The 67,158-nt window shown below is 64.2% G+C and overlaps 2 long non-coding RNA genes across 2 annotated transcripts; both read left to right on the forward strand.

Moving 5' to 3' along the window:
- The first annotated feature begins 13,174 nt into the window (after window positions 1-13,174).
- LOC136304724 (uncharacterized) lies at window positions 13,175-13,690 on the forward strand. The gene is made up of 3 exons (XR_010724760.1): window positions 13,175-13,323; window positions 13,402-13,443; window positions 13,534-13,690. It is a non-coding gene; the product is annotated as an uncharacterized lncRNA (long non-coding RNA).
- Window positions 13,691-21,662: 7,972 nt separating this feature from the next.
- Window positions 21,663-24,040, forward strand: LOC136304722 (uncharacterized). Its single transcript, XR_010724758.1, has 4 exons — window positions 21,663-21,968; window positions 22,103-22,254; window positions 22,826-22,961; window positions 23,773-24,040. It is a non-coding gene; the product is annotated as an uncharacterized lncRNA (long non-coding RNA).
- The last annotated feature ends 43,118 nt before the right edge of the window (window positions 24,041-67,158 follow it).

The raw sequence follows: 67,158 nt of genomic DNA on the forward strand, positions 1-67,158 counted from the left end.
GCTGTCCCCTAAGTGTCCCTGGGGGTGCTCTGGTGTCCCTGGGGATGCTCTGGTGTCCCTGGGGATGCCCTGGCTGTGCCCTAGCTGTCCCTGGGGGTGCCCTGGGTGTCCCTGGGGTGCCCTGGCTGTCCCCTACGTGTCCCTGGGGGTGCCCTGGGTGTCCCTGAGGTGCTCTAGGGGTGCCCCGGCTGTCCCTGGGGTGCCCTGGCTGTCCCCTAGGTGTCCCTGGGGTGCCGTGGCTGTCCCGTTGGTGTCCCTGGGGGTGACCTGCCTGTCCCCTAGGTGTCCCTGGAGGTGCCCTGGCTGTCCCCTTGGTGTCCCTGGGGATGCCCTGGCTGTCCCATAGGTGTCCCTGGACGTGCCCTGGATGTCCCCTTGGTGTCCCTGGGGGTGCCCTGGGTGTCCCTGGGGTGCCCTGGCTGTCCCCTAGGTGTCCCCGGGGATGCCCTGGCTATCCCTGGGGGGGCCCTGGCTGTCCCTGGGGTGCCCTAGCTGTCCCCTAGGTGTCCCTGGGGGTGCCCTGGCTGTCCCCTTGGTGTCCCTCTGGGTACCCTGGCTGTCCCTTATGTGTCCCTGGGGGTGCCCAGGGTGTCCCTGGGGTGCCTTGCTGTCCCGTAGGTGTCCCTGGGGGTGCCCTGCCTGTCCCCTAGGTGTCCCTGGGGGTGCCCTGGCTGTCCCCTTGGTGTCCCTGGGGGTGCCCTGGCTGTCCTTGGGGTGCTCTGGCTGTCCCCTAGGTGTCCCTGGGGGTTCCCTGGCTGTCCCCTAGTTGTCCCTGGGGGAGCCCTGGCTGACCCTAGGGTGCCCTGCCTGTCCCCTAGGTGTCCCTGGGAGTGCCCTGGCTGTCACCTAGGTGTCCCTGGGGGTCCCTGGCTGTCCCCTAGTTGTCCCTGGGGTAGCCCTGGCTGTCCCAAGGGTGCCTTCCCTGTCCCCTAGGTGTCCCTGGGGTGCCCTGGCTGTCCCCTCGGTGTCCCTGGGGGTGCCCTGGGTGTCCCCTAGGTGTCCCTTGGGGTCCACGGGCTGTCCACTGGTTGTCCCTTGGGGGGACCTGACTGTCCCTGGGATGCCCTGGCTGTCCCCTAGGTGTCCCTTGGGGTCCACGGGCTGTCCACTAGGTGTCCCTTGGGGGGACCTGACTGTCCCTGGGATGCCCTGGCTGTCCCCTAGGTGTCCCTGTGGGTGCCCTGGCTGTCCCCTAGGTGTCCCTGGGGTGCCCTGGCTGTCCTTTAGGTGTCCCTGGGGGTGCCCTGGCTGTCCCCTAGGTGTCCCTGCCTCGCTCGTATCCTCGACTCCGCCTCCGGCGCCATGGTGACACCCCTCCCAGTCTGGACCAGTGTGGCCACACCCCCTCCCCTGCGGCCATTAGACCCATCCCAGTACAGACCAGTAAGGCACCGTGTGCCCACCATGGACCCCCACACGCCTGCCAGTTCGTCCCAGTCCACTCCCCGTCCATCCCAGTTCTCTCTGATCACCCTCCCAGTGCTCCCAGTCCATCCCAGTCCCGCAGGTGCTGGTGCTTGTGGCTTGATCAGCTGGTGCCTGTCCGCAACGTGGAGCGGGTCAAATGAGGCCTCAGGGGGAGGGGGGGGCGGATTTTGGGGGGTCCTGGGGGTCCCGAGTTGTCCTGGAGGGGTTTGGGGGGTCTGCGGGGAGTCTCAAGGGGCTGCTGTGGGTGTTTTTCGGGGATCTTCGGGAGGTTTGGGCGGCCCATTTGAGGCATCAAAGGAACCTGAGGAGGGTTTTGCGGGCTCCTGGAGGTCGGGGGGGCCCTGGGGGTGGTTTGGGGGGCACTGGGGGGTTCCAGCCCGTGACCCCCCCCCGTTTTTGACCCCCCCCGCCCCCCCGAGCTGTTTCGGTCTCATCGACGCCCTCCTGAAGCCCAAGGGGGGGTGGGCGCTGGGCCCCCCCCGCTGCCCCCTCCCCCTGCCACCCCCGCGACGCCCTGCAGGTGAGGGACCCCCAAAAACCCCTCCCCAGACCCCAAATTCACCCCTGGGACCCCAAAAAACCCCCAAAACCTCTCCCCGGACCCCAAATTCACCCCTGAGGCCCCAAAAAACCCCCAAACCCCTCCCCATGAACCCCAAATCCACCCCTGGGACCCCCCAAAACCTCCCCAGGACCCCAGATCCACCCCGGGACCCCCAAATCCATCCCTTGGACCCCCAAAAACCCCCAAATCCATCCCTGGGACCCCCCAAAACCTCCCTTCAAACCCCAAATTCACCCCTCGGACCTCCAGAATCCTTCCACAGGACCCCTCAGGGGTCGTTCCCCACGAAAAAGTGCGGGAAACGTGAGGGGAGAAAAAGGGCGGGAAACGTGAGGGGAGAAAAAGGGCGGGATCAAGTGGAGGGGATCAATGGAATTTTGGGGGGGGTCAGCGACGCTGAGGAAGGATCAATGGAATATTGGGGGGGCATCAATGACATTGGGGGGGTCAGTGACACTCGGGTGGGGATCAATGATGCTGTGGGGGGGTCGATATCAGCTCGAGGGGCGGCCATGGGTTTTTGGGGGGCCGCAACGCAGGCATCCGTGCTGGGTTTGGAGCGGGGGGGCCCCTTCAACCTCTGGGGGGGCCCTGGCTGTCCCCTGGCTGTACCTGGGGGTGCCCTGCCTGTCCCCTAGGTGTCCCTGGGGATGCCCTGGAGTCCCTGGGGGTGCCCTGGCTGTCCCTGGGGGTCCCTGGCTGTCCCCTAGGTGTCCCTGGGGTGCCCTGGCTTTCCCTGGGGTGCCCTGGCTGTCCCCTAGGTGTCCTTGGGGTGCCTTGCTGTCCCCAAGGCGTCCCTGGGGTGCCCTGGCTGTCCCCTAGGTGTCCCTGGGGGTGCCCTGGCTGTCCCTGGGGGTCCCTGGCTGTCCCATAGGTGTCCCTAGGGGTGCCTTGTCTGTCCCTGGGGGGGCCCTGGGTGTACCCTGGTGTCCCTGGGAGGGCCCTGGCTGTCCCCTAAGTGTCCCTGGGGGTACCCTGGCTGTCCCCTACGGGTCCCTGGGGGTACTCTGGCTGTCCCTGGGGGTGACCTGCCTGTCCCCTAGGTGTCCCTGGAGGTGCCCTGGCTGTCCCCTTGGTGTCCCTGGGGGTGCCCTGGCTGTCCCATAGGTGTCCCTGGAGGTGCCCTGGCTGTCCCCTTGGTGTCCCTGGGGGTGCCCTGGGTGTCCCTGGGGTGCCCTGGCTGTCCCCTAGGTGTCCCTGGGGGTGCCCTGGCTGTCCCTGGGGGTCCCTGGCTGTCCCATAGGTGTCCCTAGGGGTGCCTTGTCTGTCCCTGGGGGGGCCCTGGCTGTCCCCTAGCTGTCCCTGGGGGTGCCCTGGGTGTCCCTGGGGTGCCCTGGCTGTCCCCTAGGTGTCCCTGGGGGTGCCCTGGCTGTCCCTGGTGTGCCCTAGCTGTCCCCTACGTGTCCCTGGGGGTGCCCTGGGTGTCCCTGAGGTGCTCCAGGGGTGCCCCGGCTGTCCCTGGGGTGCCCTGGCTGTCCCCTAGGTGTCCCTGGGGTGCCGTGGCTGTCCCCTTGGTGTCCCTGGGGGTGACCTCCCTGTCCCCTAGGTGTCCCTGGAGGTGCCCTGGCTGTCCCCTTGGTGTCCCTGGGGGTGCCCTGGCTGTCCCATAGGTGTCCCTGGGGGTGCCCTTGGTGTCCCTGGGGTGCCCTGGCTGTCCCCTAGGTGTCCCCGGGGATGCCCTGGCTATCCCTGGGGGGCCCCTGGCTTTCCCTGGGGTGCCCTAGCTGTCCCCTAGGTGTCCCTGGGAGTGCCCTGGCTGTCCCCTAGGTGTCCCTGGGGGTGCCCTGGGTGTCCCTCTGGGTGCCCTGGCTGTCCCCTAGGTGTCCCTGGGGTCCCCTGGGTGTCCCCGGGGGTGCCCTGGCTGTTCCTGTGGTGCCCTGGCTGTCTTCTAGGTGTCCCTGGGGGGCCCTGGCTGTCCCCTCGGTGTCCCTGGGGGTGCCCTGGGTGTCCCCTAGGTGTCCCTGGGGGTGCCCTGGGTGTCCCTGTGGGTGCCCTGGCTGTCCCCTAGGTGTCCCTGTGGGTGCCCTGGCTGTCCCCTAGGTGTCCCTGGGGTGCCCTGGTTGTCCTTTAGGTGTCCCTGGGGGTGCCCTGGCTGTCCCCTAGGTGTCCCTGCCTCGCTCGTATCCTCGACTCCGCCTCCGGCGCCATGGTGACACCCCTCCCAGTCTGGACCGGTGTGGCCACACCCCCTCCCCTGGGGCCATTAGACCCATCCCAGTACAGACCAGTAAGGCACCGTGTGCCCACCATGGACCCCCACACGCCTGCCAGTTCGTCCCAGTCCACTCCCCGTCCATCCCAGTTCTCTCTGATCACCCTCCCAGTGCTCCCAGTCCATCCCAGTCCCGCAGGTGCTGGTGCTTGTGGCTTGATCAGCTGGTGCCTGTCCGCAACGTGGAGCGGGTCAAATGAGGCCTCAGGGGGAGGGGGGGCGGATTTTGGGGGGTCCTGGGGGTCCCGAGTTGTCCTGGAGGGGTTTGGGGGGTCTGCGGGGAGTCTCAAGGGGCTGCTGTGGGTGTTTTTTGGGGATCTTCGGGAGGTTTGGGCGGCCCATTTGAGGCATCAAAGGAACCTGAGGAGGGTTTTGCGGGCTCCTGGAGGTCGGGGGGGCCCTGGGGGTGGTTTGGGGGGCACTGGGGGGTTCCAGCCCGTGACCCCCCCCCGTTTTTGACCCCCCCCCCCCCCCGAGCTGTTTCGGTCTCATCGACGCCCTCCTGAAGCCCAAGGGGGGGTGGGCGCTGGGCCCCCCCCGCTGCCCCCTCCCCCTGCCACCCCCGCGACGCCCTGCAGGTGAGGGACCCCCAAAAACCCCTCCCCAGACCCCAAATTCACCCCTGGGACCCCAAAAAACCCCCAAAACCTCTCCCCGGACCCCAAATTCACCCCTGAGGCCCCAAAAACCCCCCAAACCCCTCCCCATGAACCCCAAATCCACCCCTGGGACCCCCCAAAACCTCCCCAGGACCCCAGATCCACCCCGGGACCCCCAAATCCATCCCTTGGACCCCCAAAAACCCCCAAATCCATCCCTGGGACCCCCCAAAACCTCCCTTCAAACCCCAAATTCACCCCTCGGACCTCCAGAATCCTTCCACAGGACCCCTCAGGGGTCGTTCCCCACGAAAAAGTGCGGGAAACGTGAGGGGAGAAAAAGGGCGGGAAACGTGAGGGGAGAAAAAGGGCGGGATCAAGTGGAGGGGATCAATGGAATTTTGGGGGGGGTCAGCGACGCTGAGGAAGGATCAATGGAATATTGGGGGGGCATCAATGACATTGGGGGGGTCAGTGACACTCGGGTGGGGATCAATGATGCTGTGGGGGGGTCGATATCAGCTCGAGGGGCGGCCATGGGTTTTTGGGGGGCCGCAACGCAGGCATCCGTGCTGGGTTTGGAGCGGGGGGGCCCCTTCAACCTCTGGGGGGGCCCTGGCTGTCCCCTGGCTGTACCTGGGGGTGCCCTGCCTGTCCCCTAGGTGTCCCTGGGGATGCCCTGGAGTCCCTGGGGGTGCCCTGGCTGTCCCTGGGGGTCCCTGGCTGTCCCCTAGGTGTCCCTGGGGTGCCCTGGCTTTCCCTGGGGTGCCCTGGCTGTCCCCTAGGTGTCCTTGGGGTGCCTTGCTGTCCCCAAGGCGTCCCTGGGGTGCCCTGGCTGTCCCCTAGGTGTCCCTGGGGGTGCCCTGGCTGTCCCTGGGGGTCCCTGGCTGTCCCCTAGGTGTCCCTAGGGGTGCCTTGTCTGTCCCTGGGGGGGCCCTGGGTGTACCCTGGTGTCCCTGGGAGGGCCCTGGCTGTCCCCTAAGTGTCCCTGGGGGTGCTCTGGTGTCCCTGGGGATGCCCTGACTGTGCCCTAGCTGTCCCTGGGGGTGCCCTGGGTGTCCCTGGGGTGCCCTGGCTGTCCCCTAGGTGTCCCTGGGGGTGCCCTGGCTGTCCCTGGTGTGCCCTAGCTGTCCCCTACGTGTCCCTGGGGGTGCCCTGGGTGTCCCTGAGGTGCTCTAGGGGTGCCCCGGCTGTCCCTGGGGTGCCCTGGCTGTCCCCTAGGTGTCCCTGGGGTGCCGTGGCTGTCCCCTTGGTGTCCCTGGGGGTGACCTGCCTGTCCCCTAGGTGTCCCTGGAGGTGCCCTGGCTGTCCCCTTGGTGTCCCTGGGGGTGCCCTGGCTGTCCCATAGGTGTCCCTGGACGTGCCCTGGATGTCCCCTTGGTGTCCCTGGGGGTGCCCTGGGTGTCCCTGGGGTGCCCTGGCTGTCCCCTAGGTGTCCCCGGGGATGCCCTGGCTATCCCTGGGGGGGCCCTGGCTGTCCCCTAGGTGTCCCTCGGGGGGCCTTGGCTGTCCCCTAGGTGTCCCTGGGGGTGCACAGGGTGTCCCTGGGGTTCCCTGGCTGTCCCGTACGTGTCCTTGGGGGTGCCCTGGGTGTCCCTGGGGTGCCCTGGGGTGCCCTGGCTGTCCCCTCGGTGTCCCTGGGGGTCCCCTCGCTGTCCCTGGGGTGCCCTGGCTGTCCCCTAGGTGGCCCTGGGGGTGCCCTGGCTGTCCCCTAGGTGTCCCTGGGGGCGCCCTGGCTGTCCTCAAGGTGTCCCTGGGGTGCCCTGGCTGTGCCCTTGGTGTCCCTGGGGGTGCCCTGGATGTCCCTAGGGTGCCCTGGCTGTGCCCTCGGTGTCTCTGGGGGTGCCCTGGCTGTCCCTGGAGTGCTCTGGCAGTCCCCTAGGTGTCCCTGGACGTGCCCTGGCTGTCCCCTCGGTGTCCCTGGGGGTGCCCTGGCTGTCCCCTAGGTGTCCCTGGGGGAGCCCTGGCTGTCCCTAGGGTGCTCTGGCTGTCCCCTGGCTGTCCCTAGGGTGCTCTGGCTGTCCCCTAGGTGTCTCTGGGGTGCCCTTGCTGTCCCCTAGGTGTCCCTGGGGGTGTCCTGGCTGTCCCTGGGGTGCTCTGGCTGTCCCCTAGGTGTCCCTGGGGGTGCCCTGGGTGTCCCTGGGGTTGCCCTGGGTGTCCCTGGGGTGCCCTGCCTGTCCCCTCGGTGTCCCTTGGGTGCCTTGGTTGTCCTCTAGGTGTCCCTTGGGGTGTCCTAGCTGTCCCTGGGGTGCCCATGCTGTCCCCTTGGTGTCCCTGGGGTACCCTGGCTGTCCCCTAGGTGTCCCCGGGAGTGCCCTGGCTTTCCTTTAGGTGTCCCTGCCTTGCTCGTATCCTCGACTCCGCCTCCAGCGCCATGGTGACACCCCTCCCAGTCTGGACCAGTGTGGCCTCACCCCCTCCCCTGGGGCCTTAAACCCATCCCAGTATAGACCAGTAAGGCACCGTGTGCCCACCATGGACCCCCACACGCCTGCCAGTTCGTCCCAGTCCACTCACCGTCCATCCCAGTTCTCTCTGATCACCCTCCCAGTGCTCCCAGTCCATGCCAGTTCCGAGGGTGTTGGTGCTTGTGGCTTGATCAGCTGGTGCCTGTCCGCAACGTGGAGCGGGTCAAATGAGGCCTCAGGGGGAGGGGGGGGCGGATTTTGGGGGGTCCTGGGGGTCCCGAGTTGTCCTGGAGTGGTTTGGGGGGTCTGCGGGGAGTCTCAAGGGGCTGCTGTGGGTGTTTTTTGGGGATCTTCGGGAGGTTTGGGCGGCCCATTTGAGGCATCAAAGGAACCTGAGGAGGGTTTTGCGGGCTCCTGGAGGTCGGGGGGGCCCTGGGGGTGGTTTAGGGGGCACTGGGGGGTTCCAGCCCGTGACCCCCCCCCGTTTTTGACCCCCCCCCCCGAGCTGTTTCGGTCTCATCGACGCCCTCCTGAAGCCCAAGGGGGGGTGGGCGCTGGGCCCCCCCCGCTGCCCCCTCTACCTGCCACCCCCGCGACGCCCTGCAGGTGAGGGACCCCCAAAAACCCCTCCCCAGACCCCAAATTCACCCCTGGGACCCCAAAAAACCCCCAAAACCTCTCCCCGGACCCCAAATTCACCCCTGAGGCCCCAAAAAACCCCCAAACCCTTCCCCATGAACCCCAAATCCACCCTTGGGACCCCCCCAAACCTCCCCAGGACCCCAGATCCACACCGGGACCCCCAAATCCATCCCTTGGACCCCCAAAAATCCAAAATCCATCCCTGGGACCCCCCTAAACCTCTCTCCAAACCCCAAATTCACCCCTCGGACCTCCAGAATCCTTCCACAGGACCCCTCAGGGGTCGTTCCCCATGAAAAAGTGCGGGAAACGTGAGGGGAGAAAAGGGCGGGAAACGTGAGGGGAGAAAAAGGGCGGGATCCAGTGGGGAGATCAGTGGAATATTGGGGGGGGTCAGTGACGCTGAGGGAAGATCAATGGAATATTGGGGGGGCATCAATGACATTGGGGGGGTCAGTGACACTCGGGTGGGGATCAATGATGCTGTGGGGGGGTCGATATCAGAGGTTATCAGAGGAAATCGCCGCCGCCGTCCTCCCGTGCCCAGAGCCCCGGCAGGACCCCAGCGCAGCTCCGGCTGCAGGCGGAGCAGGAGCGGCTCCTGCCGCCCGCAGCGATCCCGGTCCCGATCCCGACCGCAACGCCAGCTTGGGCCTCAGGCCCCGAGACCCACAACCCGCCCGCCGGGGGGGGCCGCACCTCTCGGGAGCCGCAGCCGACACTGACAGGACCCGAACCAGAACGCCCGCTCCCATTCCCGGCCCCGCCTGGCTCCGCGCAGGGCCGCGAGCAACCTCGGCTCGGCTCGGCTCGGCTCAGCTGCGAGGGGCGGGGCGGGGTCGCGGGCGATGGTCCCGCCCCCAAGCCGGGGCGTGCTCGGGGCGGAGCCGGGGCGGGCTCGGGGCGGATCCGGGGCGGGCTCGGGGCGGAGCCGGGGCGGGCTCCGGGCGGAGCCGGGGCGGGCTCGGGGCGGAGCCGGGGCGGGCTCGGGGCGGAGCCGGGGCGGAGCCGGGGCGGGCTCGGGGCGGAGCCGAGGCGGGCTCGGGGCGGAGCCGGGGCGGGCTCGGGGCGGAGCCGGGGCGGGCTCGGGGCGGAGCCGGGGCGGGCTCGGGGCGGGCTCGGGCCGGAGCAGGGGCAGAGCCGGGGCGGGCTCGGGGCGGGGCCGGGGCGGAGCCGGGGCTCTGTGAGGCGGGGCCCGGAGGCAGCCGGGGCCGGGCAGTACCGGGGGCGCGGCTTCAGGGGCGCGGGGCGGGTCCCAAGTGCACGGCGCCGGGACCCCACCGGGGCGTTCCTCACCGAGCCCATAGAGCAGCAGCTACTTCCGCCACCCTTTTGAATCCCCGCGATTGGCGGGCTCGCTGAGGCATCGGCAGTGCTGATTGGACAGCGGGCCCCGGGAACCGCCCCCGCCCCCCGGCCCGCGCTGAGGGCCCGGGGCCTCCGCCCTCAGACCGGCTCCGGCTCCAACCCGGCCCGGGCTCTGCTCCGGTCCCCCCGGCCCGCCCTGAGGGCCCGGGGGCTCTGCGCCGAGACCGGCCTTGCCCCTCCCCGCCTCGCCCTGTAGTAGATTTCTGTTTGGTTTGTGGGAAGAAACAGGTGTGAGAAGTGAGATTTGTGCTGGAGAGGTGCTGCTGGGAAGAAAGGATGGAGTAAATCTGCTCCAAGGATGTGCGATGAAGAATTCAGGGTCAGAGGTGGGCAGTATTTATAAACTGTCTCCATATTTCCCTGTATCTCTGGGTGTTTGGATTGAGCCTGGGATTGTCAGCTATGTTATAAACAAGCCAACCCGGCTACTGAACTCCCAATGAACGTTTGGAAACCCTTGCACAGAAAGACAAGGTAGTAATGATTCCAAAGGAGAAAATGTAAATGAAGGGTAACGATTGCTGGGAAATTTCCTTAGGAATTGTGAACCTCACACAAACGGAATTTAGGAGGTGGAATCCCAGTTTCAGCCTTGGGCACGTGCAGGAGAAGAGGGATCCTTATTCACAGCAAGGAAAGCCCGGTGCCCCAGCGTGTCAGTGCACACAGTGCAATGTCCAGGAAATGAGCAGCTGGGACTGGCAGCAGCTGCAGGTGAGAGCTGTCACAGGCTGATTGAGGGGACAGAGCAGCCCCAGGTGAGAGCTGTCACACTGATGAGGGGACAGAGCAGCCCCAGGTGAGAGCTGTCACACTGATGAGGGGACAGGTGGAAGCTGTAAAGGATAACGAGGGGGCGGGTCCTGCCAGCACTGCTTTAAGAGGGGAGCCCGAGCTCAGTTTGGCACGGAGCTGCGGGAGGAGAGGGGTTTATGCTGGGCTCCCAGGTGAGGCTCATGGAAGGATGGTGAGTTCATCTCACAGGGGCTGGGGGAGGCCTTGGGCGTGGAACATTACTTCAGGAGGTGCTGAGGGACAAACCTTTGTGCCGAGCAGCAGCAGCACAAAAGGTTGAAATAAGTTTTGGTTTGGCATGTAGTGATGGGATTGGCGTCTATGGTGTGCTAGTGTTGTCTAAAGGTTTAAACTTTAATGTTTATTTTTAAAGCTTTAAGTTAATGAATTAATATAGGTTGCAAGACATGGGCTTTTTCCTTTTTATTTGGCTAGCGGGAGGTCTTTAACTTTGGGGGGGCTCTGAGTATATGTTCTGGAGTATTATTGAGGGGATTGGACGTGGGGTTGTTTTTATTATATTCAGTAGTTTGACTGGGGGTGATAAGAGTTGGCTTTTCTTGCTGGAATTTTTTTGGGGTTGTCTGTTTGAAAATTTATGTATTTATGCAGTTAAGTGTGGTGGTGTTTCTGATGTAACTCTTCAGCATATGTTATTGTTTGTGTGTTTGAGGTGGTCCACTTGTCTTACGCCCTGACCGATTGGCCAACAGATCTGCTGAGATCATACATCGATGTTTGTTTTATTTCTTGTAGCCGAATAAGAGACAGCAGCCCGGTGACAGCAGGAAATTCCCAGAGGGCGAGGCGGCCTTCTGTGGCACCCGACATGGATTCTCATCCCCAGACGTCCAAGAGATAAGTGGAGGGTTCAGAGCCACAGAGGGGATGAAAGTGGAGTGCTGGGTCAGGACTTGTCAGGAGGGGTTTTTGAGTCAGGTTTGGAGATAGGGATGTCCAAGATGTGCCAATTGAGAGTACAGGTGTACCAGCCCAACCCAAACCCGAAGGAGTAGCCCTAAAGACATGCCCGTTTCCCTGAGTGCGGGTACAGGCAGGAGCCCTTATGCAGGACAATGCCAGAAGGCCTGGCTGCGAGGTGTAGGGCTCTAAAGAAGTTGGGTTTAGAAGGGGGGAGGTGTAGCCACACACACAGAGGCTGAGGTAAAGGACTCAAGGACTAGAGGACACACGGTGAAAACCAGGGGAACAGGCTAGGATACAAGTCAGAGTACAGGTGTAGCGGCCCTCACAGCACTGCTACCAGCACACTTCCCCTGAGAGCAGGTGCAGGCAGCAGCCCTAGTGCAGGAACACACCAGAAGCTCTGACCTGTGCAGACACTGTCAGGCTAGGGCCAGGCAGGAAGCGATAGTGGGGAGCAGGATCCAGCAGGGCTGGGGATAACGGGGGTTTCCCGCCCCACCCACCCTGGGATTCCCTGTCTCTCCGCAGCCGGTGGAAGTGCTCCTGATTTCCCTCTCGAGGCGGCGGTTGGTAAGGCTTCGTGCCTTTTGCCACCGCAAAGAGTTCGGCTCTGTCAGCCTCTGCCCTGTCTCAGGGCCACGTTTCTTAGGGTAGGCAGGGAACAACTGTGGATGTACCTGTCCTGCGTGCGGGACAGCTCTTGGGACCCTAACGGTGCAGAGCGTCCCCGGCTGCAAGGTCTAGGGCTCTGAAGAAGCAGGGTTCAGAAGGGGGGAGGTTACAGTGATGCACACAGAGGCTGAGGTAAAGGACTGAAGGACTAGAGAACACACAGTGAAAATCAGGGGTACAGCCTAGGATACAAGTCAGAGTACAGGTATCCCGGTCCTCACAGTGCTGCTTCCAACACTGTTTCCCTGAGAGCAGGTGCCGGCAGCAATCCTAATGGCAAGGCAATGCCAGAAGTCCTGAGAGGTGCAGGCAGTAACCCTAAGCTAGGGCCAGGCAGGAAGTGACAGTGGTGGGGCCGAGTCCACAGGGTTGAGGTTCACCGGGGATGTCCACCCTGCGTTCCTGTCCTGCTCTAACCGGGGATGCTCACAGCCCTAATGGAGGCCACGGTGGGTGGGCTCAGTGCCAGTAATGCCTCTAAGGCTTTGGCGCTGCGAGCGTCAGCCTCCGAGCTCAGCTGAAGCACACACGGGGCCCGAGGACCCGGTCCTGCTTAAGAGACGGTGAGTAGCAGAGCTGCTGGTTTTTGGCTGATGTGCAGCTAAGATTATGCTTTGATGTTTGGTTTTCTTTATTGTAGCTGACTAGGAGACAGCAGCCCAGTGACAGGAGGAATTTCCCAGAGGCATAGGCGGCCTTCTTTGGGGCCCAGCGTGGATTCACCTCCCCAGACATCTGAGAGATAAGTGGAGGGCTCGGAACTAGGGAGAGGATGAAAGCGGGGTACCAGGGCAGGGGTCAGCGGGAGGGATTTTTTGAGTCGGGTTTGGAGATGGGGATGTCCCAGATGTGACCCCTTAGGCTACACTAAGGGAAAGTCTCATTCTGGATCACAGTGCTGAGGTGTGCAGGGCAGAGCAGTCCCAGGGTGTGTTGTGTCTGTTGTGCATTTTGTGTCTTTTGGGTGTCTTGTCTTTTCCTTTCGTCCTTTGAGGGGCCTGTCAAAACCTCTGGCATCAGTCTTAGCATTTCTGATCTCTGTGCTCCTCAGCCAGGTGCCTTTGTCTCAGCTGCTCAGACACTCATCAGAATCCATCTCTCTTCACAAGCATCCAGTCCGATGCCTTTTCAGGTCTTGTTCTGAGCTGTACTGACAGCCGTGCACCGCCCTGATCCATTCCGGCGGGTTAGGTCTTGTGAGAATGCAAAGGCAGGTAGAGGATTCTGACCGTAGGATTCTCGGGCATCCATCTCTGCATTTCTTGGGATAAGTCATCGCGATGGCATCTTGTTCCTGCAGGGTTCTCTGAGCCTGGCCAGCTCACCTTCCATCTTACCTCGGTCATCTCATTCCGAGTTCTCTGGACCCTCAGGGTCATTCTTCTTGCCAGAGTTTTCTGTCCCTGTTGTGTCCCCTCGTTTGTCCTGTGCTGTGTCACGGGTGTTGGTGTGTGTTTGGCCGGGAGCTGCTCTGCCTTGCTGCTTAGTCTGGGTGTAGGGGTACGAGGGTAATAGTGCCGGGGGCTTGAAATTTGTGATGTGGGGTGTAGTTAGACTGTAGAGGGTATTCCTAGATTGCCACAAGATGTGTGGAGCTGTCAAGGTATCCTGCAGCACTCTGACTTTTGTCCGAACTTTCTTTCAGATGCAGAGGGATGAAATATGTGGCAGAGCCCCCCATCCTGGGTGAGGGGCTCCCCTGAGAAGGTCAGTCCCTGTTTCTGTTTGCAGGGGAGGTGTAAATGGTGGCTGTGTTACATCTCTGTTCTTTGTCTTTATTTTTAGGTGGTAAAGCCGGATCTCAGCAGTCAAGCTGACGTGGGCGAGGTGAGCAGCGATGGGTGGACAGAAGCAGTTGCTATTGTTCAAGCCTCACTCGCTGGTGCAACTCTAAGCCTCCGTTATTGTGTGTTTTAGGGAGTCCACTCGCAGGAGGCCGAGCTCCCCTCTCACCAACCGGACGACAGACCCGGGTCACCTCACCCGTGAGCCCTCCGGGAGCATTCCAGGAGTCTGTGATGGAGCCTTGATCTTCTCCTTGTGAAGGCCCCATCCAGGTAGTCTTGGATAACGGGCGAGGAGTTGAGGTGAGTCAGGGAGGAGAAGGAGGGAGGGTCCCCTCAAGTTCCAGCGCTGCCACGTCACATTGTCTGCTCTTTACCCAGGCAGACCCTGCGACGCCGGCGTTGGCCTCTGAGCGCAGCTGAAGCACGGGGCCGAGGACACGGGCAAGCTTAGGAGACAGTGAGTAGCAGAATTGTCGGGTTTTGGGTGATGGGCTGCCAAGATTATGCTTTGATGTTTGGTTTTCTTTATTGTAGCTGACTAGGAGACAGCAGCCCAGCAACAGCAGGAATTTCCCTGAGGGAGAGGCGGCCTTCTTTGCCACCCAGCGTGGATTCACTTCCCTAGACGTCCAAGAGATAAGTGGAGGGCTCGGAGCCAGGGAGGGCTTGAAAGCGGGGTGTGGGATCAGGGGCCACCGGGAGGGATTTTTTGAGTCATTTTTGGTGACAGGGATGTCCAAGAAGTGACCGCTTAGGCTACAGAAAGTCTCATTCTGGATCAGAGTGCCGAGGTGTGCCGGGCAGAGCAGTCCTGGTGTGTGTTGTGTCACTTGTCTGTTGTGCACTCTGTCTGTTTGGTGTCTTGTCTTTTCCTTTTGTCCTTTGAGGGGCCTATCAAAACCCCTGGCATCAGTCTTAGCATTTCTGATCTCTGTGCTCCTCAGCCAGGTGCCTTTGTCTCAGCTGCTCGGACACTCATCAGAATCCATCTCTCTTCACAAGCATCCAGTCCGATGCCTTTTCAGGTCTTGTTCTGAGCTGTACTGACAGCCGTGCACCGCCCTGATCCATTCCGGCGGGTTAGGTCTTGTGAGAATGCAAAGGCAGGTAGAGGATTCTGACCGTAGGATTCTCGGGCATCCATCTCTGCATTTCTTGGGATAAGTCATCCCGATGGCATCTTGTTCCTGCAGGGTTCTCTGAGCCTGGCCAGCTCACCTTCAGTCTCACCTCGGTCATCTCATTCATAGTTCTCTGGACCCTCAGGGTCATTCTTCTTGCCCAGAGTTTTCTGTCCCTGTTGTGTCCCCTCGTTTGTCCTGTGCTGTGTCACGGGTGTTGGTGTGTGTTTGGCCGGGAGCTGCTCTGCCTTGATGCTCAGTCTGGGTGTAGGGGTAATAGGATAATAGTGCTGGGGGCTTGAAATTTGTGATGTGGAGTGTAGCAGGGCTGTCGAGGGTATTCCTAGATTTCCACAAGATATGTGGAGCTGTCAAGGTATCCTGCCGCACTCTGACTGTTGTTCTGACTTTCTTTCAGATGCAGGTGGATGAAATCTGTGGCAGAGCCCCCCATCCTGGGTGAGGGGGCTCCCCTGAGAAGGTCGGTCACTGTTTTGATTTGCAGGGGAGGTGTAAATGGTGGCCGTGTTACAGCTCTGTTCTTTGTCTTTATTTTTAGACCAGACCCTGCGACGCCGGCGTTGGCCTCTGAGCGCAGCTGAAGCACAGGGCCGAGGACACAGGCAAGCTTAGGAGACTGTGAGTAGCAGAATTGCTGGTTTCTGGCTGATGTGCTGCTAAGAGCACAGGGTCACGTTTAGTTCTCTTTATTGTAGCTGACGAGGAGACACCAGCCTGGTCACAGCAGGAATTTCCCCGAGGGAGAGGCAGCCTTCTTTGGGACCCGGCGTGGATGCACCTCCCCAGACATCTGAGAGATAAGTGGAGAGCTCAGAGCCGTAGAGGGCATGAAAGAAGAGTGTGGGGTCACTAGCAAGGTTTTTTGAGTCAGGTTTGAAGACAGGGATGTCTAAGCTGTGACCCCTTAGGTTTCATCCAGGGAGAGTCTCATTCTGGATCACAGTGCCGAGGTGTGCAGGGCAGAGCAGTCCTGGTGTGTGTTGTGTCTGTTGTGCACTCTGTGTCTTGGGTGTCTTGTGTGTGCTGTCTTTTCCCTTAGCCCTTCAGGGGCCTGTCAAAACCTCTGGCATCAGTCTTAGCATTTCTGATCTCTGTGCTCCTCAGCCAGGTGCCTTTGTCTCAGCTGCTCGGACACTCATCAGAATCCATCTCTCTTCACAAGCATCCAGTCCGATGCCTTTTCAGGTCTTGTTCTGAGCTGTACTGACAGCCGTGCACCGCCCTGATCCATTCGGCGGGTTAGGTCTTGTGAGAATGCAAAGACAGGTCGAGGATTCTGACCGTAGGGTTCTCGGGCATCCATCTCTGCATTTCTTGGGATAAGTCATCCCGATGGCATCTTGTTCCTGCAGGGTTCTCTGAGCCTGGCCAGCTCACCTTCCATCTTACCTCGGTCATCTCATTCCGAGTTCTCTGGACCCTCAGGGTCATTCTTCTTGCCAGAGTTTTCTGTCCCTGTTGTGTCCCCTCGTTTGTCCTGTGCTGTGTCACGGGTGTTGGTGTGTGTTTGGCCTGGAGCTGCTCTGCCTTGATGCTCAGTCTGGGTGTGGGGGTAATAGGATAATAGTGCTGGGGGCTTGAAATTTGTGATGTGGGGTGTAGTTAGACTGTAGAGGGTATTCCTAGATTGCCACAAGATGTGTGGAGCTGTCAAGGTATCCTGCAGCACTCTGACTTTTGTCCCAACTTTCTTTCAGATGCAGAGGGATGAAATCCGTGGCAGAGCCCCCCATCCTGGGTGAGGGGCTCCCCTGAGAAGATCGATCGCTATTCAAGGTGAGAGTCACATATTTCACATTTTTTGGCACTCCAGTGCAGGCCACCTGCATTTACAGCTTGAAACAGGCGAGTCCCTTGGTAACCCCTGGGCAGCAGCTGGAGCCTGCTCCGGGCTGGGCTGAGGGAGCAAACACTTGTGGCTGACACAGCTCCACACTGGGGGTACTTGGGAAAACACCTGCCTTGTCCTGGATTGTTTTTTTTTTTGAGCTTTTGACAAGGTTTTAGTCATCACCTTGGTAAAAATAAATGGTAAGGACTGAAGACATGAGAGGCTGGCAGGTTATATGCACGAAAGACAACTTTTTTTTTCTTAAATATTTGTGCAACCTATATCTTAATTTTGAGACTCTTTTTTGGTCAACTTTATTGTAAAACCCCCTTATTTTCAAGTTAGCTGCTTCAATAATGAATTTGTTTTACAAATACCCGCTAATGTCCGAAGGTTAAAGCACTAACACCAACATCCCACCTCTTTTATTTTTGCAGCAAAATTTTATCTTTACTAAACTTGAAACTTGATGTTTTTGCAGGTAGTAAGTTAAAGAAGGTGTTTATCTGCCCATCACTGATAGTCAGGGTCATGAAGAAATTGCTCTAGTGTTCTAAAATAAATGCAGATTTTTAGGCCTCTCCCATTCTCTCTGACTAGCAGCATGTGAATTGATTTTTGATCTCCTTTCTGTTGGTGTCTGTGGGTTTTAAGCTGCATGGAGAAGGTGTCTGTGGACATGGCACCCAGGGAATGGTGCTGGGAAGGGCAGGATGGAAAGGAGCTGCTCAGGAATCCAGAGCAGCAGTGGAGTGGGAGCTGGTGCTGCTGCCTCAGTCACACCCTCCTGGACAGTCTGTGCAGTGATAATATTCCTACTTTCCTTCCTGAACCTGGGGTTGGAGGAGAACATGAGTCTTGGCATTGTTGGAAAGGGGAACTCCAGGGAAAAACTGCTGTTTGTGTCCTCAGAGAGCAGTGGGAAGAGCCTGGGAGAAATCCTGGCTGGCTGAGGGATCCTTGTGTCCCCTCAGGAATAAATCCCTGCGTCTCCTCAGACCTGCTGGTTTGCAGTAGAGTTTGGGCACCTTTCGCTGCAGCTGTGGTTCTTAATAACTGGAAGTCCATGGATTGCTGGGCGATTCCCATAAGTTCTCCTGTTTTGTAGGAGCTGCACGGTGAGGTCAGCATTCTGATGGAGGCCCTGGCACAGCTGCCAAGGGCAAGCAACGTGGAGCATCCCGGGGCTTCTCCCACCCGAGTTTCTCCCGGAGCGTGCTGCGTGTCGTGCCGGATGTTTAACCCGGGTTTGGGGTGTTCTCCTGCAGTCCCAGCTCTGACTGCTGCCCCCGAGCCCCGGCCTTGCTCGGTCCCAGCACTGAACCTGGCAGGTGGGTGTGCTTTTCCAGCCCTTTAATCCCACGGGCAATCCCAGATTCCCGGAGCTCCCCGAGGCACAGCCTGGCCTCCCTCCCTGGGAGCTGCATTTCAGTCTGCCTGGACCAAGGACATCCTGTTTGAGACTTTATTCCTGTTGCTTTTCCTCTTCCAGGTTGTGGGCAAAAAGGAGAGAGCCAGTAGGAAGTGAAGCCACTGGAAGGCCTTATCCCAGTCCAAGGTTGGATAGGAGTAACTGGACCTGTTGAATTCCCACTTCCCTTTAAATTAGAGCAGAGGAAGCAGATTTTAAATCATCATTCCATGAACTTTCACCAACTTCATGACTCTTGCAAAAGTTTTCAATGTTAGAAATTCCTGAGCTTGTTTTCCAGGCAAGCTTGGATTTAGATGTTATTCCTTCCTTTTATTTGAAGGAATAACTCTGATTTTCTCTCTGATTTTAGTAAGGGAATATTTATTTATTCCAATTTTCCATCCTAATTGGAATTTTTGCACCTTGTAGAGCACATTTCCAAGGAAATTTATCCAATTAATGTTGGTAAATCAGGAATTGTCCAGCACCATCTCCACAAAATTCTGTGAATTCCCAAGAAAACGTTGAAGTATTTATTTGCCATGATTCATCTCTTTGTAAAGTTCAATTTACTGCATTTTTAATTACATAAATGCCATTAAAACCTGAATCCAGGCCTAGCTGCTGTTCCTTGGACACAGGGGGCTGGTTCTTTCCTACCTTGGCACATTTGGGTGTTTGTCCAAAATGAGCTTCCCACTAAAATAGAATTTGTTTCCAAGCAAAAGTGGGAATTGTCTAGAAAACCTTCTGTTCTGGGGGGCACTGGGTTTGTTTCCCTTATTGCTGCATAATTGAGGAAAGCCATGGTGCTTTTTTAGGCAGTGGCAGGAGGTGAAAGCTGCATTTATTTAATTTTGTATTTTATTTCTTGTTATTTTTGTATTTTTATGCTCTTTTGTTGTGGTTTCTCATGTTGCGTTTTGTGGTTTTTCAAAGACTTTTTCTTCCGTTTTTTAATTTTTATATTTTTTTCTTTAGCTATTTATTTACTTGTTAAAACTACTTTTAGTTTTTTATTTTAATTTTTTGTTTAAATTTTTTTTCCACTTTTTTGTTACTTTGAAATTTTTTTCTTTTGGTATTTTAATTTTATTTATTATTTTCTATAGTTTTGGTTTATTTTTTCATGTTTTCTTTGTTCCTTTTTTTTTTCCCCATACTCTTTCTTCCCCCGGGCGCCTGGGGGTTTGGCTGTTGGCAAGAAAGATGAGAAATGACCTCCGTGCCCGCTGGACGTCGGGATGTCACAGAGAGCGCAGTTGGCAAAAGCTCTGTATTTTCTGCTCCATAAAACTCCTGAAGGGAGAAAGCTGTGACCACCGTGGTGCCGTTTTTTCCTTCCCAGCCCCGACCAGGTCTCCTCCTACCCGTGCACAGTGTTACCAGCAGCAGCCTGCTGTCCAGGCTGTCGAGGCGCATTTCAGAGGGAGCAATAAAAACAAAGTAGACGTTTTATTTTGAACTCTCCGACCCTGCTTGTTTATTAGCAAAGAACTCCAAAACAAAGCGAACAAAAAAAGAAAACCCACAAACTAAACTCCCCCGCAACCCACCAAAAAAAAACCTTAGAGAAAGAGAAAACATGCCCATATTATTTGAATAAAGATTAAAACTTTACCCCTTAGAAAACCAGGCTCATTTAATTCAAATTAATTGTGTTTCTGATGTGTTAGGTTAATGAATTCATCTAGTGTAAAATATCGTTTAAAATATAAACAAACGAATTAAAAAATAATGAAAAAGAAAAATAACAAAAAGTATAGGATATGAAAAATAATATAAATAATAAATACACAATATATTATTACATACTACACGTTTTATAAATATATATAATATACATAATATAAACATCTATAATGTACATAATCATGATATTTCAATGAAATGTATTATTATTTATAACATTACATAATAAATAATAAATTATTTTATATATAACTTTCTATACTTAATATATATAATAAATATAATAGTATAATAAACATAATACATGATGTATAATGTACATAATATAAAAGCTGAATTGTAATGATTAATGTAAATATCAGAATCACAAAGATAAAAAATATTGAAATAGAGCCTGAACGAAAGGCTTTTTTGTTTCGGTCTGGTTGCTGGCAGGGTTCTCGCAGGTGTGCTCGGGGGTCTTTTGGGCCATTTATTCCGGAGGCTGTTCGCAAGGGCATTTCTGGGCACGTTCGTTTATGGCTCCGCTCCGCGCCGCCGCGCGGCAGTGCTGCCACCCTGTGGGCAGAGAGCGGTAGTGCAGCTTCCCCCCCCGCCCGGCCCGCCCGATCTGTGCGGCAATGCTGCCACCGTGTGGGCAAACAGCGGTAGTGCAGCTGTCCCTCCCGCCCGTCCCGCCTGATCTGTGCGGCAATGCTGCCATCGTGTGGGCAAAGAGCGGTAGTGCAGCTGTCCCTCCCGCCCGTCCCGCCTGATCTGTGCGGCAATGCTGCCACCCTGTGGGCAAAGAGCGGTAGTGCAGCTGTCCCCCATGACCGTCCCGCCGGAGCCGTGCGGCAGTGCTGCCACCCTGTGGGCAAACAGCGGTAGTGCAGCTGTCCCCCCCCGCCCGTCCCCGACGCGCGTGGCAGCCCCGCATTGTGAGCTCGGGGGCGGCGCTGCCGCCCGCCCGCCCGCAGCTCGGGGCCGAAAGGGAGGGAAAAAGGCAAGGAGCCCGGGCGCGTGGCAGCCGGCTGCCTGCGCGCGCCACCCGGACCCCGGAGCCGTCCGGGCGCGCTTTTCCGCGGCGTCTGCGGGTGTGCGGACACGGGATGGGGGCGCAGCGGCGCCGCGGGCGGCAGTCCATTGAGTCAGGCGCTTGTGTGAGCGGCCGAGGGGGCATTTTAGTGGGTTCCACTACCAAGATGGCGGCGAGACGCGAGGCGCCTGACCTTCTAAAAAGGGCGGCCAAAAGGGCGGGAAAAATAAGGACCCTATAGGTGTTTATCCAGCTGCCTGCACAAAACCCCGACTACGGCGCCGCCCGGGGGCAATTTTCCGCGGCGTTTCCAGGTGTGGGGACACGGGCCGTGTGCTCAGTCGCGCCGCGTCCGCGTTCAGATTCGTTGATTTAGTCAGGCGTCTGCGTAAACACCTGGCGGAGGCCTATGCCGAGCCGCAAAGAACATGGCGGCCGGGACGGAAGTGGCCTCAGGAGCAACCAAGATGGCGGCAAGGGAAAGCGGAAGTCACACGTCGCCCCTCACAAAACGGCGCCGAAGCGCGAGGCGCCCGACCTTCCAAAAAAGGCGGCCAAAAGGGCGGGAAAAAATAAGGACCCTATAGGCATTTAGCCAGACGCCTGCACAAAAACCCCGACTACGGCGCTGCCCGGGCGCAATTTTCCGCGGCGTTTCCAGGTGTGCCGACACGGGCCGTGTGCTCAGTCGCGACGCGCTTGCGTTCGGATTCGTGGATTTAGTCAGGCGTCTGTGTAAACACCTGGCGGAGGCCTATGCCGAGCCACAAAGAACATGGCGGCCGGGACGGAAGTGGCCTCAGGAGCAACCAAGATGGCGGCAAGGAAAAGCGGAAGTCACGCGTCGCCCCTCACAAAATGGCGCCGAGGCGCGAGGAGCCCGACCTTCCAAAAAGGGCGGCCAAAAGGGCGGGAAAAAATAAGGACCCTGTAGGCGTTTACGCAGATGCCTGCACAAAAACCCCGACTACAGCGCCGCCCGGGCGCAATTTTCCGCGGCGTTTCCAGGTGTGCAGACACCGGCCATGTGCTCATCCGCGCCGCCTCCGGGTTCGGATTCGTGGATTTAGTCAGGCGTCTGTGTAAACACCTGCCGGGGGCCTTAGCGGTGCCGCAAAAAAGATGCCGGCGGGACCGGAAGTGGCCTCAGACGCAACCAAGATGGCGGCAAGGAAGGGCGGAATGCTCGTGGGGCTCATCGCGGCCGAAAATCACCGAGTGCAGCTCACACCCTGCAATGGCAAAAGCTGTTTTATTAAAACTCAGCCGAGAATTTTCCTCTTATTTCCAGGTCACAGGATATACTGAGCCTGAGAGGGATCCTAAAATCTGACTCTCAAGCAGACGGACCGTTTGAGAATCGAACTCAGCACCTTGGCATTACCCGGACTCTGCTCCAAGCAGCTGAACCAATCTCTGCATTATGGGGATGGACCTCCATAGGATGGCAACGCTTGGCCCCACTAAGGTAAGTGCAGTGCCGCCTTCTCTGCCAAAGCTGCTTCACACACCAGCCCCTGGAATGGCTCGAGGGCAGAACTGGCTGGCAGGTCACGACAGCACAAAGCTCTTCCAGTGACGCTGATTTCCTGTCCTTTCCAGGATTTACTCAACAGCTGCCGTAAAAGTACTTACACAAAGTCTCTTTCTGGGCGGAAAAGAGCAGGACAAGTCCTGAGGCTTCCCTTCTTCCACGGCCAAAGTTCTGGAGAGAGGCAGGGCCGGTCCCACCCGCACAGGGGCGTTTCCTGCAGGTGAGTGTTGCCGGGCCAAACTGATGGCAGCTGCTGAGGCCGGGGCTGCTTTTCTGGCCGGAGGCCTCGGTGCCCCCCCGTGCCGCCTGCAGTGTCCCTCGGGGTTTCCTGCAGGTGTCCCGGGTGCCCGGAGGCGCAGGGAGGAAGGAGGCCGGCAGCCCCAGCGGGGCCAGCAGCCCTGGGATGATGTGCAGGGGAGGAGCTGTGCCTGCGGGGCCCCGCCCGTGGCAGCGGCGGCCAAACGCAGGGCCCGGGGCCGGGCTCGGGGCTGGCACGGACACGGCCCCGGGGCTGCCGCGGCTCCTCGGCCAGGGGCTGCTCCCGCCGGGCACGGGGAGATGCTGCAGCCCGGACAGAGGCACCCACAGCCCAAGAGCTCCCCAGGGAACAGCTGGCATTGCCCGGGAACGGCGGCTCGGGCTGTCTGCAGAGGGGCTCAGACAGCAATTCCCACCTCCCGGAGCTCCCACACAGTTGCCAGGGATGTCCTGGCCACCCCAAATCCCCTCCCTTTCAGCCTGAGGACATCACCCATCGGCAGCATTAAAGCCAAGGTGCTCCTCCCTCACAGAAATTAAATCCAGAGCAACGGCCCTCGGAGATGCCTCAAAATCAAAGGTTTGAGTGGGATGGAGTTTCGTTTGGATGAAGTCTGGACTTTTCCAGGGAGCCAGCCGGAGTGCAGAAGTGATGGAAAGCTTTTGCAGGTGGGTCCCACTGGAGGTGTGCTGAAGGCAGGGATGGGCATCCCTTGCCTGAGGGAAAGGCACTTGCAGAGGCCACTGCTGGGGCTCGGAAAGGAGCTGAGCTCCTGCAGGGAGCTGTGTCCTCCCGAGGGCACAGGGGCTGCCTCAGCACAGGCCGGCCAGTGCCTTCTCCTGCTCTGAAACATCACCTGGAGCCCGAGCTCAGGGGGTGGCTGAATTCCAGGGAAATCTGACAGGTGACCCCCAGGGGATGAGGGTTAGAATTAACCAAATCTATGGAATAGAAACCTATCCTGTCCCCATCCTGCTGAGCTTCCTTGGAAGCTCTGCTAGTTCCTGACACATCTGGCATTCAAGCAGCAGCTCTGCGTGGGAATATCCATGCTCTGTGAGGCACTGTGAGGTTATTGCAGCAGGAACTGAGCAGGGAATTCGGGGCCGTGGGTATAATTCATCTAAACTAGCAAAGGTGACAGTGAACCCCAAATCTGGGCACCACACAGAGAACAATCTTTGTGCTGCCCTGTCAGCTCAAGCCCCTGGGCTGGGAAGTTTTGGGAGTCAAACATATGGAATGATAAAAGTCACAGCAACTGGTGTCACCCCGAGGGACAGTCCAAGTCCCAGACAATTCCTCTGCAGTCCCCTGGGGGGGAAAACACCCTCTGTCTGCCAGGAGCCCTGACTCTGTTTCTCCTATCAGCTGTGTTGGGCTTTAAGAACTTGAAATAACTTTGAAGCCAAAGAAATCACCTTTTCCTTCTGGTTTGATTGTGTTTTTTTGTTGTTTTTTTTTTTTTTTTTCTTTCAGGTGCTGGACTTGCTTCTGTGGATGTGTGCTGAGCTCTGGCTGCAGGGGACTGTCAGGCCTGAATGGCTGTGAGTTTGTGTTCTTCTCGCTGGGGAAGCAGAAATAATTATTAATTAGACTGCAGAAATGTTTTCAGAAACCTTTCCCCTTTCCTGCCCTTTGCTGGTGGATCTTCTCTTTCTGCCTTTGACTTTACAAAGCTGTTCCCTGATGTCAATTCCCCTGCCTGAATTCCTTGCAGCTCCTAGCTGGGAAAAACTGGGATGATGTCCTAGGGATGTTCTTAGGGGAGGACAGAGGTGAGATTTTTGCCTGTATTTTTCTAATATTTTCTAAAATTTCAGGGAGCTGCTCCTGCTCCTGCCCCTAATCCTGCTGCTGCTGCACAAGTGGAGCCTTGTCAGCGAAGATCTGCATCTGCAGGAGGCCCCGCAGGCCCTGGCTGGGAAGTGCCAAAACAAAGAAGTGATCAGTAAGTGCTGAACTGCTTCCAGGAGGGCATATTTTGTTGCAGCCGTTACAGACCAACCGTGTGGTGCTGGTGACTTTGTGTGAGTTGCTTTATTAAAGCCAATCGTTGGTAAGGGTTTTGAGCCTGCCTTGGAGAGCACTTGGAGCTCTGGGTGCCCTGGCTTTCCCCTAGGTGGCCCTGGGGGCGCCCCGGCTGTCCCCTAGGTGTCCCTGGGGTGCTCTGGCTGTCCCTGGGGTTGCCCTGGCTGTCCCCTAGGTGTCCCTGGAGTGCCCTGGCTGTCCCCTAGGTGTCCCTTGGGGTCCACGAGCTGTCCACTAGGTGTCCCTTGGGGGGACCTGACTGTCCCTGGGATGCCCTGGCTGTCCCCTAGGTGTCCCTTGGGGTCCACGGGCTGTCCACTAGGTGTCCCTTGGGGGGACCTGACTGTCCCTGGGATGCCCTGGCTGTCCCCTAGGTGTCCCTGGGGGTGCCCTGGCTGTCCTCTAGGTGTCCCTGGTTGTCCTTTAGGTGTCCCTGGGGGTGCCCTGGCTGTCCCCTAGGTGTCCCTGGGGTGCCCTGGTTGTCCTTTAGGTGTCCCTGGGGGTGCCCTGGCTGTCCCCTAGGTGTCCCTGCCTCGCTCGTATCCTCGACTCCGCCTCCGGCGCCATGGTGACACCCCTCCCAGTCTGGACCGGTGTGGCCACACCCCCTCCCCTGGGGCCATTAGACCCATCCCAGTACAGACCAGTAAGGCACCGTGTGCCCACCATGGACCCCCACACGCCTGCCAGTTCGTCCCAGTCCACTCCCCGTCCATCCCAGTTCTCTCTGATCACCCTCCCAGTGCTCCCAGTCCATCCCAGTCCCGCAGGTGCTGGTGCTTGTGGCTTGATCAGCTGGTGCCTGTCCGCAACGTGGAGCGGGTCAAATGAGGCCTCAGGGGGAGGGGGGGGGCGGATTTTGGGGGGTCCTGGGGGTCCCGAGTTGTCCTGGAGGGGTTTGGGGGGTCTGCGGGGAGTCTCAAGGGGCTGCTGTGGGTGTTTTTCGGGGATCTTCGGGAGGTTTGGGCGGCCCATTTGAGGCATCAAAGGAACCTGAGGAGGGTTTTGCGGGCTCCTGGAGGTCGGGGGGGCCCTGGGGGTGGTTTGGGGGGCACTGGGGGGTTCCAGCCCGTGACCCCCCCCCGTTTTTGACCCCCCCGCCCCCCCGAGCTGTTTCGGTCTCATCGACGCCCTCCTGAAGCCCAAGGGGGGGTGGGCGCTGGGCCCCCCCCGCTGCCCCCTCCCCCCTGCCACCCCCGCGACGCCCTGCAGGTGAGGGACCCCCAAAAACCCCTCCCCAGACCCCAAATTCACCCCTGGGACCCCAAAAAACCCCCAAAACCTCTCCCCGGACCCCAAATTCACCCCTGAGGCCCCAAAAAAACCCCCAAACCCCTCCCCATGAACCCCAAATCCACCCCTGGGACCCCCCAAAACCTCCCCAGGACCCCAGATCCACCCCGGGACCCCCCAAATCCATCCCTTGGACCCCCAAAAACCCCCAAATCCATCCCTGGGACCCCCCAAAACCTCCCTTCAAACCCCAAATTCACCCCTCGGACCTCCAGAATCCTTCCACAGGACCCCTCAGGGGTCGTTCCCCACGAAAAAGTGCGGGAAACGTGAGGGGAGAAAAAGGGCGGGAAACGTGAGGGGAGAAAAAGGGCGGGATCAAGTGGAGGGGATCAATGGAATTTTGGGGGGGGTCAGCGACGCTGAGGAAGGATCAATGGAATATTGGGGGGGCATCAATGACATTGGGGGGGTCAGTGACACTCGGGTGGGGATCAATGATGCTGTGGGGGGGTCGATATCAGCTCGAGGGGCGGCCATGGGTTTTTGGGGGGCCGCAACGCAGGCATCCGTGCTGGGTTTGGAGCGGGGGGGCCCCTTCAACCTCTGGGGGGGCCCTGGCTGTCCCCTGGCTGTACCTGGGGGTGCCCTGCCTGTCCCCTAGGTGTCCCTGGGGATGCCCTGGAGTCCCTGGGGGTGCCCTGGCTGTCCCTGGGGGTCCCTGGCTGTCCCCTAGGTGTCCCTGGGGTGCCCTGGCTTTCCCTGGGGTGCCCTGGCTGTCCCCTAGGTGTCCTTGGGGTGCCTTGCTGTCCCCAAGGCGTCCCTGGGGTGCCCTGGCTGTCCCCTAGGTGTCCCTGGGGGTGCCCTGGCTGTCCCTGGGGGTCCCTGGCTGTCCCATAGGTGTCCCTAGGGGTGCCTTGTCTGTCCCTGGGGGGGCCCTGGGTGTACCCTGGTGTCCCTGGGAGGGCCCTGGCTGTCCCCTAAGTGTCCCTGGGGGTGCTCTGGTGTCCCTGGGGATGCTCTGGTGTCCCTGGGGATGCCCTGGCTGTGCCCTAGCTGTCCCTGGGGGTGCCCTGGGTGTCCCTGGGGTGCCCTGGCTGTCCCCTACGTGTCCCTGGGGGTGCCCTGGGTGTCCCTGAGGTGCTCTAGGGGTGCCCCGGCTGTCCCTGGGGTGCCCTGGCTGTCCCCTTGGTGTCCCTGGGGATGCCCTGGCTGTCCCATAGGTGTCCCTGGACGTGCCCTGGATGTCCCCTTGGTGTCCCTGGGGGTGCCCTGGGTGTCCCTGGGGTGCCCTGGCTGTCCCCTAGGTGTCCCCGGGGATGCCCTGGCTATCCCTGGGGGGGCCCTGGCTGTCCCTGGGGTGCCCTAGCTGTCCCCTAGGTGTCCCTGGGGGTGCCCTGGCTGTCCCCTTGGTGTCCCTCTGGGTACCCTGGCTGTCCCTTATGTGTCCCTGGGGGTGCCCAGGGTGTCCCTGGGGTGCCTTGCTGTCCCGTAGGTGTCCCTGGGGGTGCCCTGCCTGTCCCCTAGGTGTCCCTGGGGGTGCCCTGGCTGTCCCCTTGGTGTCCCTGGGGGTGCCCTGGCTGTCCTTGGGGTGCTCTGGCTGTCCCCTAGGTGTCCCTGGGGGTTCCCTGGCTGTCCCCTAGTTGTCCCTGGGGGAGCCCTGGCTGTCCCAAGGGTGCCTTCCCTGTCCCCTAGGTGTCCCTGGGAGTGCCCTGGCTGTCACCTAGGTGTCCCTGGGGGTCCCTGGCTGTCCCCTAGTTGTCCCTGGGGGAGCCCTGGCTGTCCCAAGGGTGCCTTCCCTGTCCCCTAGGTGTCCCTGGGGTGCCCTGGCTGTCCCCTCGGTGTCCCTGGGGGTGCCCTGGGTGTCCCCTAGGTGTCCCTTGGGGTCCACGGGCTGTCCACTGGTTGTCCCTTGGGGGGACCTGACTGTCCCTGGGATGCCCTGGCTGTCCCCTAGGTGTCCCTTGGGGTCCACGGGCTGTCCACTAGGTGTCCCTTGGGGGGACCTGACTGTCCCTGGGATGCCCTGGCTGTCCCCTAGGTGTCCCTGGGGGTGCCCTGGCTGTCCCCTAGTTTTCCCTGGGGTGCCCTGGCTGTCTCTTAGGTGTCCCTGGGGGTGCCCTGGCTGTCCCCTAGGTGTCCCAGGGCTGCCCTGGCTGTCTTTTAGGTGTCCCTGGGGGTGCCCTGACTGTCCCCTAGGGGTACCTTGTCTGTCCCTGGGGGGGCCCTGGCTGTCTTCCTAGGTGTCCCTGTGGGTGCCCTGGCTGTCCCCTAGGTGTCCCTGGGGTGCCCTGGCTGTCCTTTAGGTGTCCCTGGGGGTGCCCTGGCTGTCCCCTAGGTGTCCCTGCCTCGCTCGTATCCTCGACTCCGCCTCCGGCGCCATGGTGACACCCCTCCCAGTCTGGACCAGTGTGGCCACACCCCCTCCCCTGCGGCCATTAGACCCATCCCAGTACAGACCAGTAAGGCACCGTGTGCCCACCATGGACCCCCACACGCCTGCCAGTTCGTCCCAGTCCACTCCCCGTCCATCCCAGTTCTCTCTGATCACCCTCCCAGTGCTCCCAGTCCATCCCAGTCCCGCAGGTGCTGGTGCTTGTGGCTTGATCAGCTGGTGCCTGTCCGCAACGTGGAGCGGGTCAAATGAGGCCTCAGGGGGAGGGGGGGGCGGATTTTGGGGGGTCCTGGGGGTCCCGAGTTGTCCTGGAGGGGTTTGGGGGGTCTGCGGGGAGTCTCAAGGGGCTGCTGTGGGTGTTTTTCGGGGATCTTCGGGAGGTTTGGGCGGCCCATTTGAGGCATCAAAGGAACCTGAGGAGGGTTTTGCGGGCTCCTGGAGGTCGGGGGGGCCCTGGGGGTGGTTTGGGGGGCACTGGGGGGTTCCAGCCCGTGACCCCCCCCCCGTTTTTGACCCCCCCGCCCCCCCGAGCTGTTTCGGTCTCATCGACGCCCTCCTGAAGCCCAAGGGGGGGTGGGCGCTGGGCCCCCCCCGCTGCCCCCTCCCCCTGCCACCCCCCGCGACGCCCTGCAGGTGAGGGACCCCCAAAAACCCCTCCCCAGACCCCAAATTCACCCCTGGGACCCCAAAAAACCCCCAAAACCTCTCCCCGGACCCCAAATTCACCCCTGAGGCCCCAAAAAACCCCCAAACCCCTCCCCATGAACCCCAAATCCACCCCTGGGACCCCCCAAAACCTCCCCAGGACCCCAGATCCACCCCGGGACCCCCAAATCCATCCCTTGGACCCCCAAAAACCCCCAAATCCATCCCTGGGACCCCCCAAAACCTCCCTTCAAACCCCAAATTCACCCCTCGGACCTCCAGAATCCTTCCACAGGACCCCTCAGGGGTCGTTCCCCACGAAAAAGTGCGGGAAACGTGAGGGGAGAAAAAGGGCGGGAAACGTGAGGGGAGAAAAAGGGCGGGATCAAGTGGAGGGGATCAATGGAATTTTGGGGGGGGTCAGCGACGCTGAGGAAGGATCAATGGAATATTGGGGGGGCATCAATGATATTGGGGGGGGTCAGTGACACTCGGGTGGGGATCAATGATGCTGTGGGGGGGTCGATATCAGCTCGAGGGGCGGCCATGGGTTTTTGGGGGGCCGCAACGCAGGCATCCGTGCTGGGTTTGGAGCGGGGGGGCCCCTTCAACCTCTGGGGGGGCCCTGGCTGTCCCCTGGCTGTACCTGGGGGTGCCCTGCCTGTCCCCTAGGTGTCCCTGGGGATGCCCTGGAGTCCCTGGGGGTGCCCTGGCTGTCCCTGGGGGTCCCTGGCTGTCCCCTAGGTGTCCCTGGGGTGCCCTGGCTTTCCCTGGGGTGCCCTGGCTGTCCCCTAGGTGTCCTTGGGGTGCCTTGCTGTCCCCAAGGCGTCCCTGGGGTGCCCTGGCTGTCCCCTAGGTGTCCCTGGGGGTGCCCTGGCTGTCCCTGGGGGTCCCTGGCTGTCCCCTAGGTGTCCCTAGGGGTGCCTTGTCTGTCCCTGGGGGGGCCCTGGGTGTACCCTGGTGTCCCTGGGAGGGCCCTGGCTGTCCCCTAAGTGTCCCTGGGGGTGCTCTGGTGTCCCTGGGGATGCTCTGGTGTCCCTGGGGATGCCCTGGCTGTGCCCTAGCTGTCCCTGGGGGTGCCCTGGGTGTCCCTGGGGTGCCCTGGCTGTCCCCTACGTGTCCCTGGGGGTGCCCTGGGTGTCCCTGAGGTGCTCTAGGGGTGCCCCGGCTGTCCCTGGGGTGCCCTGGCTGTCCCCTAGGTGTCCCTGGGGTGCCGTGGCTGTCCCGTTGGTGTCCCTGGGGGTGACCTGCCTGTCCCCTAGGTGTCCCTGGAGGTGCCCTGGCTGTCCCCTTGGTGTCCCTGGGGATGCCCTGGCTGTCCCATAGGTGTCCCTGGACGTGCCCTGGATGTCCCCTTGGTGTCCCTGGGGGTGCCCTGGGTGTCCCTGGGGTGCCCTGGCTGTCCCCTAGGTGTCCCCGGGGATGCCCTGGCTATCCCTGGGGGGGCCCTGGCTGTCCCTGGGGTGCCCTAGCTGTCCCCTAGGTGTCCCTGGGGGTGCCCTGGCTGTCCCCTTGGTGTCCCTCTGGGTACCCTGGCTGTCCCTTATGTGTCCCTGGGGGTGCCCAGGGTGTCCCTGGGGTGCCTTGCTGTCCCCTAGGTGTCCCTGGGGGTGCCCTGCCTGTCCCCTAGGTGTCCCTGGGGGTGCCCTGCCTGTCCCCGAGGTGTCCCTGGGGGTGCCCTGGCTGTCCTTGGGGTGCTCTGGCTGTCCCCTAGGTGTCCCTGGGGGTTCCCTGGCTGTCCCCTAGTTGTCCCTGGGGGAGCCCTGGCTGACCCTAGGGTGCCCTGCCTGTCCCCTAGGTGTCCCTGGGAGTGCCCTGGCTGTCACCTAGGTGTCCCTGGGGGTCCCTGGCTGTCCCCTAGTTGTCCCTGGGGGAGCCCTGGCTGTCCCAAGGGTGCCTTCCCTGTCCCCTAGGTGTCCCTGGGGTGCCCTGGCTGTCCCCTCGGTGTCCCTGGGGGTGCCCTGGGTGTCCCCTAGGTGTCCCTTGGGGTCCACGGGCTGTCCACTGGTTGTCCCTTGGGGGGACCTGACTGTCCCTGGGATGCCCTGGCTGTCCCCTAGGTGTCCCTTGGGGTCCACGGGCTGTCCACTAGGTGTCCCTTGGGGGGACCTGACTGTCCCTGGGATGCCCTGGCTGTCCCCTAGGTGTCCCTGGGGGTGCCCTGGCTGTCCCCTAGTTTTCCCTGGGGTGCCCTGGCTGTCTCTTAGGTGTCCCTGGGGGTGCCCTGGCTGTCCCCTAGGTGTCCCAGGGCTGCCCTGGCTGTCTTTTAGGTGTCCCTGGGGGTGCCCTGACTGTCCCCTAGGGGTACCTTGTCTGTCCCTGGGGGGGCCCTGGCTGTCTTCCTAGGTGTCCCTGTGGGTGCCCTGGCTGTCCCCTAGGTGTCCCTGGGGTGCCCTGGCTGTCCTTTAGGTGTCCCTGGGGGTGCCCTGGCTGTCCCCTAGGTGTCCCTGCCTCGCTCGTATCCTCGACTCCGCCTCCGGCGCCATGGTGACACCCCTCCCAGTCTGGACCAGTGTGGCCACACCCCCTCCCCTGCGGCCATTAGACCCATCCCAGTACAGACCAGTAAGGCACCGTGTGCCCACCATGGACCCCCACACGCCTGCCAGTTCGTCCCAGTCCACTCCCCGTCCATCCCAGTTCTCTCTGATCACCCTCCCAGTGCTCCCAGTCCATCCCAGTCCCGCAGGTGCTGGTGCTTGTGGCTTGATCAGCTGGTGCCTGTCCGCAACGTGGAGCGGGTCAAATGAGGCCTCAGGGGGAGGGGGGGGCGGATTTTGGGGGGTCCTGGGGGTCCCGAGTTGTCCTGGAGGGGTTTGGGGGGTCTGCGGGGAGTCTCAAGGGGCTGCTGTGGGTGTTTTTCGGGGATCTTCGGGAGGTTTGGGCGGCCCATTTGAGGCATCAAAGGAACCTGAGGAGGGTTTTGCGGGCTCCTGGAGGTCGGGGGGGCCCTGGGGGTGGTTTGGGGGGCACTGGGGGGTTCCAGCCCGTGACCCCCCCCCGTTTTTGACCCCCCCGCCCCCCCGAGCTGTTTCGGTCTCATCGACGCCCTCCTGAAGCCCAAGGGGGGGTGGGCGCTGGGCCCCCCCCGCTGCCCCCTCCCCCTGCCACCCCCGCGACGCCCTGCAGGTGAGGGACCCCCAAAAACCCCTCCCCAGACCCCAAATTCACCCCTGGGACCCCAAAAAACCCCCAAAACCTCTCCCCGGACCCCAAATTCACCCCTGAGGCCCCAAAAAAACCCCCAAACCCCTCCCCATGAACCCCAAATCCACCCCTGGGACCCCCCAAAACCTCCCCAGGACCCCAGATCCACCCCGGGACCCCCAAATCCATCCCTTGGACCCCCAAAAACCCCCAAATCCATCCCTGGGACCCCCCAAAACCTCCCTTCAAACCCCAAATTCACCCCTCGGACCTCCAGAATCCTTCCACAGGACCCCTCAGGGGTCGTTCCCCACGAAAAAGTGCGGGAAACGTGAGGGGAGAAAAAGGGCGGGAAACGTGAGGGGAGAAAAAGGGCGGGATCAAGTGGAGGGGATCAATGGAATTTTGGGGGGGGTCAGCGACGCTGAGGAAGGATCAATGGAATATTGGGGGGGCATCAATGACATTGGGGGGGTCAGTGACACTCGGGTGGGGATCAATGATGCTGTGGGGGGGTCGATATCAGCTCGAGGGGCGGCCATGGGTTTTTGGGGGGCCGCAACGCAGGCATCCGTGCTGGGTTTGGAGCGGGGGGGCCCCTTCAACCTCTGGGGGGGCCCTGGCTGTCCCCTGGCTGTACCTGGGGGTGCCCTGCCTGTCCCCTAGGTGTCCCTGGGGATGCCCTGACTGTCCCCTAGGTGTCCCTGGAGTGCCCTGACTGTCCCCTAGGTGTCCCTGGGGGTTCCCTGGCTGTCCCCTAGTTGTCCCTGGGGGAGCCCTGGCTGACCCTAGGGTGCCCTGCCTGTCCCCTAGGTGTCCCTGGGAGTGCCCTGGCTGTCACCTAGGTGTCCCTGGGGGTCCCTGGCTGTCCCCTAGTTGTCCCTGGGGGAGCCCTGGCTGTCCCAAGGGTGCCCTGCCTGTCCCCTAGGTGTCCCTGGGAGTGCCCTGGCTGTCCCCTAGGTGTCCCTGGGGGTGCCCTGGGTGTCCCTCTGGGTGCCCTGGCTGTCTTCTAGGTGTCCCTGGGGTCCCCTGGGTGTCCCCGGGGGTGCCCTGGCTGTTCCTGTGGTGCCCTGGCTGTCTTCTAGGTGTCCCTGGGGGGCCCTGGCTGTCCCCTAGGTGTCCCTGGGGTTCCCTGGCTGTCCCTGGGGTGCCCAGGCTTTCCTATAGGTGTCCCTGGGGGTGCCCTGGCTGTCCCCTAGGTGTCCCAGGGCTGACCTGGCTGTCCCATAGGTGTCCCTGGGGGTACCCTGGCTGTCCCTTAGGTGTCCCTGGGGGTTCCCTGGCTCTCTGTGCGGTTCCGTGGCTGCCTCTGGGGTGCCCTTGATGTCCCCTAGGTGTCCCTGGGGTGCCCTGAGTGTCCCTGTGGGTGCCCTGGCTGTCCCCTAGGTGTCCCTGGGGTTCCCTGGCTGTCCCTGGGGTGCCCAGGCTTTCCTATAGGTGTCCCTGGGGGTGCCCTGGCTGTCCCCTAGGTGTCCCAGGGCTGCCCTGGCTGTCCCATAGGTGTCCCTGGGGGTGCCCTGGGTGTCCCTGGGGTGCCCTGGCTGTCCCCTAGGTGTCCCTGGGGGTGCCCTGGCTGTCCCTGGTGTGCCCTAGCTGTCCCCTACGTGTCCCTGGGGGTGCCCTGGGTGTCCCTGAGGTGCTCCAGGGGTGCCCCGGCTGTCCCTGGGGGTGCCCAGGCTGTCCCCTAGGGGTCCCTGGGGGTACCCTGGCTGTCCCTGGTGTGCCCTGGCTGTCCCCTAGGTGTCCCTGGGGTGCCGTGGCTGTCCCCTTGGTGTCCCTGGGGTACCCTGGCTGTCCCTTATGTGTCCCTGGGGGTGCCCAGGGTGTCCCTGGGGTGCCTTGCTGTCCCCTAGGTGTCCCTGGGGGTGCCCTGCCTTTCCCCGAGGTGTCCCTGGGGGTGCCCTGGCTGTCCTTGGGGTGCTCTGGCTGTCCCCTAGGTGTCCCTGGAGTGCCCTGACTGTCCCCTAGGTGTCCCTGGGAGTTCCCTGGCTGTCCCCTAGTTGTCCCTGGGGGAGCCCTGGCTGACCCTAGGGTGCCCTGCCTGTCCCCTAGGTGTCCCTGGGGGGCCCTGGCTGTCCCTTAGGTGTCCCTGGGGGTTCCCTGGCTATCTGTGCGGTTCCGTGGCTGCCTCTGGGGTGCCCTTGATGTCCCCTAGGTGTCCCTGGGGTGCCCTGAGTGTCCCTGTGGGTGCCCTGGCTGTCCCCTAGGTGTCCCTGGGGTTCCCTGCCTGTCCCTGGGGTGCCCAGGCTTTCCTATAGGTGTCCCTGGGGGTGCCCTGGCTGTCCCCTAGGTGTCCCAGGGCTGCCCTGGCTGTCCCATAGGTGTCCCTGGGGGTGCCCTGGCTGTTCCTTAGGTGTCCCTGGGGGTGCCCTGGCTGTCCATTAGGTGTCCCTGGGGGTTCCCTGGCTATCTGTGGGGTGCCGTGGCTGCCTCTGGGGTGCCCTTGATGTCCCCTAGGTGTCCCTGGGGTGCCCTGAGTGTCCCTGGGATGCCCTGGCTGTCCCCTAGGTGTCCTTGGGGTGCCTTGCTGTCCCCAAGGCGTCCCTGGGGTGCCCTGGCTGTCCCCTAGGTGTCCCTGGGGGTGCCCTGGCTGTCCCTGGGGGTCCCTGGCTGTCCCATAGGTGTCCCTAGGGGTGCCTTGTCTGTCCCTGGGGGGGCCCTGGGTGTACCCTGGTGTCCCTGGGAGGGCCCTGGCTGTCCCCTAAGTGTCCCTGGGGGTGCTCTGGTGTCCCTGGGGATGCTCTGGTGTCCCTGGGGATGCCCTGGCTGTGCCCTAGCTGTCCCTGGGGGTGCCCTGGGTGTCCCTGGGGGTGCCCTGGCTGTCCCCTAGGTGTCCCTGGGGGTGCCCTGGCTGTCCCTGGTGTGCCCTAGCTGTCCCCTACGTGTCCCTGGGGGTGCCCTGGGTGTCCCTGAGGTGCTCTAGGGGTGCCCCGGCTGTCCCTGGGGTGCCCTGGCTGTCCCCTAGGTGTCCCTGGGGTGCCGTGGCTGTCCCCTTGGTGTCCCTGGGGGTGACCTGCCTGTCCCCTAGGTGTCCCTGGAGGTGCCCTGGCTGTCCCCTTGGTGTCCCTGGGGGTGCCCTGGCTGTCCCATAGGTGTCCCTGGACGTGCCCTGGATGTCCCCTTGGTGTCCCTGGGGGTGCCCTGGGTGTCCCTGGGGTGCCCTGGCTGTCCCCTAGGTGTCCCCGGGGATGCCCTGGCTATCCCTGGGGGGGCCCTGGCTGTCCCTGGGGTGCCCTAGCTGTCCCCTAGGTGTCCCTGGGGGTGCCCTGGCTGTCCCCTTGGTGTCCCTCTGGGTACCCTGGCTGTCCCTTATGTGTCCCTGGGGGTGCCCAGGGTGTCCCTGGGGTGCCTTGCTGTCCCCTAGGTGTCCCTGGGGGTGCCCTGCCTGTCCCCTAGGTGTCCCTGGGGGTGCCCTGCCTGTCCCCGAGGTGTCCCTGGGGGTGCCCTGGCTGTCCTTGGGGTGCTCTGGCTGTCCCCTAGGTGTCCCTGGGGGTTCCCTGGCTGTCCCCTAGTTGTCCCTGGGGGAGCCCTGGCTGACCCTAGGGTGCCCTGCCTGTCCCCTAGGTGTCCCTGGGGGTCCCTGGCTGTCCCCTAGTTGTCCCTGGGGGAGCCCTGGCTGTCCCAAGGGTGCCTTCCCTGTCCCCTAGGTGTCCCTGGGGTGCCCTGGCTGTCCCCTCGGTGTCCCTGGGGGTGCCCTGGGTGTCCCCTAGGTGTCCCTGGGGTTCCCTGGCTGTCCCTGGGGTGCCCTGCGGGTGCCCTGGCTGTCCCCTAGGTGTCCCAGGGCTGCCCTGGCTGTCCCATAGGTGTCCCTGGGGGTGCCCTGGCTGTTCCTTAGGTGTCCCTGGGGGTGCCCTGGCTGTCCCTTAGGTGTCCCTGGGGGTTCCCTGGCTATCTGTGGGGTGCCGTGGCTGCCTCTGGGGTGCCCTTGATGTCCCCTAGGTGTCCCTGGGGTGCCCTGAGTGTCCCTGTGGGTGCCCTGGCTGTCCCCTAGGTGTCCCTGGGGTGCCCTGGCTGTCCTTTAGGTGTCCCTGGGGGTGCCCTGGCTGTCCCCTAGGTGTCCCTGCCTCGCTCGTATCCTCGACTCCGCCTCCGGCGCCATGGTGACACCCCTCCCAGTCTGGACCGGTGTGGCCACACCCCTTCCCCTGGGGCCATTAGACCCATCGCAGTACAGACCAGTAAGGCACCGTGTGCCCACCATGGACCCCCACACGCCTGCCAGTTCGTCCCAGTCCACTCCCCGTCCATCCCAGTTCTCTCTGATCACCCTCCCAGTGCTCCCAGTCCATCCCAGTCCCGCAGGTGCTGGTGCTTGTGGCTTGATCAGCTGGTGCCTGTCCGCAACGTGGAGCGGGTCAAATGAGGCCTCAGGGGGAGGGGGGGGCGGATTTTGGGGGGTCCTGGGGGTCCCGAGTTGTCCTGGAGGGGTTTGGGGGGTCTGCGGGGAGTCTCAAGGGGCTGCTGTGGGTGTTTTTCGGGGATCTTCGGGAGGTTTGGGCGGCCCATTTGAGGCATCAAAGGAACCTGAGGAGGGTTTTGCGGGCTCCTGGAGGTCGGGGGGGCCCTGGGGGTGGTTTGGGGGGCACTGGGGGGTTCCAGCCCGTGACCCCCCCCCGTTTTTGACCCCCCCGCCCCCCCGAGCTGTTTCGGTCTCATCGACGCCCTCCTGAAGCCCAAGGGGGGGTGGGCGCTGGGCCCCCCCCGCTGCCCCCTCCCCCTGCCACCCCCGCGACGCCCTGCAGGTGAGGGACCCCCAAAAACCCCTCCCCAGACCCCAAATTCACCCCTGGGACCCCAAAAAACCCCCAAAACCTCTCCCCGGACCCCAAATTCACCCCTGAGGCCCCAAAAAACCCCCAAACCCCTCCCCATGAACCCCAAATCCACCCCTGGGACCCCCCAAAACCTCCCCAGGACCCCAGATCCACCCCGGGACCCCCAAATCCATCCCTTGGACCCCCAAAAACCCCCAAATCCATCCCTGGGACCCCCCAAAACCTCCCTTCAAACCCCAAATTCACCCCTCGGACCTCCAGAATCCTTCCACAGGACCCCTCAGGGGTCGTTCCCCACGAAAAAGTGCGGGAAACGTGAGGGGAGAAAAAGGGCGGGAAACGTGAGGGGAGAAAAAGGGCGGGATCAAGTGGAGGGGATCAATGGAATTTTGGGGGGGGTCAGCGACGCTGAGGAAGGATCAATGGAATATTGGGGGGGCATCAATGACATTGGGGGGGTCAGTGACACTCGGGTGGGGATCAATGATGCTGTGGGGGGGTCGATATCAGCTCGAGGGGCGGCCATGGGTTTTTGGGGGGCCGCAACGCAGGCATCCGTGCTGGGTTTGGAGCGGGGGGGCCCCTTCAACCTCTGGGGGGGCCCTGGCTGTCCCCTGGCTGTACCTGGGGGTGCCCTGCCTGTCCCCTAGGTGTCCCTGGGGATGCCCTGGAGTCCCTGGGGGTGCCCTGGCTGTCCCTGGGGGTCCCTGGCTGTCCCCTAGGTGTCCCTGGGGTGCCCTGGCTTTCCCTGGGGTGCCCTGGCTGTCCCCTAGGTGTCCTTGGGGTGCCTTGCTGTCCCCAAGGCGTCCCTGGGGTGCCCTGGCTGTCCCCTAGGTGTCCCTGGGGGTGCCCTGGCTGTCCCTGGGGGTCCCTGGCTGTCCCCTAGGTGTCCCTAGGGGTGCCTTGTCTGTCCCTGGGGGGGCCCTGGGTGTACCCTGGTGTCCCTGGGAGGGCCCTGGCTGTCCCCTAAGTGTCCCTGGGGGTGCTCTGGTGTCCCTGGGGATGCCCTGACTGTGCCCTAGCTGTCCCTGGGGGTGCCCTGGGTGTCCCTGGGGTGCCCTGGCTGTCCCCTAGGTGTCCCTGGGGGTGCCCTGGCTGTCCCTGGTGTGCCCTAGCTGTCCCCTACGTGTCCCTGGGGGTGCCCTGGGTGTCCCTGAGGTGCTCTAGGGGTGCCCCGGCTGTCCCTGGGGTGCCCTGGCTGTCCCCTAGGTGTCCCTGGGGTGCCGTGGCTGTCCCCTTGGTGTCCCTGGGGGTGACCTGCCTGTCCCCTAGGTGTCCCTGGAGGTGCCCTGGCTGTCCCCTTGGTGTCCCTGGGGGTGCCCTGGCTGTCCCATAGGTGTCCCTGGACGTGCCCTGGATGTCCCCTTGGTGTCCCTGGGGGTGCCCTGGGTGTCCCTGGGGTGCCCTGGCTGTCCCCTAGGTGTCCCCGGGGATGCCCTGGCTATCCCTGGGGGGGCCCTGGCTGTCCCTGGTGTGCCCTAGCTGTCCCCTACGTGTCCCTGGGGGTGCCCTGGGTGTCCCTGAGGTGCTCTAGGGGTGCCCCGGCTGTCCCTGGGGGTGCCCAGGCTGTCCACTAGGGGTCCCTGGGGGTACCCTGGCTGTCCCTGGGGCGCCCTGGCTGTCCCCTAGGTGTCCCTGGGGTGCCGTGGCTGTCCCCTTGGTGTCCCTGGGGGTGACCTCCCTGTCCCCTAGGTGTCCCTGGAGGTGCCCTGGCTGTCCCCTTGGTGTCCCTGGGGGTGCCCTGGCTGTCCCATAGGTGTCCCTGGGGGTGCCCTTGGTGTCCCTGGGGTGCCCTGGCTGTCCCCTAGGTGTCCCCGGGGATGCCCTGGCTATCCCTGGGGGGCCCCTGGCTTTCCCTGGGGTGCCCTAGCTGTCCCCTAGGTGTCCCTGGGAGTGCCCTGGCTGTCCCCTAGGTGTCCCTGGGGGTGCCCTGGGTGTCCCTCTGGGTGCCCTGGCTGTCCCCTAGGTGTCCCTGGGGTCCCCTGGGTGTCCCCGGGGATGCCCTGGCTGTTCCTGTGGTGCCCTGGCTGTCTTCTAGGTGTCCCTGGGGGGCCCTGGCTGTCCCCTCGGTGTCCCTGGGGGTGCCCTGGGTGTCCCCTAGGTGTCCCTGGGGGTGCCCTGGGTGTCCCTGTGGGTGCCCTGGCTGTCCCCTAGGTGTCCCTGGGGTGCCCTGGCTGTCCTTTAGGTGTCCCTGGGGGTGCCCTGGCTGTCCCCTAGGTGTCCCTGGGGGTGCCCTGGCTGTCCCCTTGGTGTCCCTGGGGGTGCCCTGGCTGTCCCATAGGTGTCCCTGGAGGTGCCCTGGATGTCCCCTTGGTGTCCCTGGGGGTGCCCTGGGTGTCCCTGGGGTGCCCTGGCTGTGCCCTAGGTGTCCCCGGGGATGCCCTGGCTATCCCTGGGGGGGCCCTGGCTGTCCCTGGGGTGCCCTAGCTGTCCCCTAGGTGTCCCTGGGGGTGCCCTGCCTGTCCCCTAGGTGTCCCTGGGGGTGCCCTGCCTTTCCCCGAGGTGTCCCTGGGGGTGCCCTGGCTGTCCTTGGGGTGCTCTGGCTGTCCCCTAGGTGTCCCTGGAGTGCCCTGACTGTCCCCTAGGTGTCCCTGGGGGTTCCCTGGCTGTCCCCTAGTTGTCCCTGGGGGAGCCCTGGCTGACCCTAGGGTGCCCTGCCTGTCCCCTAGGTGTCCCTGGGAGTGCCCTGGCTGTCACCTAGGTGTCCCTGGGGGTCCCTGGCTGTCCCCTAGTTGTCCCTGGGGGAGCCCTGGCTGTCCCAAGGGTGCCCTGCCTGTCCCCTAGGTGTCCCTGGGAGTGCCCTGGCTGTCCCCTAGGTGTCCCTGGGGGTGCCCTGGCTGTCCCTCTGGGTGCCTTGGCTGTCCCCTAGGTGTCCCTGGGGTCCCCTGGGTGTCCCCGGGGGTGCCCTGGCTGTTCCTGTGGTGCCCTGGCTGTCTTCTAGGTGTCCCTGGGGGGCCCTGGCTGTCCCCTAGGTGTCCCTGGGGTTCCCTGGCTGTCCCTGGGGTGCCCAGGCTTTCCTATAGGTGTCCCTGGGGGTGCCCTGGCTGTCCCCTAGGTGTCCCTGGGGGTGCCCTGGCTGTTCCTTAGGTGTCCCTGGGGGTGCCCTGGCTGTCCCTTAGGTGTCCCTGGGGGTTCCCTGGCTATCTGTGGGGTGCCGTGGCTGCCTCTGGGGTGCCCTTGATGTCCCCTAGGTGTCCCTGGGGTGCCCTGAGTGTCCCTGTGGGTGCCCTGGCTGTCCCCTAGGTGTCCCTGGGGTGCCCTGGCTGTCCTTTAGGTGTCCCTGGGGGTGCCCTGGCTGTCCCCTAGGTGTCCCTGCCTCGCTCGTATCCTCGACTCCGCCTCCGGCGCCATGGTGACACCCCTCCCAGTCTGGACCGGTGTGGCCACACCCCCTCCCCTGGGGCCATTAGACCCATCGCAGTACAGACCAGTAAGGCACCGTGTGCCCACCATGGACCCCCACACGCCTGCCAGTTCGTCCCAGTCCACTCCCCGTCCATCCCAGTTCTCTCTGATCACCCTCCCAGTGCTCCCAGTCCATCCCAGTCCCGCAGGTGCTGGTGCTTGTGGCTTGATCAGCTGGTGCCTGTCCGCAACGTGGAGCGGGTCAAATGAGGCCTCAGGGGGAGGGGGGGGCGGATTTTGGGGGGTCCTGGGGGTCCCGAGTTGTCCTGGAGGGGTTTGGGGGGTCTGCGGGGAGTCTCAAGGGGCTGCTGTGGGTGTTTTTCGGGGATCTTCGGGAGGTTTGGGCGGCCCATTTGAGGCATCAAAGGAACCTGAGGAGGGTTTTGCGGGCTCCTGGAGGTCGGGGGGGCCCTGGGGGTGGTTTGGGGGGCACTGGGGGGTTCCAGCCCGTGACCCCCCCCCGTTTTTGACCCCCCCGCCCCCCCCGAGCTGTTTCGGTCTCATCGACGCCCTCCTGAAGCCCAAGGGGGGGTGGGCGCTGGGCCCCCCCCCGCTGCCCCCTCCCCCTGCCACCCCCGCGACGCCCTGCAGGTGAGGGACCCCCAAAAACCCCTCCCCAGACCCCAAATTCACCCCTGGGACCCCAAAAAACCCCCAAAACCTCTCCCCGGACCCCAAATTCACCCCTGAGGCCCCAAAAAACCCCCAAACCCCTCCCCATGAACCCCAAATCCACCCCTGGGACCCCCCAAAACCTCCCCAGGACCCCAGATCCACCCCGGGACCCCCAAATCCATCCCTTGGACCCCCAAAAACCCCCAAATCCATCCCTGGGACCCCCCAAAACCTCCCTTCAAACCCCAAATTCACCCCTCGGACCTCCAGAATCCTTCCACAGGACCCCTCAGGGGTCGTTCCCCACGAAAAAGTGCGGGAAACGTGAGGGGAGAAAAAGGGCGGGAAACGTGAGGGGAGAAAAAGGGCGGGATCAAGTGGAGGGGATCAATGGAATTTTGGGGGGGGTCAGCGACGCTGAGGAAGGATCAATGGAATATTGGGGGGGCATCAATGATATTGGGGGGGGTCAGTGACACTCGGGTGGGGATCAATGATGCTGTGGGGGGGTCGATATCAGCTCGAGGGGCGGCCATGGGTTTTTGGGGGGCCGCAACGCAGGCATCCGTGCTGGGTTTGGAGCGGGGGGGCCCCTTCAACCTCTGGGGGGGCCCTGGCTGTCCCCTGGCTGTACCTGGGGGTGCCCTGCCTGTCCCCTAGGTGTCCCTGGGGATGCCCTGGAGTCCCTGGGGGTGCCCTGGCTGTCCCTGGGGGTCCCTGGCTGTCCCCTAGGTGTCCCTGGGGTGCCCTGGCTTTCCCTGGGGTGCCCTGGCTGTCCCCTAGGTGTCCTTGGGGTGCCTTGCTGTCCCCAAGGCGTCCCTGGGGTGCCCTGGCTGTCCCCTAGGTGTCCCTGGGGGTGCCCTGGCTGTCCCTGGGGGTCCCTGGCTGTCCCCTAGGTGTCCCTAGGGGTGCCTTGTCTGTCCCTGGGGGGGCCCTGGGTGTACCCTGGTGTCCCTGGGAGGGCCCTGGCTGTCCCCTAAGTGTCCCTGGGGGTGCTCTGGTGTCCCTGGGGATGCTCTGGTGTCCCTGGGGATGCCCTGGCTGTGCCCTAGCTGTCCCTGGGGGTGCCCTGGGTGTCCCTGGGGTGCCCTGGCTGTCCCCTACGTGTCCCTGGGGGTGCCCTGGGTGTCCCTGAGGTGCTCTAGGGGTGCCCCGGCTGTCCCTGGGGTGCCCTGGCTGTCCCCTAGGTGTCCCTGGGGTGCCGTGGCTGTCCCGTTGGTGTCCCTGGGGATGCCCTGGCTGTCCCATAGGTGTCCCTGGACGTGCCCTGGATGTCCCCTTGGTGTCCCTGGGGGTGCCCTGGGTGTCCCTGGGGTGCCCTGGCTGTCCCCTAGGTGTCCCCGGGGATGCCCTGGCTATCCCTGGGGGGGCCCTGGCTGTCCCTGGGGTGCCCTAGCTGTCCCCTAGGTGTCCCTGGGGGTGCCCTGGCTGTCCCCTTGGTGTCCCTCTGGGTACCCTGGCTGTCCCTTATGTGTCCCTGGGGGTGCCCAGGGTGTCCCTGGGGTGCCTTGCTGTCCCGTAGGTGTCCCTGGGGGTGCCCTGCCTGTCCCCTAGGTGTCCCTGGGGGTGCCCTGGCTGTCCCCTTGGTGTCCCTGGGGGTGCCCTGGCTGTCCTTGGGGTGCTCTGGCTGTCCCCTAGGTGTCCCTGGGGGTTCCCTGGCTGTCCCCTAGTTGTCCCTGGGGGAGCCCTGGCTGACCCTAGGGTGCCCTGCCTGTCCCCTAGGTGTCCCTGGGAGTGCCCTGGCTGTCACCTAGGTGTCCCTGGGGGTCCCTGGCTGTCCCCTAGTTGTCCCTGGGGGAGCCCTGGCTGTCCCAAGGGTGCCTTCCCTGTCCCCTAGGTGTCCCTGGGGTGCCCTGGCTGTCCCCTCGGTGTCCCTGGGGGTGCCCTGGGTGTCCCCTAGGTGTCCCTTGGGGTCCACGGGCTGTCCACTGGTTGTCCCTTGGGGGGACCTGACTGTCCCTGGGATGCCCTGGCTGTCCCCTAGGTGTCCCTTGGGGTCCACGGGCTGTCCACTAGGTGTCCCTTGGGGGGACCTGACTGTCCCTGGGATGCCCTGGCTGTCCCCTAGGTGTCCCTGGGGGTGCCCTGGCTGTCCCCTAGTTTTCCCTGGGGTGCCCTGGCTGTCTCTTAGGTGTCCCTGGGGGTGCCCTGGCTGTCCCCTAGGTGTCCCAGGGCTGCCCTGGCTGTCTTTTAGGTGTCCCTGGGGGTACCCTGACTGTCCCCTAGGGGTACCTTGTCTGTCCCTGGGGGGGCCCTGGCTGTCTTCCTAGGTGTCCCTGTGGGTGCCCTGGCTGTCCCCTAGGTGTCCCTGGGGTGCCCTGGCTGTCCTTTAGGTGTCCCTGGGGGTGCCCTGGCTGTCCCCTAGGTGTCCCTGCCTCGCTCGTATCCTCGACTCCGCCTCCGGCGCCATGGTGACACCCCTCCCAGTCTGGACCAGTGTGGCCACACCCCCTCCCCTGCGGCCATTAGACCCATCCCAGTACAGACCAGTAAGGCACCGTGTGCCCACCATGGACCCCCACACGCCTGCCAGTTCGTCCCAGTCCACTCCCCGTCCATCCCAGTTCTCTCTGATCACCCTCCCAGTGCTCCCAGTCCATCCCAGTCCCGCAGGTGCTGGTGCTTGTGGCTTGATCAGCTGGTGCCTGTCCGCAACGTGGAGCGGGTCAAATGAGGCCTCAGGGGGAGGGGGGGGCGGATTTTGGGGGGTCCTGGGGGTCCCGAGTTGTCCTGGAGGGGTTTGGGGGGTCTGCGGGGAGTCTCAAGGGGCTGCTGTGGGTGTTTTTCGGGGATCTTCGGGAGGTTTGGGCGGCCCATTTGAGGCATCAAAGGAACCTGAGGAGGGTTTTGCGGGCTCCTGGAGGTCGGGGGGGCCCTGGGGGTGGTTTGGGGGGCACTGGGGGGTTCCAGCCCGTGACCCCCCCCCGTTTTTGACCCCCCCGCCCCCCCGAGCTGTTTCGGTCTCATCGACGCCCTCCTGAAGCCCAAGGGGGGGTGGGCGCTGGGCCCCCCCCGCTGCCCCCTCCCCCTGCCACCCCCGCGACGCCCTGCAGGTGAGGGACCCCCAAAAACCCCTCCCCAGACCCCAAATTCACCCCTGGGACCCCAAAAAACCCCCAAAACCTCTCCCCGGACCCCAAATTCACCCCTGAGGCCCCAAAAAAACCCCCAAACCCCTCCCCATGAACCCCAAATCCACCCCTGGGACCCCCCAAAACCTCCCCAGGACCCCAGATCCACCCCGGGACCCCCAAATCCATCCCTTGGACCCCCAAAAACCCCCAAATCCATCCCTGGGACCCCCCAAAACCTCCCTTCAAACCCCAAATTCACCCCTCGGACCTCCAGAATCCTTCCACAGGACCCCTCAGGGGTCGTTCCCCACGAAAAAGTGCGGGAAACGTGAGGGGAGAAAAAGGGCGGGAAACGTGAGGGGAGAAAAAGGGCGGGATCAAGTGGAGGGGATCAATGGAATTTTGGGGGGGGTCAGCGACGCTGAGGAAGGATCAATGGAATATTGGGGGGGCATCAATGATATTGGGGGGGGTCAGTGACACTCGGGTGGGGATCAATGATGCTGTGGGGGGGTCGATATCAGCTCGAGGGGCGGCCATGGGTTTTTGGGGGGCCGCAACGCAGGCATCCGTGCTGGGTTTGGAGCGGGGGGGCCCCTTCAACCTCTGGGGGGGCCCTGGCTGTCCCCTGGCTGTACCTGGGGGTGCCCTGCCTGTCCCCTAGGTGTCCCTGGGGATGCCCTGGAGTCCCTGGGGGTGCCCTGGCTGTCCCTGGGGGTCCCTGGCTGTCCCCTAGGTGTCCCTGGGGTGCCCTGGCTTTCCCTGGGGTGCCCTGGCTGTCCCCTAGGTGTCCCTGGGGGTGCCCTGGCTGTCCCTGGGGGTCCCTGGCTGTCCCCTAGGTGTCCCTAGGGGTGCCTTGTCTGTCCCTGGGGGGGCCCTGGGTGTACCCTGGTGTCCCTGGGAGGGCCCTGGCTGTCCCCTAAGTGTCCCTGGGGGTGCTCTGGTGTCCCTGGGGATGCTCTGGTGTCCCTGGGGATGCCCTGGCTGTGCCCTAGCTGTCCCTGGGGGTGCCCTGGGTGTCCCTGGGGTGCCCTGGCTGTCCCCTACGTGTCCCTGGGGGTGCCCTGGGTGTCCCTGAGGTGCTCTAGGGGTGCCCCGGCTGTCCCTGGGGTGCCCTGGCTGTCCCCTAGGTGTCCCTGGGGTGCCGTGGCTGTCCCGTTGGTGTCCCTGGGGGTGACCTGCCTGTCCCCTAGGTGTCCCTGGAGGTGCCCTGGCTGTCCCCTTGGTGTCCCTGGGGATGCCCTGGCTGTCCCATAGGTGTCCCTGGACGTGCCCTGGATGTCCCCTTGGTGTCCCTGGGGGTGCCCTGGGTGTCCCTGGGGTGCCCTGGCTGTCCCCTAGGTGTCCCCGGGGATGCCCTGGCTATCCCTGGGGGGGCCCTGGCTGTCCCTGGGGTGCCCTAGCTGTCCCCTAGGTGTCCCTGGGGGTGCCCTGGCTGTCCCCTTGGTGTCCCTCTGGGTACCCTGGCTGTCCCTTATGTGTCCCTGGGGGTGCCCAGGGTGTCCCTGGGGTGCCTTGCTGTCCCGTAGGTGTCCCTGGGGGTGCCCTGCCTGTCCCCTAGGTGTCCCTGGGGGTGCCCTGGCTGTCCCCTAGTTGTCCCTGGGGGTGCCCTGGCTGTCCTTGGGGTGCTCTGGCTGTCCCCTAGGTGTCCCTGGGGGTTCCCTGGCTGTCCCCTAGTTGTCCCTGGGGGAGCCCTGGCTGACCCTAGGGTGCCCTGCCTGTCCCCTAGGTGTCCCTGGGAGTGCCCTGGCTGTCACCTAGGTGTCCCTGGGGGTCCCTGGCTGTCCCCTAGTTGTCCCTGGGGGAGCCCTGGCTGTCCCAAGGGTGCCTTCCCTGTCCCCTAGGTGTCCCTGGGGTGCCCTGGCTGTCCCCTCGGTGTCCCTGGGGGTGCCCTGGGTGTCCCCTAGGTGTCCCTTGGGGTCCACGGGCTGTCCACTGGTTGTCCCTTGGGGGGACCTGACTGTCCCTGGGATGCCCTGGCTGTCCCCTAGGTGTCCCTTGGGGTCCACGGGCTGTCCACTAGGTGTCCCTTGGGGGGACCTGACTGTCCCTGGGATGCCCTGGCTGTCCCCTAGGTGTCCCTGGGGGTGCCCTGGCTGTCCCCTAGTTTTCCCTGGGGTGCCCTGGCTGTCTCTTAGGTGTCCCTGGGGGTGCCCTGGCTGTCCCCTAGGTGTCCCAGGGCTGCCCTGGCTGTCTTTTAGGTGTCCCTGGGGGTGCCCTGACTGTCCCCTAGGGGTACCTTGTCTGTCCCTGGGGGGGCCCTGGCTGTCTTCCTAGGTGTCCCTGTGGGTGCCCTGGCTGTCCCCTAGGTGTCCCTGGGGTGCCCTGGCTGTCCTTTAGGTGTCCCTGGGGGTGCCCTGGCTGTCCCCTAGGTGTCCCTGCCTCGCTCGTATCCTCGACTCCGCCTCCGGCGCCATGGTGACACCCCTCCCAGTCTGGACCAGTGTGGCCACACCCCCTCCCCTGCGGCCATTAGACCCATCCCAGTACAGACCAGTAAGGCACCGTGTGCCCACCATGGACCCCCACACGCCTGCCAGTTCGTCCCAGTCCACTCCCCGTCCATCCCAGTTCTCTCTGATCACCCTCCCAGTGCTCCCAGTCCATCCCAGTCCCGCAGGTGCTGGTGCTTGTGGCTTGATCAGCTGGTGCCTGTCCGCAACGTGGAGCGGGTCAAATGAGGCCTCAGGGGGAGGGGGGGGCGGATTTTGGGGGGTCCTGGGGGTCCCGAGTTGTCCTGGAGGGGTTTGGGGGGTCTGCGGGGAGTCTCAAGGGGCTGCTGTGGGTGTTTTTCGGGGATCTTCGGGAGGTTTGGGCGGCCCATTTGAGGCATCAAAGGAACCTGAGGAGGGTTTTGCGGGCTCCTGGAGGTCGGGGGGGCCCTGGGGGTGGTTTGGGGGGCACTGGGGGGTTCCAGCCCGTGACCCCCCCCCGTTTTTGACCCCCCCGCCCCCCCGAGCTGTTTCGGTCTCATCGACGCCCTCCTGAAGCCCAAGGGGGGGTGGGCGCTGGGCCCCCCCCGCTGCCCCCCTCCCCCTGCCACCCCCGCGACGCCCTGCAGGTGAGGGACCCCCAAAAACCCCTCCCCAGACCCCAAATTCACCCCTGGGACCCCAAAAAACCCCCAAAACCTCTCCCCGGACCCCAAATTCACCCCTGAGGCCCCAAAAAAACCCCCAAACCCCTCCCCATGAACCCCAAATCCACCCCTGGGACCCCCCAAAACCTCCCCAGGACCCCAGATCCACCCCGGGACCCCCCAAATCCATCCCTTGGACCCCCAAAAACCCCCAAATCCATCCCTGGGACCCCCCAAAACCTCCCTTCAAACCCCAAATTCACCCCTCGGACCTCCAGAATCCTTCCACAGGACCCCTCAGGGGTCGTTCCCCACGAAAAAGTGCGGGAAACGTGAGGGGAGAAAAAGGGCGGGAAACGTGAGGGGAGAAAAAGGGCGGGATCAAGTGGAGGGGATCAATGGAATTTTGGGGGGGGTCAGCGACGCTGAGGAAGGATCAATGGAATATTGGGGGGGCATCAATGACATTGGGGGGGTCAGTGACACTCGGGTGGGGATCAATGATGCTGTGGGGGGGTCGATATCAGCTCGAGGGGCGGCCATGGGTTTTTGGGGGGCCGCAACGCAGGCATCCGTGCTGGGTTTGGAGCGGGGGGGCCCCTTCAACCTCTGGGGGGGCCCTGGCTGTCCCCTGGCTGTACCTGGGGGTGCCCTGCCTGTCCCCTAGGTGTCCCTGGGGATGCCCTGGAGTCCCTGGGGGTGCCCTGGCTGTCCCTGGGGGTCCCTGGCTGTCCCCTAGGTGTCCCTGGGGGTGCCCTGGCTGTCCCTGGGGGTCCCTGGCTGTCCCCTAGGTGTCCCTAGGGGTGCCTTGTCTGTCCCTGGGGGGGCCCTGGGTGTACCCTGGTGTCCCTGGGAGGGCCCTGGCTGTCCCCTAAGTGTCCCTGGGGGTGCTCTGGTGTCCCTGGGGATGCCCTGACTGTGCCCTAGCTGTCCCTGGGGGTGCCCTGGGTGTCCCTGGGGTGCCCTGGCTGTCCCCTAGGTGTCCCTGGGGGTGCCCTGGCTGTCCCTGGTGTGCCCTAGCTGTCCCCTACGTGTCCCTGGGGGTGCCCTGGGTGTCCCTGAGGTGCTCTAGGGGTGCCCCGGCTGTCCCTGGGGTGCCCTGGCTGTCCCCTAGGTGTCCCTGGGGTGCCGTGGCTGTCCCCTTGGTGTCCCTGGGGGTGACCTGCCTGTCCCCTAGGTGTCCCTGGAGGTGCCCTGGCTGTCCCCTTGGTGTCCCTGGGGGTGCCCTGGCTGTCCCATAGGTGTCCCTGGACGTGCCCTGGATGTCCCCTTGGTGTCCCTGGGGGTGCCCTGGGTGTCCCTGGGGTGCCCTGGCTGTCCCCTAGGTGTCCCCGGGGATGCCCTGGCTATCCCTGGGGGGGCCCTGGCTGTCCCTGGTGTGCCCTAGCTGTCCCCTACGTGTCCCTGGGGGTGCCCTGGGTGTCCCTGAGGTGCTCTAGGGGTGCCCCGGCTGTCCCTGGGGGTGCCCAGGCTGTCCACTAGGGGTCCCTGGGGGTACCCTGGCTGTCCCTGGGGCGCCCTGGCTGTCCCCTAGGTGTCCCTGGGGTGCCGTGGCTGTCCCCTTGGTGTCCCTGGGGGTGACCTCCCTGTCCCCTAGGTGTCCCTGGAGGTGCCCTGGCTGTCCCCTTGGTGTCCCTGGGGGTGCCCTGGCTGTCCCATAGGTGTCCCTGGGGGTGCCCTTGGTGTCCCTGGGGTGCCCTGGCTGTCCCCTAGGTGTCCCCGGGGATGCCCTGGCTATCCCTGAGGGGCCCCTGGCTTTCCCTGGGGTGCCCTAGCTGTCCCCTAGGTGTCCCTGGGAGTGCCCTGGCTGTCCCCTAGGTGTCCCTGGGGGTGCCCTGGGTGTCCCTCTGGGTGCCCTGGCTGTCCCCTAGGTGTCCCTGGGGTCCCCTGGGTGTCCCCGGGGATGCCCTGGCTGTTCCTGTGGTGCCCTGGCTGTCTTCTAGGTGTCCCTGGGGGGCCCTGGCTGTCCCCTCGGTGTCCCTGGGGGTGCCCTGGGTGTCCCCTAGGTGTCCCTGGGGGTGCCCTGGGTGTCCCTGTGGGTGCCCTGGCTGTCCCCTAGGTGTCCCTGGGGTGCCCTGGCTGTCCTTTAGGTGTCCCTGGGGGTGCCCTGGCTGTCCCCTAGGTGTCCCTGCCTCGCTCGTATCCTCGACTCCGCCTCCGGCGCCATGGTGACACCCCTCCCAGTCTGGACCGGTGTGGCCACACCCCTTCCCCTGGGGCCATTAGACCCATCGCAGTACAGACCAGTAAGGCACCGTGTGCCCACCATGGACCCCCACACGCCTGCCAGTTCGTCCCAGTCCACTCCCCGTCCATCCCAGTTCTCTCTGATCACCCTCCCAGTGCTCCCAGTCCATCCCAGTCCCGCAGGTGCTGGTGCTTGTGGCTTGATCAGCTGGTGCCTGTCCGCAACGTGGAGCGGGTCAAATGAGGCCTCAGGGGGAGGGGGGGGGCGGATTTTGGGGGGTCCTGGGGGTCCCGAGTTGTCCTGGAGGGGTTTGGGGGGTCTGCGGGGAGTCTCAAGGGGCTGCTGTGGGTGTTTTTCGGGGATCTTCGGGAGGTTTGGGCGGCCCATTTGAGGCATCAAAGGAACCTGAGGAGGGTTTTGCGGGCTCCTGGAGGTCGGGGGGGCCCTGGGGGTGGTTTGGGGGGCACTGGGGGGTTCCAGCCCGTGACCCCCCCCGTTTTTGACCCCCCCCCCCCGAGCTGTTTCGGTCTCATCGACGCCCTCCTGAAGCCCAAGGGGGGGTGGGCGCTGGGCCCCCCCCGCTGCCCCCTCCCCCTGCCACCCCCGCGACGCCCTGCAGGTGAGGGACCCCCAAAAACCCCTCCCCAGACCCCAAATTCACCCCTGGGACCCCAAAAAACCCCCAAAACCTCTCCCCGGACCCCAAATTCACCCCTGAGGCCCCAAAAAACCCCCAAACCCCTCCCCATGAACCCCAAATCCACCCCTGGGACCCCCCAAAACCTCCCCAGGACCCCAGATCCACCCCGGGACCCCCAAATCCATCCCTTGGACCCCCAAAAACCCCCAAATCCATCCCTGGGACCCCCCAAAACCTCCCTTAAACCCCAAATTCACCCCTCGGACCTCCAGAATCCTTCCACAGGACCCCTCAGGGGTCGTTCCCCACGAAAAAAGTGCGGGAAACGTGAGGCGGAGAAAAAGGGCGGGAAACGTGAGGGGAGAAAAAGGGCGGGATCAAGTGGAGGGGATCAATGGAATTTTGGGGGGGGGTCAGCGACGCTGAGGAAGGATCAATGGAATATTGGGGGGGCATCAATGATATTGGGGGGGTAGTGACACTCGGGTGGGGATCAATGATGCTGTGGGGGGTCGATATCAGCTCGAGGGGCGGCCATGGGTTTTTGGGGGGCCGCAACGCAGGCATCCGTGCTGGGTTTGGAGCGGGGGGGGCCCCTTCAACCTCTGGGGGGGCCCTGGCTGTCCCCTGGCTGTACCTGGGGGTGCCCTGCCTGTCCCCTAGGTGTCCCTGGGGATGCCCTGGAGTCCCTGGGGGTGCCCTGGCTGTCCCTGGGGGTCCCTGGCTGTCCCCTAGGTGTCCCTGGGGTGCCCTGGCTTTCCCTGGGGTGCCCTGGCTGTCCCCTAGGTGTCCTTGGGGTGCCTTGCTGTCCCCAAGGCGTCCCTGGGGTGCCCTGGCTGTCCCCTAGGTGTCCCTGGGGGTGCCCTGGCTGTCCCTGGGGGTCCCCTGGCTGTCCCCTAGGTGTCCCTAGGGGTGCCTTGTCTGTCCCTGGGGGGGCCCTGGGTGTACCCTGGTGTCCCTGGGAGGGCCCTGGCTGTCCCCTAAGTGTCCCTGGGGGTGCTCTGGTGTCCCTGGGGATGCTCTGGTGTCCCTGGGGATGCCCTGGCTGTGCCCTAGCTGTCCCTGGGGGTGCCCTGGGTGTCCCTGGGGGTGCCCTGCCTGTCCCCTAGGTGTCCCTGGGGGTGCCCTGGCTGTCCCTGGTGTGCCCTAGCTGTCCCCTACGTGTCCCTGGGGGTGCCCTGGGTGTCCCTGAGGTGCTCTAGGGGTGCCCCGGCTGTCCCTGGGGTGCCCTGGCTGTCCCCTAGGTGTCCCTGGGGTGCCGTGGCTGTCCCCTTGGTGTCCCTGGGGGTGACCTGCCTGTCCCCTAGGTGTCCCTGGAGGTGCCCTGGCTGTCCCCTTGGTGTCCCTGGGGGTGCCCTGGCTGTCCCATAGGTGTCCCTGGACGTGCCCTGGATGTCCCCTTGGTGTCCCTGGGGGTGCCCTGGGTGTCCCTGGGGTGCCCTGGCTGTCCCCTAGGTGTCCCCGGGGATGCCCTGGCTATCCCTGGGGGGGCCCTGGCTGTCCCTGGGGTGCCCTAGCTGTCCCCTAGGTGTCCCTGGGGGTGCCCTGGCTGTCCCCTTGGTGTCCCTCTGGGTACCCTGGCTGTCCCTTATGTGTCCCTGGGGGTGCCCAGGGTGTCCCTGGGGTGCCTTGCTGTCCCCTAGGTGTCCCTGGGGGTGCCCTGCCTGTCCCCTAGGTGTCCCTGGGGGTGCCCTGCCTGTCCCCGAGGTGTCCCTGGGGGTGCCCTGGCTGTCCTTGGGGTGCTCTGGCTGTCCCCTAGGTGTCCCTGGGGGTTCCCTGGCTGTCCCCTAGTTGTCCCTGGGGGAGCCCTGGCTGACCCTAGGGTGCCCTGCCTGTCCCCTAGGTGTCCCTGGGGGTCCCTGGCTGTCCCCTAGTTGTCCCTGGGGGAGCCCTGGCTGTCCCAAGGGTGCCTTCCCTGTCCCCTAGGTGTCCCTGGGGTGCCCTGGCTGTCCCCTCGGTGTCCCTGGGGGTGCCCTGGGTGTCCCCTAGGTGTCCCTGGGGTTCCCTGGCTGTCCCTGGGGTGCCCTGCGGGTGCCCTGGCTGTCCCCTAGGTGTCCCAGGGCTGCCCTGGCTGTCCCATAGGTGTCCCTGGGGGTGCCCTGGCTGTTCCTTAGGTGTCCCTGGGGGTGCCCTGGCTGTCCCTTAGGTGTCCCTGGGGGTTCCCTGGCTATCTGTGGGGTGCCGTGGCTGCCTCTGGGGTGCCCTTGATGTCCCCTAGGTGTCCCTGGGGTGCCCTGAGTGTCCCTGTGGGTGCCCTGGCTGTCCCCTAGGTGTCCCTGGGGTGCCCTGGCTGTCCTTTAGGTGTCCCTGGGGGTGCCCTGGCTGTCCCCTAGGTGTCCCTGCCTCGCTCGTATCCTCGACTCCGCCTCCGGCGCCATGGTGACACCCCTCCCAGTCTGGACCGGTGTGGCCACACCCCTTCCCCTGGGGCCATTAGACCCATCGCAGTACAGACCAGTAAGGCACCGTGTGCCCACCATGGACCCCCACACGCCTGCCAGTTCGTCCCAGTCCACTCCCCGTCCATCCCAGTTCTCTCTGATCACCCTCCCAGTGCTCCCAGTCCATCCCAGTCCCGCAGGTGCTGGTGCTTGTGGCTTGATCAGCTGGTGCCTGTCCGCAACGTGGAGCGGGTCAAATGAGGCCTCAGGCGGAGGGGGGGGGCGGATTTTGGGGGGTCCTGGGGGTCCCGAGTTGTCCTGGAGGGGTTTGGGGGGTCTGCGGGGAGTCTCAAGGGGCTGCTGTGGGTGTTTTTCGGGGATCTTCGGGAGGTTTGGGCGGCCCATTTGAGGCATCAAAGGAACCTGAGGAGGGTTTTGCGGGCTCCTGGAGGTCGGGGGGGCCCTGGGGGTGGTTTGGGGGGCACTGGGGGGTTCCAGCCCGTGACCCCCCCCCGTTTTTGACCCCCCCGCCCCCCCGAGCTGTTTCGGTCTCATCGACGCCCTCCTGAAGCCCAAGGGGGGGTGGGCGCTGGGCCCCCCCCGCTGCCCCCTCCCCCTGCCACCCCCGCGACGCCCTGCAGGTGAGGGACCCCCAAAAAACCCCTCCCCAGACCCCAAATTCACCCCTGGGACCCCAAAAAACCCCCAAAACCTCTCCCCGGACCCCAAATTCACCCCTGAGGCCCCAAAAAAACCCCCAAACCCCTCCCCATGAACCCCAAATCCACCCCTGGGACCCCCCAAAACCTCCCCAGGACCCCAGATCCACCCCGGGACCCCCAAATCCATCCCTTGGACCCCCAAAAACCCCCAAATCCATCCCTGGGACCCCCCAAAACCTCCCTTCAAACCCCAAATTCACCCCTCGGACCTCCAGAATCCTTCCACAGGACCCCTCAGGGGTCGTTCCCCACGAAAAAGTGCGGGAAACGTGAGGGGAGAAAAAGGGCGGGAAACGTGAGGGGAGAAAAAGGGCGGGATCAAGTGGAGGGGATCAATGGAATTTTGGGGGGGGTCAGCGACGCTGAGGAAGGATCAATGGAATATTGGGGGGGCATCAATGACATTGGGGGGGTCAGTGACACTCGGGTGGGGATCAATGATGCTGTGGGGGGGTCGATATCAGCTCGAGGGGCGGCCATGGGTTTTTGGGGGGCCGCAACGCAGGCATCCGTGCTGGGTTTGGAGCGGGGGGGCCCCTTCAACCTCTGGGGGGGCCCTGGCTGTCCCCTGGCTGTACCTGGGGGTGCCCTGCCTGTCCCCTAGGTGTCCCTGGGGATGCCCTGGAGTCCCTGGGGGTGCCCTGGCTGTCCCTGGGGGTCCCTGGCTGTCCCCTAGGTGTCCCTGGGGTGCCCTGGCTTTCCCTGGGGGTACCCTGGCTGTCCCCTAGGGGTCCCTGGGGGTACCCTGGCTGTCCCTGGGGGTACCCTGGCTGTTCCCTAGGTGTCCCTGGGGGTGACCTGCCTGTCCCCTAGGTGTCCCTGGAGGTGCCCTGGCTGTCCCCTTGGTGTCCCTGGGGGTGCCCTGGCTGTCCCATAGGTGTCCCTGGAGGTGCCCTGGCTGTCCCCTTGGTGTCCCTGGGGGTGCCCTGGGTGTCCCTGGGGTGCCCTGGCTGTCCCCTAGGTGTCCCCGGGGATGCCCTGGCTATCCCTGGGGGGGCCCTGGCTGTCCCTGGGGTGCCCTAGCTGTCCCCTAGGTGTCCCTGGGGGTGCCCTGGCTGTCCCCTTGGTGTCCCTGGGGTACCCTGGCTGTCCCTTATGTGTCCCTGGGGGTGCCCAGGGTGTCCCTGGGGTGCCTTGCTGTCCCCTAGGTGTCCCTGGGGGTGCCCTGCCTTTCCCCGAGGTGTCCCTGGGGGTGCCCTGGCTGTCCTTGGGGTGCTCTGGCTGTCCCCTAGGTGTCCCTGGAGTGCCCTGACTGTCCCCTAGGTGTCCCTGGGGGTTCCCTGGCTGTCCCCTAGTTGTCCCTGGGGGAGCCCTGGCTGACCCTAGGGTGCCCTGCCTGTCCCCTAGGTGTCCCTGGGAGTGCCCTGGCTGTCACCTAGGTGTCCCTGGGGGTCCCTGGCTGTCCCCTAGTTGTCCCTGGGGGAGCCCTGGCTGTCCCAAGGGTGCCCTGCCTGTCCCCTAGGTGTCCCTGGGAGTGCCCTGGCTGTCCCCTAGGTGTCCCTGGGGGTGCCCTGGGTGTCCCTCTGGGTGCCCTGGCTGTCTTCTAGGTGTCCCTGGGGTCCCCTGGGTGTCCCCGGGGGTGCCCTGGCTGTTCCTGTGGTGCCCTGGCTGTCTTCTAGGTGTCCCTGGGGGGCCCTGGCTGTCCCCTAGGTGTCCCTGGGGTTCCCTGGCTGTCCCTGGGGTGCCCAGGCTTTCCTATAGGTGTCCCTGGGGGTGCCCTGGCTGTCCCCTAGGTGTCCCAGGGCTGACCTGGCTGTCCCATAGGTGTCCCTGGGGGTACCCTGGCTGTCCCTTAGGTGTCCCTGGGGGTTCCCTGGCTCTCTGTGCGGTTCCGTGGCTGCCTCTGGGGTGCCCTTGATGTCCCCTAGGTGTCCCTGGGGTGCCCTGAGTGTCCCTGTGGGTGCCCTGGCTGTCCCCTAGGTGTCCCTGGGGTTCCCTGGCTGTCCCTGGGGTGCCCAGGCTTTCCTATAGGTGTCCCTGGGGGTGCCCTGGCTGTCCCCTAGGTGTCCCAGGGCTGCCCTGGCTGTCCCATAGGTGTCCCTGGGGGTGCCCTGGGTGTCCCTGGGGTGCCCTGGCTGTCCCCTAGGTGTCCCTGGGGGTGCCCTGGCTGTCCCTGGTGTGCCCTAGCTGTCCCCTACGTGTCCCTGGGGGTGCCCTGGGTGTCCCTGAGGTGCTCCAGGGGTGCCCCGGCTGTCCCTGGGGGTGCCCAGGCTGTCCCCTAGGGGTCCCTGGGGGTACCCTGGCTGTCCCTGGTGTGCCCTGGCTGTCCCCTAGGTGTCCCTGGGGTGCCGTGGCTGTCCCCTTGGTGTCCCTGGGGTACCCTGGCTGTCCCTTATGTGTCCCTGGGGGTGCCCAGGGTGTCCCTGGGGTGCCTTGCTGTCCCCTAGGTGTCCCTGGGGGTGCCCTGCCTTTCCCCGAGGTGTCCCTGGGGGTGCCCTGGCTGTCCTTGGGGTGCTCTGGCTGTCCCCTAGGTGTCCCTGGAGTGCCCTGACTGTCCCCTAGGTGTCCCTGGGGGTTCCCTGGCTGTCCCCTAGTTGTCCCTGGGGGAGCCCTGGCTGACCCTAGGGTGCCCTGCCTGTCCCCTAGGTGTCCCTGGGGGGCCCTGGCTGTCCCTTAGGTGTCCCTGGGGGTTCCCTGGCTATCTGTGCGGTTCCGTGGCTGCCTCTGGGGTGCCCTTGATGTCCCCTAGGTGTCCCTGGGGTGCCCTGAGTGTCCCTGTGGGTGCCCTGGCTGTCCCCTAGGTGTCCCTGGGGTTCCCTGGCTGTCCCTGGGGTGCCCAGGCTTTCCTATAGGTGTCCCTGGGGGTGCCCTGGCTGTCCCCTAGGTGTCCCAGGGCTGCCCTGGCTGTCCCATAGGTGTCCCTGGGGGTGCCCTGGCTGTTCCTTAGGTGTCCCTGGGGGTGCCCTGGCTGTCCATTAGGTGTCCCTGGGGGTTCCCTGGCTATCTGTGGGGTGCCGTGGCTGCCTCTGGGGTGCCCTTGATGTCCCCTAGGTGTCCCTGGGGTGCCCTGAGTGTCCCTGGGATGCCCTGGCTGTCCCCTAGGTGTCCTTGGGGTGCCTTGCTGTCCCCAAGGCGTCCCTGGGGTGCCCTGGCTGTCCCCTAGGTGTCCCTGGGGGTGCCCTGGCTGTCCCTGGGGGTCCCTGGCTGTCCCATAGGTGTCCCTAGGGGTGCCTTGTCTGTCCCTGGGGGGGCCCTGGGTGTACCCTGGTGTCCCTGGGAGGGCCCTGGCTGTCCCCTAAGTGTCCCTGGGGGTGCTCTGGTGTCCCTGGGGATGCTCTGGTGTCCCTGGGGATGCCCTGGCTGTGCCCTAGCTGTCCCTGGGGGTGCCCTGGGTGTCCCTGGGGGTGCCCTGGCTGTCCCCTAGGTGTCCCTGGGGGTGCCCTGGCTGTCCCTGGTGTGCCCTAGCTGTCCCCTACGTGTCCCTGGGGGTGCCCTGGGTGTCCCTGAGGTGCTCTAGGGGTGCCCCGGCTGTCCCTGGGGTGCCCTGGCTGTCCCCTAGGTGTCCCTGGGGTGCCGTGGCTGTCCCCTTGGTGTCCCTGGGGGTGACCTGCCTGTCCCCTAGGTGTCCCTGGAGGTGCCCTGGCTGTCCCCTTGGTGTCCCTGGGGGTGCCCTGGCTGTCCCATAGGTGTCCCTGGACGTGCCCTGGATGTCCCCTTGGTGTCCCTGGGGGTGCCCTGGGTGTCCCTGGGGTGCCCTGGCTGTCCCCTAGGTGTCCCCGGGGATGCCCTGGCTATCCCTGGGGGGGCCCTGGCTGTCCCTGGGGTGCCCTAGCTGTCCCCTAGGTGTCCCTGGGGGTGCCCTGGCTGTCCCCTTGGTGTCCCTCTGGGTACCCTGGCTGTCCCTTATGTGTCCCTGGGGGTGCCCAGGGTGTCCCTGGGGTGCCTTGCTGTCCCCTAGGTGTCCCTGGGGGTGCCCTGCCTGTCCCCTAGGTGTCCCTGGGGGTGCCCTGCCTGTCCCCGAGGTGTCCCTGGGGGTGCCCTGGCTGTCCTTGGGGTGCTCTGGCTGTCCCCTAGGTGTCCCTGGGGGTTCCCTGGCTGTCCCCTAGTTGTCCCTGGGGGAGCCCTGGCTGACCCTAGGGTGCCCTGCCTGTCCCCTAGGTGTCCCTGGGAGTGCCCTGGCTGTCACCTAGGTGTCCCTGGGGGTCCCTGGCTGTCCCCTAGTTGTCCCTGGGGGAGCCCTGGCTGTCCCAAGGGTGCCTTCCCTGTCCCCTAGGTGTCCCTGGGGTGCCCTGGCTGTCCCCTCGGTGTCCCTGGGGGTGCCCTGGGTGTCCCCTAGGTGTCCCTGGGGTTCCCTGGCTGTCCCTGGGGTGCCCTGGGGGTGCCCTGGCTGTCCCCTAGGTGTCCCAGGGCTGCCCTGGCTGTCCCATAGGTGTCCCTGGGGGTGCCCTGGCTGTTCCTTAGGTGTCCCTGGGGGTGCCCTGGCTGTCCCTTAGGTGTCCCTGGGGGTTCCCTGGCTATCTGTGGGGTGCCGTGGCTGCCTCTGGGGTGCCCTTGATGTCCCCTAGGTGTCCCTGGGGTGCCCTGAGTGTCCCTGTGGGTGCCCTGGCTGTCCCCTAGGTGTCCCTGGGGTGCCCTGGCTGTCCTTTAGGTGTCCCTGGGGGTGCCCTGGCTGTCCCCTAGGTGTCCCTGCCTCGCTCGTATCCTCGACTCCGCCTCCGGCGCCATGGTGACACCCCTCCCAGTCTGGACCGGTGTGGCCACACCCCTTCCCCTGGGGCCATTAGACCCATCGCAGTACAGACCAGTAAGGCACCGTGTGCCCACCATGGACCCCCACACGCCTGCCAGTTCGTCCCAGTCCACTCCCCGTCCATCCCAGTTCTCTCTGATCACCCTCCCAGTGCTCCCAGTCCATCCCAGTCCCGCAGGTGCTGGTGCTTGTGGCTTGATCAGCTGGTGCCTGTCCGCAACGTGGAGCGGGTCAAATGAGGCCTCAGGGGGAGGGGGGGGCGGATTTTGGGGGGTCCTGGGGGTCCCGAGTTGTCCTGGAGGGGTTTGGGGGGTCTGCGGGGAGTCTCAAGGGGCTGCTGTGGGTGTTTTTCGGGGATCTTCGGGAGGTTTGGGCGGCCCATTTGAGGCATCAAAGGAACCTGAGGAGGGTTTTGCGGGCTCCTGGAGGTCGGGGGGGCCCTGGGGGTGGTTTGGGGGGCACTGGGGGGTTCCAGCCCGTGACCCCCCCCCGTTTTTGACCCCCCCCCCCCCCCGAGCTGTTTCGGTCTCATCGACGCCCTCCTGAAGCCCAAGGGGGGGTGGGCGCTGGGCCCCCCCCGCTGCCCCCTCCCCCTGCCACCCCCGCGACGCCCTGCAGGTGAGGGACCCCCAAAAACCCCTCCCCAGACCCCAAATTCACCCCTGGGACCCCAAAAAACCCCCAAAACCTCTCCCCGGACCCCAAATTCACCCCTGAGGCCCCAAAAAACCCCCAAACCCCTCCCCATGAACCCCAAATCCACCCCTGGGACCCCCCAAAACCTCCCCAGGACCCCAGATCCACCCCGGGACCCCCAAATCCATCCCTTGGACCCCCAAAAACCCCCAAATCCATCCCTGGGACCCCCCAAAACCTCCCTTCAAACCCCAAATTCACCCCTCGGACCTCCAGAATCCTTCCACAGGACCCCTCAGGGGTCGTTCCCCACGAAAAAGTGCGGGAAACGTGAGGGGAGAAAAAGGGCGGGAAACGTGAGGGGAGAAAAAGGGCGGGATCAAGTGGAGGGGATCAATGGAATTTTGGGGGGGGTCAGCGACGCTGAGGAAGGATCAATGGAATATTGGGGGGGCATCAATGACATTGGGGGGGTCAGTGACACTCGGGTGGGGATCAATGATGCTGTGGGGGGGTCGATATCAGCTCGAGGGGCGGCCATGGGTTTTTGGGGGGCCGCAACGCAGGCATCCGTGCTGGGTTTGGAGCGGGGGGGCCCCTTCAACCTCTGGGGGGGCCCTGGCTGTCCCCTGGCTGTACCTGGGGGTGCCCTGCCTGTCCCCTAGGTGTCCCTGGGGATGCCCTGGAGTCCCTGGGGGTGCCCTGGCTGTCCCTGGGGGTCCCTGGCTGTCCCCTAGGTGTCCCTGGGGTGCCCTGGCTTTCCCTGGGGTGCCCTGGCTGTCCCCTAGGTGTCCTTGGGGTGCCTTGCTGTCCCCAAGGCGTCCCTGGGGGTACCCTGGCTGTCCCCTAGGGGTCCCTGGGGGTACCCTGGCTGTCCCTGGGGGTACCCTGGCTGTCCCCTAGGTGTCCCTGGGGGTGACCTGCCTGTCCCCTAGGTGTCCCTGGAGGTGCCCTGGCTGTCCCCTTGGTGTTCCTGGGGGTGCCCTGGCTGTCCCATAGGTGTCCCTGGAGGTGCCCTGGCTGTCCCCTTGGTGTCCCTGGGGGTGCCCTGGGTGTCCCTGGGGTGCCCTGGCTGTCCCCTAGGTGTCCCCGGGGATGCCCTGGCTATCCCTGGGGGGGCCCTGGCTGTCCCTGGGGTGCCCTAGCTGTCCCCTAGGTGTCCCTGGGGGTGCCCTGGCTGTCCCCTTGGTGTCCCTGGGGTACCCTGGCTGTCCCTTATGTGTCCCTGGGGGTGCCCAGGGTGTCCCTGGGGTGCCTTGCTGTCCCCTAGGTGTCCCTGGGGGTGCCCTGCCTTTCCCCGAGGTGTCCCTGGGGGTGCCCTGGCTGTCCTTGGGGTGCTCTGGCTGTCCCCTAGGTGTCCCTGGAGTGCCCTGACTGTCCCCTAGGTGTCCCTGGGGGTTCCCTGGCTGTCCCCTAGTTGTCCCTGGGGGAGCCCTGGCTGACCCTAGGGTGCCCTGCCTGTCCCCTAGGTGTCCCTGGGAGTGCCCTGGCTGTCACCTAGGTGTCCCTGGGGGTCCCTGGCTGTCCCCTAGTTGTCCCTGGGGGAGCCCTGGCTGTCCCAAGGGTGCCTTCCCTGTCCCCTAGGTGTCCCTGGGGTGCCCTGGCTGTCCCCTCGGTGTCCCTGGGGGTGCCCTGGGTGTCCCCTAGGTGTCCCTGGGGTTCCCTGGCTGTCCCTGGGGTGCCCTGGGGGTGCCCTGGCTGTCCCCTAGGTGTCCCAGGGCTGCCCTGGCTGTCCCATAGGTGTCCCTGGGGGTGCCCTGGCTGTTCCTTAGGTGTCCCTGGGGGTGCCCTGGCTGTCCCTTAGGTGTCCCTGGGGGTTCCCTGGCTATCTGTGGGGTGCCGTGGCTGCCTCTGGGGTGCCCTTGATGTCCCCTAGGTGTCCCTGGGGTGCCCTGAGTGTCCCTGTGGGTGCCCTGGCTGTCCCCTAGGTGTCCCTGGGGTGCCCTGGCTGTCCTTTAGGTGTCCCTGGGGGTGCCCTGGCTGTCCCCTAGGTGTCCCTGCCTCGCTCGTATCCTCGACTCCGCCTCCGGCGCCATGGTGACACCCCTCCCAGTCTGGACCGGTGTGGCCACACCCCTTCCCCTGGGGCCATTAGACCCATCGCAGTACAGACCAGTAAGGCACCGTGTGCCCACCATGGACCCCCACACGCCTGCCAGTTCGTCCCAGTCCACTCCCCGTCCATCCCAGTTCTCTCTGATCACCCTCCCAGTGCTCCCAGTCCATCCCAGTCCCGCAGGTGCTGGTGCTTGTGGCTTGATCAGCTGGTGCCTGTCCGCAACGTGGAGCGGGTCAAATGAGGCCTCAGGGGGAGGGGGGGGCGGATTTTGGGGGGTCCTGGGGGTCCCGAGTTGTCCTGGAGGGGTTTGGGGGGTCTGCGGGGAGTCTCAAGGGGCTGCTGTGGGTGTTTTTCGGGGATCTTCGGGAGGTTTGGGCGGCCCATTTGAGGCATCAAAGGAACCTGAGGAGGGTTTTGCGGGCTCCTGGAGGTCGGGGGGGCCCTGGGGGTGGTTTGGGGGGCACTGGGGGGTTCCAGCCCGTGACCCCCCCCGTTTTTGACCCCCCCCCCCCGAGCTGTTTCGGTCTCATCGACGCCCTCCTGAAGCCCAAGGGGGGGTGGGCGCTGGGCCCCCCCCGCTGCCCCCTCCCCCTGCCACCCCCGCGACGCCCTGCAGGTGAGGGACCCCCAAAAACCCCTCCCCAGACCCCAAATTCACCCCTGGGACCCCAAAAAACCCCCAAAACCTCTCCCCGGACCCCAAATTCACCCCTGAGGCCCCAAAAAACCCCCAAACCCCTCCCCATGAACCCCAAATCCACCCCTGGGACCCCCCAAAACCTCCCCAGGACCCCAGATCCACCCCGGGACCCCCAAATCCATCCCTTGGACCCCCAAAAACCCCCAAATCCATCCCTGGGACCCCCCAAAACCTCCCTTCAAACCCCAAATTCACCCCTCGGACCTCCAGAATCCTTCCACAGGACCCCTCAGGGGTCGTTCCCCACGAAAAAGTGCGGGAAACGTGAGGGGAGAAAAAGGGCGGGAAACGTGAGGGGAGAAAAAGGGCGGGATCAAGTGGAGGGGATCAATGGAATTTTGGGGGGGGTCAGCGACGCTGAGGAAGGATCAATGGAATATTGGGGGGGCATCAATGACATTGGGGGGGTCAGTGACACTCGGGTGGGGATCAATGATGCTGTGGGGGGGTCGATATCAGCTCGAGGGGCGGCCATGGGTTTTTGGGGGGCCGCAACGCAGGCATCCGTGCTGGGTTTGGAGCGGGGGGGCCCCTTCAACCTCTGGGGGGGCCCTGGCTGTCCCCTGGCTGTACCTGGGGGTGCCCTGCCTGTCCCCTAGGTGTCCCTGGGGATGCCCTGGAGTCCCTGGGGGTGCCCTGGCTGTCCCTGGGGGTCCCTGGCTGTCCCCTAGGTGTCCCTGGGGTGCCCTGGCTTTCCCTGGGGTGCCCTGGCTGTCCCCTAGGTGTCCTTGGGGTGCCTTGCTGTCCCCAAGGCGTCCCTGGGGGTACCCTGGCTGTCCCCTAGGGGTCCCTGGGGGTACCCTGGCTGTCCCTGGGGGTACCCTGGCTGTCCCCTAGGTGTCCCTGGGGGTGACCTGCCTGTCCCCTAGGTGTCCCTGGAGGTGCCCTGGCTGTCCCCTTGGTGTTCCTGGGGGTGCCCTGGCTGTCCCATAGGTGTCCCTGGAGGTGCCCTGGCTGTCCCCTTGGTGTCCCTGGGGGTGCCCTGGGTGTCCCTGGGGTGCCCTGGCTGTCCCCTAGGTGTCCCCGGGGATGCCCTGGCTATCCCTGGGGGGGCCCTGGCTGTCCCTGGGGTGCCCTAGCTGTCCCCTAGGTGTCCCTGGGGGTGCCCTGGCTGTCCCCTTGGTGTCCCTGGGGTACCCTGGCTGTCCCTTATGTGTCCCTGGGGGTGCCCAGGGTGTCCCTGGGGTGCCTTGCTGTCCCCTAGGTGTCCCTGGGGGTGCCCTGCCTTTCCCCGAGGTGTCCCTGGGGGTGCCCTGGCTGTCCTTGGGGTGCTCTGGCTGTCCCCTAGGTGTCCCTGGAGTGCCCTGACTGTCCCCTAGGTGTCCCTGGGGGTTCCCTGGCTGTCCCCTAGTTGTCCCTGGGGGAGCCCTGGCTGACCCTAGGGTGCCCTGCCTGTCCCCTAGGTGTCCCTGGGAGTGCCCTGGCTGTCACCTAGGTGTCCCTGGGGGTCCCTGGCTGTCCCCTAGTTGTCCCTGGGGGAGCCCTGGCTGTCCCAAGGGTGCCTTCCCTGTCCCCTAGGTGTCCCTGGGGTGCCCTGGCTGTCCCCTCGGTGTCCCTGGGGGTGCCCTGGGTGTCCCCTAGGTGTCCCTGGGGTTCCCTGGCTGTCCCTGGGGTGCCCTGGGGGTGCCCTGGCTGTCCCCTAGGTGTCCCAGGGCTGCCCTGGCTGTCCCATAGGTGTCCCTGGGGGTGCCCTGGCTGTTCCTTAGGTGTCCCTGGGGGTGCCCTGGCTGTCCCTTAGGTGTCCCTGGGGGTTCCCTGGCTATCTGTGGGGTGCCGTGGCTGCCTCTGGGGTGCCCTTGATGTCCCCTAGGTGTCCCTGGGGTGCCCTGAGTGTCCCTGTGGGTGCCCCTGGCTGTCCCCTAGGTGTCCCTGGGGTGCCCTGGCTGTCCTTTAGGTGTCCCTGGGGGTGCCCTGGCTGTCCCCTAGGTGTCCCTGCCTCGCTCGTATCCTCGACTCCGCCTCCGGCGCCATGGTGACACCCCTCCCAGTCTGGACCGGTGTGGCCACACCCCTTCCCCTGGGGCCATTAGACCCATCGCAGTACAGACCAGTAAGGCACCGTGTGCCCACCATGGACCCCCACACGCCTGCCAGTTCGTCCCAGTCCACTCCCCGTCCATCCCAGTTCTCTCTGATCACCCTCCCAGTGCTCCCAGTCCATCCCAGTCCCGCAGGTGCTGGTGCTTGTGGCTTGATCAGCTGGTGCCTGTCCGCAACGTGGAGCGGGTCAAATGAGGCCTCAGGGGGAGGGGGGGGCGGATTTTGGGGGGTCCTGGGGGTCCCGAGTTGTCCTGGAGGGGTTTGGGGGGTCTGCGGGGAGTCTCAAGGGGCTGCTGTGGGTGTTTTTCGGGGATCTTCGGGAGGTTTGGGCGGCCCATTTGAGGCATCAAAGGAACCTGAGGAGGGTTTTGCGGGCTCCTGGAGGTCGGGGGGGCCCTGGGGGTGGTTTGGGGGGCACTGGGGGGTTCCAGCCCGTGACCCCCCCCCGTTTTTGACCCCCCCCCCCCCCCGAGCTGTTTCGGTCTCATCGACGCCCTCCTGAAGCCCAAGGGGGGGTGGGCGCTGGGCCCCCCCCGCTGCCCCCTCCCCCTGCCACCCCCGCGACGCCCTGCAGGTGAGGGACCCCCAAAAACCCCTCCCCAGACCCCAAATTCACCCCTGGGACCCCAAAAAACCCCCAAAACCTCTCCCCGGACCCCAAATTCACCCCTGAGGCCCCAAAAAAACCCCCAAACCCCTCCCCATGAACCCCAAATCCACCCCTGGGACCCCCCAAAACCTCCCCAGGACCCCAGATCCACCCCGGGACCCCCAAATCCATCCCTTGGACCCCCAAAAACCCCCAAATCCATCCCTGGGACCCCCCAAAACCTCCCTTCAAACCCCAAATTCACCCCTCGGACCTCCAGAATCCTTCCACAGGACCCCTCAGGGGTCGTTCCCCACGAAAAAGTGCGGGAAACGTGAGGGGAGAAAAAGGGCGGGAAACGTGAGGGGAGAAAAAGGGCGGGATCAAGTGGAGGGGATCAATGGAATTTTGGGGGGGGTCAGCGACGCTGAGGAAGGATCAATGGAATATTGGGGGGGCATCAATGACATTGGGGGGGTCAGTGACACTCGGGTGGGGATCAATGATGCTGTGGGGGGGTCGATATCAGCTCGAGGGGCGGCCATGGGTTTTTGGGGGGCCGCAACGCAGGCATCCGTGCTGGGTTTGGAGCGGGGGGGCCCCTTCAACCTCTGGGGGGGCCCTGGCTGTCCCCTGGCTGTACCTGGGGGTGCCCTGCCTGTCCCCTAGGTGTCCCTGGGGATGCCCTGGAGTCCCTGGGGGTGCCCTGGCTGTCCCTGGGGGTCCCTGGCTGTCCCCTAGGTGTCCCTGGGGTGCCCTGGCTTTCCCTGGGGTGCCCTGGCTGTCCCCTAGGTGTCCTTGGGGTGCCTTGCTGTCCCCAAGGCGTCCCTGGGGGTACCCTGGCTGTCCCCTAGGGGTCCCTGGGGGTACCCTGGCTGTCCCTGGGGGTACCCTGGCTGTCCCCTAGGTGTCCCTGGGGGTGACCTGCCTGTCCCCTAGGTGTCCCTGGAGGTGCCCTGGCTGTCCCCTTGGTGTTCCTGGGGGTGCCCTGGCTGTCCCATAGGTGTCCCTGGAGGTGCCCTGGCTGTCCCCTTGGTGTCCCTGGGGGTGCCCTGGGTGTCCCTGGGGTGCCCTGGCTGTCCCCTAGGTGTCCCCGGGGATGCCCTGGCTATCCCTGGGGGGGCCCTGGCTGTCCCTGGGGTGCCCTAGCTGTCCCCTAGGTGTCCCTGGGGGTGCCCTGGCTGTCCCCTTGGTGTCCCTGGGGTACCCTGGCTGTCCCTTATGTGTCCCTGGGGGTGCCCAGGGTGTCCCTGGGGTGCCTTGCTGTCCCCTAGGTGTCCCTGGGGGTGCCCTGCCTTTCCCCGAGGTGTCCCTGGGGGTGCCCTGGCTGTCCTTGGGGTGCTCTGGCTGTCCCCTAGGTGTCCCTGGAGTGCCCTGACTGTCCCCTAGGTGTCCCTGGGGGTTCCCTGGCTGTCCCCTAGTTGTCCCTGGGGGAGCCCTGGCTGACCCTAGGGTGCCCTGCCTGTCCCCTAGGTGTCCCTGGGAGTGCCCTGGCTGTCACCTAGGTGTCCCTGGGGGTCCCTGGCTGTCCCCTAGTTGTCCCTGGGGGAGCCCTGGCTGTCCCAAGGGTGCCTTCCCTGTCCCCTAGGTGTCCCTGGGGTGCCCTGGCTGTCCCCTCGGTGTCCCTGGGGGTGCCCTGGGTGTCCCCTAGGTGTCCCTGGGGTTCCCTGGCTGTCCCTGGGGTGCCCTGGGGGTGCCCTGGCTGTCCCCTAGGTGTCCCAGGGCTGCCCTGGCTGTCCCATAGGTGTCCCTGGGGGTGCCCTGGCTGTTCCTTAGGTGTCCCTGGGGGTGCCCTGGCTGTCCCTTAGGTGTCCCTGGGGGTTCCCTGGCTATCTGTGGGGTGCCGTGGCTGCCTCTGGGGTGCCCTTGATGTCCCCTAGGTGTCCCTGGGGTGCCCTGAGTGTCCCTGTGGGTGCCCTGGCTGTCCCCTAGGTGTCCCTGGGGTGCCCTGGCTGTCCTTTAGGTGTCCCTGGGGGTGCCCTGGCTGTCCCCTAGGTGTCCCTGCCTCGCTCGTATCCTCGACTCCGCCTCCGGCGCCATGGTGACACCCCTCCCAGTCTGGACCGGTGTGGCCACACCCCTTCCCCTGGGGCCATTAGACCCATCGCAGTACAGACCAGTAAGGCACCGTGTGCCCACCATGGACCCCCACACGCCTGCCAGTTCGTCCCAGTCCACTCCCCGTCCATCCCAGTTCTCTCTGATCACCCTCCCAGTGCTCCCAGTCCATCCCAGTCCCGCAGGTGCTGGTGCTTGTGGCTTGATCAGCTGGTGCCTGTCCGCAACGTGGAGCGGGTCAAATGAGGCCTCAGGGGGAGGGGGGGCGGATTTTGGGGGGTCCTGGGGGTCCCGAGTTGTCCTGGAGGGGTTTGGGGGGTCTGCGGGGAGTCTCAAGGGGCTGCTGTGGGTGTTTTTCGGGGATCTTCGGGAGGTTTGGGCGGCCCATTTGAGGCATCAAAGGAACCTGAGGAGGGTTTTGCGGGCTCCTGGAGGTCGGGGGGGCCCTGGGGGTGGTTTGGGGGGCACTGGGGGGTTCCAGCCCGTGACCCCCCCCCGTTTTTGACCCCCCCGCCCCCCCGAGCTGTTTCGGTCTCATCGACGCCCTCCTGAAGCCCAAGGGGGGGTGGGCGCTGGGCCCCCCCCGCTGCCCCCTCCCCCTGCCACCCCCGCGACGCCCTGCAGGTGAGGGACCCCCAAAAACCCCTCCCCAGACCCCAAATTCACCCCTGGGACCCCAAAAAACCCCCAAAACCTCTCCCCGGACCCCAAATTCACCCCTGAGGCCCCAAAAAACCCCCAAACCCCTCCCCATGAACCCCAAATCCACCCCTGGGACCCCCCAAAACCTCCCCAGGACCCCAGATCCACCCCGGGACCCCCAAATCCATCCCTTGGACCCCCAAAAACCCCCAAATCCATCCCTGGGACCCCCCAAAACCTCCCTTCAAACCCCAAATTCACCCCTCGGACCTCCAGAATCCTTCCACAGGACCCCTCAGGGGTCGTTCCCCACGAAAAAGTGCGGGAAACGTGAGGGGAGAAAAAGGGCGGGAAACGTGAGGGGAGAAAAAGGGCGGGATCAAGTGGAGGGGATCAATGGAATTTTGGGGGGGGTCAGCGACGCTGAGGAAGGATCAATGGAATATTGGGGGGGCATCAATGACATTGGGGGGGTCAGTGACACTCGGGTGGGGATCAATGATGCTGTGGGGGGGTCGATATCAGCTCGAGGGGCGGCCATGGGTTTTTGGGGGGCCGCAACGCAGGCATCCGTGCTGGGTTTGGAGCGGGGGGGCCCCTTCAACCTCTGGGGGGGCCCTGGCTGTCCCCTGGCTGTACCTGGGGGTGCCCTGCCTGTCCCCTAGGTGTCCCTGGGGATGCCCTGGAGTCCCTGGGGGTGCCCTGGCTGTCCCTGGGGGTCCCTGGCTGTCCCCTAGGTGTCCCTGGGGTGCCCTGGCTTTCCCTGGGGTGCCCTGGCTGTCCCCTAGGTGTCCTTAGGGTGCCTTGCTGTCCCCAAGGCGTCCCTGGGGTGCCCTGGCTGTCCCCTAGGTGTCCCTGGGGGTGCCCTGGCTGTCCCTGGGGGTCCCTGGCTGTCCCCTAGGTGTCCCTAGGGGTGCCTTGTCTGTCCCTGGGGGGGGCCCTGGGTGTACCCTGGTGTCCCTGGGAGGGCCCTGGCTGTCCCCTAAGTGTCCCTGGGGGTGCTCTGGTGTCCCTGGGGATGCCCTGGCTGTCCCCTAGCTGTCCCTGGGGGTGCCCTGGGTGTCCCTGGGGTGCCCTGGCTGTCCCCTTGGTGTCCCTGGGGGTGCCCTGGCTGTCTCCTA

This window comes from Chamaea fasciata, unplaced genomic scaffold (assembly GCF_029207755.1).
Source record: "Chamaea fasciata isolate MVZ Bird 193981 ecotype frontalis unplaced genomic scaffold, bChaFas1.0.hap1 SCAF_151, whole genome shotgun sequence".
NCBI lineage: Eukaryota > Metazoa > Chordata > Aves > Passeriformes > Sylviidae > Chamaea > Chamaea fasciata.